The sequence below is a fragment of the Numenius arquata genome, chromosome 16 (assembly GCF_964106895.1).
Source record: "Numenius arquata chromosome 16, bNumArq3.hap1.1, whole genome shotgun sequence".
NCBI classification, from domain to species: Eukaryota; Metazoa; Chordata; class Aves; order Charadriiformes; family Scolopacidae; genus Numenius; species Numenius arquata.
Window position 1 is genome coordinate 259,600 of NC_133591.1, and position 72,089 is coordinate 331,688.

The window sequence follows — 72,089 nt, forward strand, 5'->3', positions numbered from 1 at the left end:
GCCAGGCTGTCTCTGCAGGGTACAGTTGTATTCCTGCCTTTTTGTCAGTTCCTGGCTGCAAGAGATCAGTGGGATTGTAGGGAGCTGCTTCTCAGGTATGAGTAACAGCATAGGTCCATGTCCAGCCGAAGAGACCAAAAAGAAGACGTTTGGTGTATGTATGGGGTGGTACAAGCCTGCTAGGGGCATTCAGGAAGGGGGAAAGAGTATCATAACATGTGAATGCTGCCATTGATTGTCCTTGCCAGCAGCTAGCTCATACTGCTGTTGTTGAGCACATCCAAGAGTCCTTCTCTTGCTTCCAAGCTCTGTCCCTAAGGATGCGTTGAACTCGGTACCCTGCTCCTCCTTACAATGCTCAGTGGGATGGATTTGTCCGTATGCATGTTCCTTCCTCAGCTGGATTCCTTCCTTTCTGTTGCTTTATCTCTGTTCTCTAGATTGACCATGACTGGCAGTTACGTGCAAGTCATCTAGGGCTGTTTGGACTCCACCACCACATATCCTGAATTCCGCTGTGAGGAAACAAACACGAATGAGTGGAAGCCTAGTAATAGTTTTGCAACTTGCCAGAATAATTTTTGCTGGAACTAGATGGATGTTGTTCCTATGGTGTCATCCTTCTGACCACAGAATCAGTACAGTGCCACGGCTCAGTAAGTGCAGCCGGGGTGCAAGAAACCCCACAGCTAAACCCCAGCCTTAACTCTGAAGACAGTGAAAAGAAACTCATGGTTGTTTGTTCCCCTAATTCTAAGCATGATCTGCAGAGGGAGTGCCACCACGGAAGAGGAAGCTGGCATCTAAACTGCAGGATTAGAGCACAGATGCAATGCAGATTCCTCAGTTTCCTGCATTTGATCTTGCCTTTGAGGGGCATCAAAACTGATGATTGGGAGGATGTTTGGAGGATGATAAATCCTCCAAATGAAGAAATGTAAATGAAGAAACTGTATTTTATTTGTTTATATTTCAAACTGCAGATGTTTGAAGTGAGGTCCTCTGGGACTGCGAGGGCTGTGCACTGGCATTTTACTAAGTTTGGTTCTGACTCAGCACCATTTGTTCTCACCTGGGTCCTGCCTGCAGTAGGAAAGTACGACAGTTAGCCAGTGTCAGCTACTGCATGTCAGTGTGCTTTTCCATGTGTTTATAAAGGGTAGGTTAGGGTGGCTAACCCAGGGTAGGCAAAACTAGCATCATTTGAAGAGATGTTACTGGTCTGGGTCAATCTACAGTATTGCTAGAATCTCCCCTTGTGTTCCTAGTCTTGGCAGGATTAACAAAACAAACCACCATTCCCAACACCTTTTGCTTTGAGTTTGTGTTACACATTCAAAATTCCTCCAAAGGGATCCCTGCCTCCAAAATCCCTCCCAAATCCACTTTATTTGCCCTGGTCTGGAAACTTCAGATTGGGCAAAGCTGGCTTTAGAAGTTGAGTGACTCTTGGCCAAAACCAGCCTGAGTTCGAATCTCAGAATAAAGAGAAATCCAGATGTGCGTTTAGTTTTGCTTTGGGATGTTTCTCAGAACCCTAAAGTTACCGTCACTTATGCCTGCAGTCAGTTTAAAGTCAGTCCCTGGGAGATGGCTGGCTCATGTTGGCCATGTTCTTCAGAAGTGCCAATTATTTTTCTTTTTGTCACTTTTCGTGCCTTTTTTGTGAGAGGTGCCTTATTTAGGTGGAAAGGGGTTATTTAGAGCTTGCAAATACGTCTTACGACTACTCAGCACTTTCCATGCATCCCTGAACACTGCTGCTATTTCCTCTTGATGGAGACTGGCCGGTCTCTTTGCTTCTGTCACCAGGAAGCAGTTTCCTCACAGCATTAAAAATGTTCCACTTCCTACAGATGCTTAAATGTGCTGGACTGAGGCTGCGTTAACCCTACAGTGCTGTGCTGACAGGGCCTGTTGAGCTTCCCGGTGATCAGGAGCTGCTTTGTTACGCCCCAACTGCCCTGGGGACGCAGCCGGGCAGGACGCAGCAGGCCAGGAGGCAGATCCATGGCAAAGCAGCAGGAGGTGCAGGGCAGTGGCACGTCCTGGGCACCAGGCAGTGCAGCGAGCAGTAGCTCAGGTGCTGCATCCCTGGGATGGCAGCGAGAAGGCTGGAGGCCTGGAGACAGACGACTGTCAGAGAGCAGTGGGATGCAGGATCGCCGTGCAGTAGTGCAGAACAGCCTCAGACGGTAGGCACTGCGCAGGCTGGTGAGCAACAAGGAGATAGTGTGTGCACATCACAAGGTGACAGTGATATGTGAATGAGACAGTTCTTCTTGTGATGATCCTGGGGCTGGAAATCTTTCACCATTTTGATTTCTGCTGGCTTAAGATCATTAACCCGCTTGCACACAGCCTGCTGTCTAAGTGGTTGCAGAATACTTCTGCTGTTTATCCCTAAACATACTCAGACAAAGGCTGCTGCATTATATCTAAGCATTCTCCATGGTTGCTGTGCTGTTCTCCTCTTCCCTGCCTCTCTGACAGTGATGGGTTAAAAGCCCCTTTTCCCATATGCCTGCTGAAGAACTGTGAATATGCAGCTAGGACCTGTTTTCATGCGTAAGTCCCTTTCTGTAATCCAATCTTCTCCACTGTGGCACAAACCTGGAGGCTCTTCTGCAGCCTAGTTCGGAAGGTCTGCTGCCATGGGATAAGAATCAGTAGGTTGATTTACATAATCACGTATGCAAATAAGCCAAATCAGGGTCCTTTCATTCAGCTTTAAGGGGACTCTGTCCATGGGCTGAGAGCAAAGAGATCTGAAAAGGTGGATTTCTTCTCTTGAGCTCTTCTGAAACAGAGCACACCCTCAGAAAAGTACTGCTGTTACCAGACATATGGAGCCCAATGGGCGTAAGTGATTAATTGTGCCAAAACACCTGATAACCCATCCCATGCAAATGCACCCTTACCCTCTAGGCCTCCATCATCTGTTCTCTCTACTAGAAGTGTGGACTGCATCCTTATGCAGGAAATGAAAGAAACTCCATCTCCGAGGAACAAAGGGAATTCATCTCTTCATCTTGTGGAACATTTAAAAGATGTTAAGAGCAGCAACAGCCTCACACCTGTGGCATACCAGATGAGTGCTAGCGGAGACACGTGGGGAGGTCATTGCAATGTGTGCCCTTAAAAAGGCTACAGAGCGCAGCAGTGTCTTTCAGCACTCAGAATGAGGACTCCAAACATTTGTGCTTCTACTTGGTTCAGGTTCTCTCAGTCCTGTGTATTACCTCCGTCCTGCAGGGATGCTGGGCGGAAGGTGTGGGCCTCAGGAAAGCTCCCAAAGCGCCGGAAGAGAAAGGTGTGAGCCGTCCATGACAAATTCAACGATCCATTCAGTGATCATGTTTCCAGAAGTGACCCTTGTAGGGTTTCCCAAGGAAAACTCCAAAATGAGTGAGGCTAATGAGGTACCTTGTAAGGTAGTGCCTGTTCTTGACTTTTGAGGATAGGAGAGGTACCAGCAGCGTTGCACATTTTAGCTTGGCTGATGGAGTGCTCTAAAGAGCTAGTGAATGAATGACCAAAAGATGCTATCTTTAATCCTTTAAAAAAATAAAATTAGTAAGCTATTCAGTCCTCTCTTGCAACAGTGGGATTAGAGGTACATTGGATGTGTTAATTAAACATTGAATAAAAAATAATGACCTTTTGTCAATTTTAAGTGCTTTGCCTTTAGCATTCCACTGACTCTAAGGGAATCTGTATCTTGCTATGCTGCTCTGCCTGAGTGATCAACTCTTGCTTGAACACACATGGAACTTTCCAATTTGCTTTAAAGCTTTAGATGAGAGAAAATATGGCCAGGTACCCTAGCTAAATGCCACAGATGAAGAGAAAAAAAACAAACCCAAGAGATGCAGTATCTGGGTGCTTTTGTCCATTACAAATTCTGATGGCATGAAGCATAACAGTGGGCATTAAGAGGTAGGTAAAGCAGTGTCTTTAGCTTTAGGCAGTCTCCTCAGTGACGGAAAAATGTTGTGATCTTAAGTCTGCTAAGCAGCTTCTTCATCCTGGAATGTGTAGCTGCAGGCTCTTGGCCGCTGTAGGGGTGCAGTGGCCCCTGTCACACCCTGCTGCCCAGAGGCTGGCAGAGCTCCGCATACAGCTACTGCCACATCCACTATGCCCAGGGCAGGCAATGAAAAAAATGCCAAATGGATTGCTCTGGTGGTGTTAGGAGACTCCCTGACAACTGTTAAGTCACCTCTGCAGTCTCTTTACCCCTGAAGCAATACAGAGTTCCCCCAGATAGGATCAGAGCTGGCTCATCAGGAGTGTGCAAGCTGTTCCTGCCTGACTCTGCCTGCCTGGCACCCAGCAAGCTCTCTCCGTTCTTCTAAATCAGTACCTGCTGGGACTAACAGCACCGTCTACACTAGCAGGACATCTCAGAAGAGCAAAGAACCAAAGATGTTGTGGTTCTTCTAGTAATTAGCTAGTACTGAAGAGAAATACATCTTCTCTGCATTCCTGGGAATGTTGACACAGATAGTCATGAAGCTGTGTCCATCTTTCCCAACTATAATGCTCATCAGCAACTGCATTGAGGGTATCGTGTGTTCTCTGAGGCTTACTCCCAAAATGAAGCTGAGCACTGTGTTACTGGTAGGAAACAGGGCTACTGTTAGCATTTGATCCGAGTTCAGGCTCTGATGCCCAAGAGATAGGTCCTTACTGCTGAGATGTGTTGAGTTTATAGCATTCTGCTGTACCAGTGCACACGGGGTAGAACTAGTTAAGTTGAGCAGTGACCTGCTTGAATTGGTGCATCACAGAAAGAAACTAGTGCAATCTCTTCTTGACTATGAGTGGATAAATTCAGGTGGTAGGTACTGCAACCGCTGCCTTTTTTCAGCAAGCCTGTTAGCAGCAGAGGCAGGAAGAGCAGGGGATTAGAGGACTGGTGGCTTTCGTCCTTGAAAGGTGAGCTTTTGGAATCTAAGATGAGTTTGTGTGTCAAGCAGAAGCTGGGCGTGCCTGACACAGCCTCTCCTCTGGTCTCATGGAGAGTCGGGGTCTGGAAGGCTGGGGCTGCAGGTCTAAAAAGTGCTCATCCATGTAATTTGATTCTGCGTTTTGCTTCTACAGTCAGGAGGGATGTCTTTGCCATCTCTTGATCCTTATCCTAAGGATGACTGACCTGGACTACAGGTGTCACCCAGCATTCAGTTTCTCGGTTCTGACAGAATCTGCGCTGGGTGGGATGGGAGGCACACTGACCAGCTCTGCTTCTGCAATGCACAAGTGTTTGCCATAGTGGAGAATCCTGCAAGTGTGAGTGTGTGTATTTATAGGGAGGCAGATGTAAACCACATTTGTCCTGTGTTTCTGGCAAAGAGAGAGCGTGAAATATTTGTGACCCGAGTCATTGGCTTTCCTGCCATTTGTATAAAAATTTCCAGATGTGATTGTTGATGCCTCACCTGGGACCAATTAAAGAAAGAAGGAATATCCAGAACCAACTGTGTTCATGTGGATACTTGACTTGTTTGTGTGTGTGCGTGCATGTGCACATCTCTGTTGGATTGTGTGTATTTTAAAGTAAAGCAGAATTTCAGTTCAAAGAACTTCTGTCCTTCCAGGGCCTTCCTTTTGTCTACATTATCCTTTCCTCCTCAGATTGTCCTTGTCCCACAAACCATTATCAGTCTGGATGTCTTAGACACTTTCTCTCCTCATATTCATCCTCACACCTTTTCTGTTATACCTCCTAATAGCTGCTGGTGGCTCACCTTGATCCCAGGGCTCTTCCATGCAGGCACGGCGAGGTTACCGGAGAAGGTTCCTGAATGCTATAAACTTCTAGAAAGACAGTGTGAAATCCCTAGTTCCACACCAGTGACTAACCAAAACAGGGTGCAGCATGCTGTTTGGACTGCTGACCACCAAGTGAGCCCTGGTCTCTGGCCTGTCTCCTGTCCTCGCTTTTCTCGCCTGTGACTTCAGCTGTCAGTCTGCGAGGCCCCTATTAGACTGGGCCTGGAGATTAAAGTCCTGGCTCTCCCTGTCCAGGTTTTTTCCACAAAACTTTTCTCCCAATTGTCCATTTTGTCTCCATTTTCTTCACTCTGCTCGTGACTGGAAATTTCTACCCCTCTTGCTTTTCTGTTGAGTTTCTCTGTACTTTTTTGTTCCTCCCCATGGTCCTCCCTGAGTATATTTACCAAGCTACCTCCTGGCCTTAGTCATACTCTGCTGGAAAGCAAATCTGAAGTCATCCAATCTTCTTCCCTTCTTGTATTGTTGTTTTTTTCAAGGGGAGTTCAAACAAATAAACACACCCCCCCCAACATCTGGTGCCTTTCAGGAGCCTCAAACTCGTGGCCAGAACAAGCATGTGGAAGGACAGGATGGGAATACAGCTAGCTTGCAAAAACTAGGCATGGAACCAAAGACACAGACTTATTCTAATTTAAAGTAACCAAGAACAAAATTAGTACTTTTCTGCTTATCAGTTATTCCCTTTAGCCACGATCAAACCCATTTTCTGTACTTCCCACCATGCCTGCTGGGGTCACCCACTTTGCCATGTGGGCACAAGGCCTTCCCTGCACAAGTATTTATTATAAAAAGGGAAGAATGCAGGGTCCTGTCTGTAGCAGGATTCATTGAACAAAAGGTCTGGAAACACAACAGTAACTTTAAAGACAGTGTGGCAAGTATCAGGTCCAAAGTAAACTTCACTTTCTTCTGTCTCATTTTTTAGCATTCCCCAAGTGGATTTGGATGTGTTTATGCTTCTTTTCAACATGGAGGATAATTAAAATACACTTGTGAATGCTTGCATATGTTTTAAACAGTCGTTGGTTCATCAACAAGACATTTCCAGGATAGTTATGTTTTAGCTCTGGACTTTCAGCTAGGATTTTTTTCCTCTAGCAACAGATATTCATAGCTAGACTAGAATTGTCAGTCTTATTAGATAACATGCTAAAACAGGACTACAACTCAAGTGTAGATTTATCTTTTCTGTGTCTGTTAGGGAGAGATATACATGTGCTCTAAACAGCTGATTATAGTCTTTCTAAAAGGGTTATTTTTGTTTCCATCAAATATAGTAAAAGGAAATTATTCAGTGTATTGTTGTTCCATGGAAAATGTCTTTAACAGTTAAAATTATTCTGCTTCATTTTTTATGGTTTCAAAAGGGACAAACGTTTAGAAAATAAGGACAGGGCATTTGCACAGCGAAGCTTTTAGGTGTCTGTACGTATTTGAAGTGGTATTATTCTCTTCTCAAAGTTCTGGCAGGCATGGGTGTAAACCTCTCAGACTTTGCCCATAGCTTTATGCTGGCACCCCAGACCCTTAACACAGTCAATTTTCTGCAGTATGGATAGGTGTATTTTAACTCTGTTGTGATATTGTGGGTGTCAGGTGCTCTAGCTGCGCAGTATTGAGTCTCTCCTCTCCCGTGTTGCAAGCAAGCAAGAAAATAAATGTCGTGCTGTATTATTGCCTTATCTGCTCTGTTTCCTTGCACACATTCCAGCTGCCATGGGCTTTCTACCACGCTGTGCCATGGGGTGCGCTGCACAGGGCTAGTCCTGGGGAGGAAGGCTAAAGATAAACTGAAGCAGAGTTTAGCACTGCATCATCAGCCAGGTTATCTCAGCGCCTGCCTGGTGCCACAGCTCCCCTGAGCTGGCTCTGTTATGCTCGGCCTCTTTGTTTAGGAAGGAGTGGTGTTTTTCACCCTTCCATGTGCCATGAGCCACAGCCTCTCACAGGAGGGCTGAGAGAAGAGTGCCCAAAGGGCAAGTGTGGGAGGGATGAGGGTGGGCAGCTGGGGGCCAGGGGGATGGGAGAGGGCTGTCGGTGCAGTGAGCTCTGTGATGGCCCTGGGGCAGCGCAGGAGAACCGGGCTGAGAGGGAAGCTGTCTGAAAAAGATCAAATGGAAGATAGAAGTGGATGAAGAAGATTCATGGCTATATTAGAACAGTGGAGTGGAGTGCTAATATACTGGTGGCACGATCAGGTACCTGGCAGGGTTGGTTTGCGGTGAGGCCAAGCTGAATGTTCTGCTGCAGAAATGATTCGTCGCTTTGCAGGAGAATTTCTGCCAAGTCCCTTCCTCTTCTGGCTCCCAGGTCTGGGTGTCTTGCTCAAGTCGTGGGGCTTCCAACCAGTTTCCTGGCCGCTGCAGACTAAGGTGGTGCCAGTACTTCTAAAAACAGCCTGTGCTCTCTCCTCCTCCTCCTCACTTCGGTGAATTCCTGCCTCCTCCCTTTCAAGCAATGCTTATTCAGCTTTCCTTGCTAGATTCTTGCCTGCTCTGGAGCATGCTGAGCCCTGACCTGGGGAGTGGAGTAGGTGATGATGCAGGAGGAGCAATTTTAGGAAATATTCAGCCTTCCCTGCTATTACGAGACAGGTCGGACTGCTTTGAGCTGCTTTCTACCTTCAGCATTTGCTTGTGCCAGCAATGCTTAAATTAACTCCTTTAAAGCTTTGGTTTCTTTTTTCTTTTCTTTCCCCTACCTGAAGGGAAAATTGTATCGTTAAAGGATCGGGCCTAGTTCCTGTGTATTTCAGTCAACACCGGGCTGTGCGTTAAACTGGGAGGACCGGGGGACAAAGACTGCCCCAGGCCCATAGCACCCACTGGTGGGTGCTGCTTCGGGTGCGTTAGGGAAAGGGAGCCTCGGCCGTGGCTGCAGGCGGGGAAGGGCTGGTGCCCCCCTGCAGCAGGGCCACGGGCCAGGCTGTGGCTCCGCTGCCGCTGGTGGGAGGAAGGGGCTTCCCCTCACCCTCCCGGGGCCAGGAGCTGCTGCGCGGCTGGGCAGGGGTGGGCGATGGCCGGGAGCCGCAGGGATGGCGCCGGGGGCCGGCCTTGGCTCTCCGGCCGGTCCGTGCCCGGTCGGGTCGGGGGGAAGCCGGTGCGCGGGGAGCTGAGGCGCGGGTGCCGAAGGCCAGCGGCCGCCCGCCCTGTCCTGCGTGTCAGGCTTGATTAGATTTGGCTGTAGCGAGGGGTGGGGTCTGGCTGGAGGGGCAGGGCCGCGCCCTCCTTCTTTTATGTGCTGCTGAAAAGTGGCCTTTGTTGTGGGGTCTGCAGGCTTTGTCTCCTCTGGGGAGCAGTGCCCCTTCCCCCGGGCTCCAGCCCCCGGGACGGGGGGGGGCAGCCCTGCCCTGTTCCCGTGCTTGGGTGTCACGCTGACCCCCGGGGGTCCAGAGAAGCATTTTTCCTGCTGCCTTGGAGTTGTTAAGTTGAAACTGCGTTTAGCGAGGATCCAGTAAGGTATTAAGCTACTTTCAGTCGGGACTTTCCCCCCAAGCTCCTGCCCTGTTTCTTCAACCCTTTGTGAAAGGTTTAGGAGAGCAACTGGAGGTAGAAACTCAAATCAAATGTGCTGTTCCAGGCCTTTCTACAAACGTGTCCCCCTTGGACCGAGTGATCTGCAGTCAGAAATTTCCCATAGGGGTTTCCATCTTACAGTTTTGTTGTGATAGTATTAATTTTGAGCAACATAACAAACTGAGATAAGCAGCCCTTCCATCCCTTTATAGACCCCTGAGCTCAGGGATGGATGACTGCCCAGATCTGCCTGTCTCAGACAACCACAAGATACATAGCCCGCAGACCAGAGAGCTTGGTGGGTGGGAAGGCAGAAGGTGTGTGTTCCAGGGAGGGACTTTCAGACTGCGGGTCCCAGGGGTCTTACCTCTCTGCTGTGGGGTAGAGCTGGACGGCGCAGTGGTGTTGCTGCACTGCTTCCCACTGCTGAGGACTTGAGGTGCCCAGCGGTCCTTGGACCACTGTAGCCCCCTTGCTGTAAGTCATCTCAGCTACGTGTACGCTGCTTTTGGGGTTCGTGCTGCTCAGAAGTGCCGCAGTTTATCTGCTTATGCTTCAGTGTACATGCTGCTGTGTGCAGTAGGTGCCTTATTTCCAAAGCTGTGTAGAAGATGCGCCCCTTTGGGTCACTTCCTGGAGACAACCTGCACGATGGCTTACCAAACGCTGGGTCACCCTTCTTCAGGCTCTCCATCCCCACTTAGCAGGGCAGCACCAGAAGAGCTACTTCGGCCTCGAGAGGAGTGGGTTGGTTGCCATCTTCTTGCCTGTTGCACCTGCAACACATTGGTCCCTATACTGTGCTCTTCAACGGGTTTCCAGGCATTATTTTAGCCTGTCCAAGGCCACTTAGCAGAAGGGCAATGAAGCCATTTTCAGATGACAATTGGTTTTATGATATTTACAATGTGTTTTCGTTACTTTGGCTAAAATAATTTTCAGAGTACTGTAGCTGGAGTGCTGGCTATCTCTCTTTAGGCAATGCATCTTTAACACGGCACGTCCCTCCTGTGGTGCCTTTGGGAATGGTGATTGACCTAAAGATTTCTTCTCTGCAGACTAATGCTCTCATTGCCCTGGGCATGCATAGAGGTTTGGCACTGCAGGGGTTAAATAGCTTGGGAAGGGTGGAGGATTCTTCAGCCAAACCCAAACTCATTGCACCTGGTTTGCTCAACCTGTGTGTCAATGACAGCATGGTCTTCCCGCCCCCACCCCAGCCAGCCCCACGGGGGCTGCCGAGGCCAAGGCCTACATGCCGTGGGGCTGTGGGAGCAGCTGTGGGGCCCACAGCTACTGGGAGGCTCCTCGCAGCAGCCCTGGCACGCAGGCAGGAGCTGTGGGAGCGGTAGTTGCCATAAGCCACTGAGGTGACAGCCGGCCAGAGGAAGATGTCCTCTGCGTTAAGATTTGTAGCCTCCTGTTAAACATGCACATGGGTTAGTGCTGGGGCCAGTAGGGCCTGTCCCCTGGAGCAGAAGTGCCCCTTTCGGGGCATGGGCCAGGCTGCCCGCAAGCCCAGGGGCTCCGGTGAGCGCCCCCCCGCCAGGCTGGCCCCGCTGGCATGGAGCTCCTGAACCTGCAGAAGAGTTGGAAGCAAGGAGGTTGCTCACACATGGGAGTTGCTTTGCTGTCCTTGGGGAGGAAATGAAGGGTTTGGGGCCATAGACTCAGAACTCGGAATTTAGAGTCCTAGGGAACTGCTAAGGAGGCAATTAATTCCTTACAGGAAAGTAGTCTGGAAGCGTGTTCTGGAAAACTATGCTGCTTTTAGTGTGGGTGTCTCATGCAGCTCTGAAAATAATCACTATCGTGCAGCAGAGAGGATGGAATTACTCGCATTTATTCCCTCTTCCCCTGTCCTGAGTCCAGGCAGAGCCAGTCCTTCCTTTTCCAGTCCATGCGCACAGAGATGATCGTCACTGGGTCATCCTGCTCTGCAGTAGCCCATGATTTTTTACATGTCAACTAAGATATTGTTCATTTCTTGCTGCTTTGTCCACCATCAAGACCTAGCATATATCTGTGGGTGTAAACTGCTGATTGCAGTAAAGTTCTACCTGGCTCCAGAGCTCTAAGGCTGACCTGCATATGGGTTTTCTTTGGCATTGTATAAAGGCTCTGAGGTGAGTGCTAAGGGCTGGGGAGATTCCATGTTGTGGCCCAGCTGGCGTGTGCAGCCACAAATAATAATTAATTGGCTCTTTAAGAAGTCTTGCAAACTCTTTTTTTTTTTTTTTGTCTGTCTGTCTTAAGCTCCTTTTAATTAACTTCAGTCATGTCCCAACACATCATCTTGGCTGAATCATAGACCTCACTGTGCCAGTTTTTCACATTCCTGAAATACACAGGCCGCCAGTGTTGCGAATGCAGCTCGGAGGCAGCAGCTCGGAGGAAGTCGGGCAGCTCTCCTGGAACTCAGAAATTTTCAGGAACTGTTGTGAAATCGAGAGGCCGAGCAGACCAGCCTCTTCCCTTCAGACTCTGTGCTGCCCAATTCCCAACAGCATTGCTGTCTTGTACTTTACCACTGATTCGACAAGCAGCAATTGTAGCAGGCACCTCTGTACAAGCATCTTTGTTCCTTTAGAAAGCACCTTTATTCGGGTTACAGTGCTTGGGGCATACCGCCTTTTTTTTCCCTATTCAAGAGCTTGTTTCTTTGTCACACTTCCTATTGCAAAGGGTCAGCTTTCAAGATGGTAGAGCATGTTAACAAGATACTCAGGCATACTTAGTCACCAAACACAGTCTTTGTGGCAACAGGACAAAATTTTGTGTCTCTTCACTAGAAAGCGTCAAGCCTGGTCTAAGAACCTTTTCCTTTTGTAGAGGAATTTGGGGTTCAGGAGCATCTCTGTTGCATTATAACCGAGCTGGCCCCTCACTGGTGCTGGTGGAAATAATCCCAAAGTTTCCATTGATTCGTGGTCCCTTGGTCTATGTGTTTTGAGTTATTTTTGCATTTGGTAACTTAGAATCAATTTTAGCACCCCATTTAACAATATGTTTAATGTACTGAGAAGAAGAGAGGTCTTCTTGTAATCTCTTGGTACTTGTTTAGAGTGCAGCTTGGATAATGGAGTTGTCCAACTAGGGGAAAAAAAAAAAAGTGTTAGTATTCAGTGGTTAAAAGCTGAAGCTTAGTAAATTTAAGTGAGAGTGTACAGCATTACAATAGTAAAGATCTTCATCCATTTGAATAACGTACCACTGTATTCTTCATTCCTAACCATTTTTTAAGTCAACTTTGAAAGCAGTCTCCAAAAGAAATTAGCATATTAAAAAAAAAGGGGAATTTATTCAGGATACTTCCGTGCTCTATGCTGAGGAGTAAAGGATTGCAATTTACCTTCTGCCCTTACTGAGATGGGAAAGAGGGCATGGTGGTAGCAGCTTCAGGTGGTGTCTCCAGGCTGCAGGCAAGGAGCCATGAGTTGCCCAGAAAACTCTTTTTCAGCAATGCTTGTGTTTCCATAGCGGCTCCAGGAATGACTGCTCAGAGAGGGTTGCTGTGACACAGGGGTGGCATGTTGGATTGTTATGGCGGTGAATTTTGAACAGGCGTGAGGAAAACACATATGCTAGCTGAGAAAAAGCAAAGAGAAAAAAGTACCTCAGCCTTTTGGGAAAAGGATAGGATAACCAGGAAAGGTAACTGCAAGCAAGCACCAGGTTGGAGCACGGGAGCAACACCTGGATTGCTGGGGACTGTATGGGGACTCTAGAGACATAGGCACATTTCAAATGGATAAGGAGCAGGAGTATGTCATTTCTCTGAGTAGGGGCAAGGCTCCAGAAGATCACTGAGGAGTGATCAATGGTGGTGTAATATTTTCAGCTATGAATTTCTTTCAGCAGACCACTTTTGCCCAGGAAAACTATGAATCTTCAAGTTTTGATAGTAAGACTCTTCATCCTGAGGATCTGGTGTCATACATCTGTTTATAAGCAAAAATATGTCCATGTTTATAGCAGCTTTTACACTACTCATCACTGCTTTTTCTAAGTGATGCTACTTTTTACAAGTGAAGGAGTGTACGTAGCTCTCTTTCACACCAGGTGAAGACCCTGTGCCTCTCAGTGATGCAGGACAAGAAAAAGATCCTTGTACAAAAGTTTGGGATTACATTATGTGAAAAGTAACTAGTGGTAGGGAAAAAAGAAAACAACTCAGCGGGACTCCAAACTGGTCTGCTGACCAGCCACTAGTTGCCTTTGGAGGGCTGACAGGGCAGAGGTTCTGCTGACCTCTTCCAGAAAGCCTCTTCCATAAAATAATTAGCTTTGCTCGCCTGTGTTCCCTGTGGCTGTAGCTCCTGTAGGGATTCCCCAGCCCTGTGTGTACATGGTGTGACTCACGGTACAGAGAAGGCTGGGAGTCTCTGCTTCCCAATGTTGTTCTTTCTGCTTCCATCTCGGAAGGGTAGTTCTCAAATGTTCTGCATGGTTGTGTACCAGGCGTTTTCAGCTTACGTTTCCAGTTCCAATGGACTTCAAAAGAGGAAGATACTCCCATTAATGTTTTGCATGATAACGAGTTAGGCGAGCATCATTTTTGGATGCAGTTGATGGAAGACTGGTTACTGCCAGTGCCAAGTGGGCGTCTTAGCTGAGACTATCAAATTATGTCTGTTGTATTAAATGCTTTGTTGGATTTCCTGCTTGGAAAGCGATGCATGTGCCAGACAGTGTTTGCTATTTTGGCATTAAAGCAATCTTGGCACCCAGTGCAAACTGTTTACTTTAAAAGCTTAATTTTAAATATAGTTTTGGAACACACTTGGAAATGTCTGCAAATCATCAGTAACAGAGAGGAGACTAGAGCATCATTTCCTTAACTGCTCTGACTTTTTGAAATACCTTAATCTGCTTTGCTTTATGCGAGCCCTTTCTGGTTTGTGCATGATTTATTCACGCATTGTCTCTTGCTGAGTTGGACAGTAGCTGAAAGACAGGTAGGAACTGAGAGCACAAAAGAACATAATGCACAGCAACATTTAAAGTCCTTTGAGTATCATTTAACCCTTTCTTGTGATTTACCACTGGAGAAAGGAGAACATACTCCATCTTGCTGAGCAGTCAACAGAAATAGCCTGTGTCAGGATATTGAAGGGCACTCTCCAGTCTGCTGCAAAGCCAGTGGACATGCTGACATGTAGTGCCATTAATTTCCACCTAGCAGAAAGGTTCTTTAGAGTGCCAAGCGTGACGCCAGAATACAAAACACTTCATTCATCAAAGCCATAAGTAAGAAACTCTGTGTTTTTGGTTTTAGAAGTAACTTTTGTACATTTATGACTTTTTCCACATTAAACATCATTTATGGTTTGGAAATTGTTCAGGCAAGAGGCATGTGGTTTCTGCTCCCGAATATCAGCAGCAGTTTTGCTAGGTTTAGTCTCTATTTCATGTTGACATTTTTTTGGCTTTTCATTTATCTTTTGGATGGACCCCTTTGGAGAAAGCTGACTCAAGGAGAACCCATAACCTTCCTTCTAAATGAAGACTAAGTGATCTGCTTAAGGTGAAGAAGATGACATGGGTATAGGGAATTTGGGTTTGGAGCCAGACTTCTGCAAAGTACCTGGTGAAGAAATACCTTTACTGTGATGTTCCCTCATCAGAGCAATTGCTGGAACAAATTGAGAAATAGGAATTTCGCACCTGGACTTTGAGACATGAGTTGATAGTTTTTTCCATAGGCAACATGAGAAGTTATGGAGTAGCTGTTGATTTTTCAGTTCATTCTATTCGTGCTGAATAAATGGTAAAGGGCTGATGCAAGATGCTGCAGCTATATTTTTATATTTGTTTCCTCTTTAAAGTTTGATTGTGTTCTTCCATTGCCTGACCATGTTTATCCATCTGTCTGTGCTGGACAAACAGCAGTGCTGTTCTTCAAGGACAGAATACAACCTTTTTGTTCCCCTCGCTTGGCTAAACTTCTTGTGTGCACCTACTTTGTATCCCAGCTGTTTCTGCAAGTCTAACATGCTGCTATTTCTAAACCCAGTTTCTCCTTCCTGGTGTCCTGGGCTAGGAGCTTGGAGCGTTTATCTCTGGCATCCCATAGCAGAACAGTCTGTGACAACGCGGTTTCATGCCTGTCCTCCGTGGGCCAGGACCACAAGCCTACACTTGGTGGTGCAACCTCTCCTAGCTTAGTCTGCATCTTGATTTGTGATGGTTTCCCAATAATGGGAAGAGGTGATGAAAGCAAAGAAAGATGCACAGATGGGGAAAGATATCTCAGGGCTGCCAGGGCAGCTGTTCGAGATCTCTGAATCAGATGGAGACAGAACTTCCCCACCCTCAAACAAGCCATCTCCCATGTGCAAAGCAAAACCAGCCCCACCCTAGCCGTGCCATTTTAGCTAATGGCCTAGTTAATAAATAGCAAATTCCAAGGGTAATCCTGTCAGTCTTCCTGACCTCCCCATTGATAATAGTAATCACAAAGTGCTTCCCTGCTCATCTGATTAATACCAGAAGAATTCTACTTGATTAGATCATTGCTGAGGGGAAATGTAGGAAGACAAGTATTCCAAGGAAAAATCAGACTTTAGACAAGGAGGAAAGTCACAGGCACCCACAGTTTGTAGAGTTCCCTCACCTGGTGGAGAGGGAAAAGGTTTGTGATCGTCTTCTGCTCTGCGACAACCGTTGCAAGAGTGTGCATGTCCCAGCCTTTCTTCTTTGCCTGCAACTCATTCATATCATGTCGATATGAGCAGGTATAAGCCAAACAAGTGCATACATCTTTGAGGGGTTGGAGACTTTGAATGTAAACTCCAGAGGGCAGAGACCCATGTAATTGTTTCCTTGAAAAGTCTGGCAAGGTCAAATTAGTGCAATTTGGGATCTTGGCACACCACTGAGAGCACAGGGAGGAGCAGAGTTCTCTGTCTCCACCCTGCTGTACTCCTTCCCTGGAAAAGCCGGGATAGTAGCTTGGAGGCTGGGTAAGAAATCTAGTATCTGGGGACAGATACTGGGCTGCTGCTTTCTTTTTCTTTCTTATGCTTTCCAGAACTGTGGTTCTTAGTTATCTTACGTTGAGATAAGTGACAGCTTTTCATGCTTCTCCAGCTGCCTACAGATTCAGGCAGGCATCACAAGGTTCCTTACACATGGGCTTTTAAGTATTTATCACCTTGCAGACATGGGGAAGGCTTTTTAAAATGAGTGTCAAGGTTGTGATACAGAAGATGAGTAGAGCAGTTCTTCACCCCTGTCTTCTGATGCTGGCTTGGATACCTATGGTGCCTGCATCCTTGTTTCTTCATCACTGTGAGGTACAACAAGGTTTGGTCACGTAGATATGATCAGAACAGGAGCAAGCAAACACTTGAGCACACCTGAGCGGCTGTTAGCTGTGTGTGTCACCCTGGCAGCCCCCTAAAACTGGAAACTGCTTTACTGACTAGAGCAAGTATTAATGGGAAAAAGATGTTTGGAGGAGAGAAAAGACCCAGTTTTTGGAGTTAGATATTAGTTGATAGGTGTAAATACTTGATGGGAGGGAATAAAGAGGACGCAGCCAGACGCTTCTTAGTGATTTCTACTGTAAGGGTGTTTGAACATAGGAACAGGTTGCCCAGAGAAGCTGTGCAGTCTCCATCCTCAGAGATAATTCAAAACCCAACTGGGCATGTCCTGGGCAGCCTGCTACACTTGACTCTGCCCTGAGCAAGGGGCTTGGACTAGATGATCTCCAGAGGTGCCTCCAACCTCAGCGATTCTGTGATTCTGTTACTAAACTTGCAAAATACCAGTTAGAGGGTAGAAGTTCTCATAGATCCCTGGAAATATCCCAGTTAAAACCAGCTCTCCGTATTTTTTTAAAAGCTGTTTTTTTTCCGGGCTGTGTTGGAACATAACCTGAGGGCTAGTTGATAATCACAACTGGGGAAAGGGGTGAACTGTAGAACCGCAGCAAAGCCAGTGGAAAGAAGACATTTTTAAGCTGGCTAAATTATTTGAGACAATCATCTGGCATGTAGCTTCAGTCCCTGCCCCCAAAGTGTGGGGCTGTGCCATTCTCTGCTAAGACAGCAAGCTTGGCATTTGCCTTAAGGTATAAGAAGAGGATCTAAGAGGTCTAGAAGAAGAGAGGTGAGAGAGCCTGTGGCTCGCAAACAAGAAGAGTGAAGGAGAAATGTGATCACATCATGAAGTAGTAAAGGGCTGGAGGGACAATACAAGTAGTACAAGGAGAATGGGTATAATTTGTTCTCCGTATCTGGGGCATATAGGACAAAATGTCAACTACAGCAAGACATTTTCCCACTCTACTCAGTGCTTGTCAGGCCACACCTGAGATAATGTGTGCAGTTTTGGTCCCTGCTATACAAAAAAGATGTGGAGAGGCTGGAGAGAGCCTAGAGAAGGGTCACAAAGATGATCAAAGGACTGAGAAGCCTGCCATATGAGGAAACTGTGTTTGCTCAGCCTTGAGAAAAGAAGGCTTCAGGGAGACCTTATTACCATGTTCCAGTGGCTACAAAAGGTGGCTACAAAAAGGATTGATACTCCCTTTTTACAAGGAGTCACGTAGAAACGACAAGGGGTAATGGGTACAAGTTACTCCTGGGGAGATTCCAGTTGGACACAAGAGGATTTTGGACACAATTTTTCACAATGAGAACAATCAGCCATTGGAATAATCTCCCTGGGAAGTGGTGGATTCCCCAACATTGGACTCTTTTAAGACTCAGCTGGACCGGGTGCTGGGCCACACTGTCTAGACTGTGCTTTTGCCAAGAAAGGTTAGACCAGATGATCTTTGAGGTCCCTTCCAACCTGGTATTCTATGATTAGGAAAAAATCTTTATAGCAGTAAAGTTAATGAAGCCCTGGAATAAAGTACAGAGGTGGCTGTAGGGTCTGTGAAGGAAATATTTAAAACACAGTATAAAAATTTCAGTCAAGGATGGAAGTCTGAGCTGACCTGCCTTGGAGAAAGCAGATGGATGGACCAGAAGTGCCTTTCTGTTCTCGGTTTCTGTGACTCCGTGGACAGTGGGTGTTAATATACAGCTGAGAGCTTGCCTGTACGAAGAGGCTCCTCTTACTTTCCCTCACTTAGACTTTACCTCACAGGGGAGAAAAACAGGGATCCATTTTACCCTGTTGTTTAAGGTTTACCCTTGGACCTTCTCAGAACACGAGATGCACTATCTTGTGTGGCTTTTCACATTTGATGATGTCACCAAGTTCAGAGTTAGTCGTGGGTCCAGCTCCCCCCTTTGCAGAAAAGCTTAATACCACAACTGGCCTTTTTGTTGTGCTGAATGATGGTTGTTCTCCTTCCCAGTCAGTGGCCTTTCTAGAAGACCTGTGCAGTGAGTAGTTCAAAGACTAACACTCGTACAACTTGCTGCCAATGTCAGCATGTCTAAAAATGTGGTTGTACACTATGGTGGCTCCTAACATGGAGCAATTCCTTAGGAGAGGGAGTGTGGTGGAAGGGTGCCTGGATTGAGAGAGGCAACCACTGTGTGTTAACCGATCTTGTTGGAGGAGGGGAAATAAATTGATAAAAATAATAAAAGGTCGTAAGGCAGAGTAATTTGGGCATCAGTTCTTGTACAAGAAACATCTCTAATCCAGTAAAGGACTTTCAGTCCTGATCTGACACATCCACAGGGAATTCTTCACCAAATATGTCTTATTCCCCTCCTATGTGTGCCCTCCCACACCCTGTCCCAGACCACAGAGAACATTTTTAGGCATGCTCTGAGTAAGCACAAAGGACTGGATCCCACTGGTAAAGCAGGCTGTTGGGGAGATGAAGTTGCTTGCTTTGAAACATCTTCTCCAGAACCTTCCTGGCTTCAAAATTAGCGTTGGGAATTCACTGGCAGCTGAGCAGGGATTTCCTGACTTTCACTGGGTTCTAAGTGAACTGAAATTCCTGAAGAAAAGAAGTGTTCAGGTCCCTCTGAGCCTCCAGTCATGGTTATCCCATTTGTCTCCCATTTGTCCCTTCAGTGGAAGGCACTGGCCTCAGCCGTCTTCTGCTTTTTCGCAGCCTGTGCTTTCAAGGGGGCTTCTGCAGTGGGGGTGAGTGTCATGCCGCCCTGAGGAGTCCAGAGCCAGTAACGTGCTGAGAGCGCACACTCTCCAGTCCTGGCATTTCTTTCAATTCCAGCCCACAGCCATTCCCTTCCTGAGAAACCTAACCACTTTGTCTCCTTTATTCCCTCCCTCTCAGCTCCCTGGACACGTCTGCTGCCATGAGATGTCTCAGCCAAGGATTTTGAGCCAAGATATGAGGGAAATGGTTTAACCAGATGTGTACCCAAGCCTGCGACTCTGAACTTCGAGAAGCTGATATTTAAAAAGCTTGCCATCTCCCCTGCCTCCCAGCAGCAAGGTAAGTAATGGGTGGGACAGCAGCATATCCAGAAAAACACCTCTTTTTCAAGGGGAAGGAGAGGAGGTTATAATTCGACTGTAAAAATTTGCTCTAGGCTGAAACCTTGGCAAACAAAAGCTTAGCTTAGGAGTGATTTAAAAGGAAACAACAGAAAAGCATAAAATAAATCAGGGCAGTCATTTTAGGTGGAGATGAGGGTCCAGAGCTTAAAGATCTCTCTGGAGTGGGGGAAGAGAAGGAATGGCTCAAGACAGAGTTGCATTTGGCTCTTAGCCCTACTATAACTAAGGCTTTCAAAGCCAGGAGAATAAACCGAATGCATGTCCATCCCTGGCCTCTCCCGTCACCCATTTGTCAGAGGAAAGCAAAGCCCCATGTACTCTTTAAAGCAGAGTGGATGCAGATACGGTGGCATTAGCTGAATTCCTCCTAATGCCACTCTCTAAATATGGATTTCCCGGTACCTTAAGCTGTAAAAGCACATAAAGTCACTGAGGCTCAGCTTGCCTAAGAGACAAAGAGGGGCATCTGTTGCTTTCAGCAGTCTGGATCTCCTCAGACCCTCTCTTGCTCCTGCCATACCATACCTACTGCTCGGGATCTGTGCCCTGCTCCTGCCCTCAGCATCGCACCCTCCCATTCCTTGACAAGCTGAGGGGTTGAACGAGAGGATGATGGCTCCTGCAGCCCTTGCGTGGGCTGACTCCTCCACAGTCCCAGGCTCGCAAAGCTGAGGAAGAAGGAGGAGAGCTGGCTAGCTGCAAAGACCATGAACACAGAATGTGTCTCCAGAGGGAAGGCTTTTCCAGACCATTACCTAAGGTGTGCGGCACACGTGGTTGGCAGCACAGGTGGCACAGGCCTTGAGAAACAAAGACAAGGCCCAGCCAGTTAATGTCTTTTGTCATCTCTGTACCCTTGGGCACCTCCAGCCTGTGTGCCCATACATAATTGCATTGCAGGCTCCCTTTGTAGTGTTGTCACTGTGTGATTTTCCTGGTGGCCTGGAGCATCCACACGTCAAGTTAGGAAGGAAAGTATGATGCTGGCATGTTAGACAAACCCCTCAGCCTACTGAATTACCCACCCAAGCGGATACATGGAAAAAGATTTTACAGTGCGAGACGGTTAAGCAGTGGAACAGGTAGCCGAGCAAGTGTATGAAAGCTCTATCTTTGCAGATTTTTAGAACTCAGTTGGGTAACGTCTAGAGCAACCTGACATAGCTTTGCTAACACTCCTTATTGCTATGCACACTTCCAGAACAGCCATCCCCTCGGCTGCCTGATGGAGTGCTTTGGCTGTAGCAAGGAACAAAAGGCTAAATGAATGATCAAAGGCTTGTAGTTGTAAAGGTCCCTTTCTGAAATTTTCCCTCCCACTGCATGGTTAATATGTGTTCAGTTCCATCAGCTTAAGTGACATGGGCAGTTGTGGTTTAGACGGGATGTTACCTAATTCTGCTCAGAACAGGCCTCCTTGGAAGGGCAGCACAGCTTAAACCTCTCTAGCTTTTGTAACAGGCTTCATAGTTTTCTCACACATTTTTGTATGTGTTCGCAGATCCTCCCTTCAAGCACCTCAAGGCTGTCTGAAGAACTTAGTGCTCTCCAGCAGCAGACAGTGCCAGGCTTTGCTTCATATAAAAGAAAGCACTTTTAATTCCATCGTTTCTCCAGGCTTAATGAGGCAGGTAGAACCAGCCAATACAGAAACTTTTAGGAGTAGATGTGTTTGTTAAGAAGGCTCGGAGAAGCTTTGCTTGTACTTCTGGCTCTGTTCTTGCAGTATTAAGAGATCTCTTACCTGTACTGATGTACTGCATAATTTGAGATCAGGTTGTCAAAACATCACCTTTCTGAATATCTCAGTAGAGTCACCTCTACTGAGACGTCGAGGAGGGCTGCTCAAGAGATCTTGTTAAAGGGGAAGAAGCCCTGTCTTTTTGTCTGTTCTTCTGTTTCAGTGCTGCCGCTTCTGTGTATTGTAATTTCTAGGGAAGACTGACGCCACTGAGCATGGAGTCCAGCCCATCTTCTAGCTCCCCAAGTGCAGCAAAAACATTTACGAACTGATCTTATACAGCTTCTCTCAAGCACTGGAATTTCCAGGTGTATATGCTTTCAGGGCACAAGCAACCCCAGGAAAGCTGCTTTTCACAAGGTGTGTCATCTCCTGTTTAGACAGAAAAAAAACTGAAAAGGGAAAAAAATAAATTAAAAAAAAAAAATCACCTTTGGCATCAAAACAAAGCAAGTCTTTCTTTTCCCTAAGCTTCTTTAACTGTGCCTTGTACAAAAGAACATGAAACTCTAAAAATTACTTTACAAAATGGGGATGAAGGTAAAGGCAAGGTACCGGCATTGGAGATAAGGTTAAATCAGAGCCCAGCAGAAAGAACATGGCAGTGAAAGAAGTTTAACAAGTTCTTTTTATGTGCCACTGTGTCATGCTTCCCTTTGTTGCTCAAGAATGTTGCTTCACTGGTTCCTAGGGTGTGAAAGGGCCATGCTGTTGGGAGGATGTGCCCCACAGACCATGCATGGGCCACTGTTGGGCTACCTGAGGCTGACAGAAAGGGTGATCCATCTTAAAATTGTCATTTTACTTGTATTACAGTTTTGCTGTGGACCAGAAACTGGTCTGGACTTTGTGGTCAGAGGTCTTCTGTAGTATGATAGTGTGCAAAACAGCACTGTGCAGGGCCAAAATGTAATGAGAGTAGGCAGGCCCTCCAGCCAAGTCAAGGGAAGTTAAAATGCCTCTGTAGAAAGTATTCACAGTGGTCAGGTGGTTTGGAAGATGCTCATCTTGTAAGGAGTTCAGGAGATTAAGCAAAATGCTCTCTAAAACAATGGAAATCCCTCTGCTGCTTTCAAAGGAAGGAGGCAGGACAAAGTGCTCGCAGACTGTGTTGTGTGTACACATACAAAGCAAAGCACAGGAGGAGCCATACAGACCTTGTTGGGAAGGGTAGAGAGCACTGAGTGTGTGACAAGCGCTCGTGTATATACACCTCACCACTGCCATCAGTGGCTCGAAGCCAGGCTGGGTCAGAGTTTACACCAAGGACTGGCGTCTCTCCCTCCTGCCAGTGTTTGTACACATCCTCAGCTGCTGTTGCACAACATGGTGTGAGTGTCACGCTCTGCTTGGAAGAGACCTGGGACTGGAAGAGCAGGTGAGATCTGCCTGCTGGGCAGGACTGCAACGCACTGTGAGAGACACCCCAGGCTGCTTGCTCTCCTCCCCTCCTCCAGTTCCCACCTGTACCCTCAGCCCTCAAACAAGGGCTACCACTAAAAGCCAAGAAGTAGCGATAGCAGAAGATTCCCGCATTGCTGCCCACATGTCAACTGCTGCTACTGCAGGCTGTGGCTTGTGCGATGACAGCAATGATTCAGTTAAGTGATTTTTGAATCCTTCCTATGATGGGAGTAAGTCCTTTGTGTGGACACTCTTAAACCAGTTAGAGTGGCCAGGAACTGACCCAAGTGTAAGTTTGTAAAAGCAAAGACAGCAGAACCCTGCTTCCCTTCTCTTTTTCTGTCTGTTGCCTCTACCTAGATGCGCAGCTGGGCGGTTTGGTGAGGGTTTCCTGCTGGCTTTTAGCTCTGCCCCTCTGGGAAAAAAAAACCCAACAGAAAAAGTGATCAGCCTCCTCCACCATTTGTTGTGCTCTTGGTGATCTCCAAGCCTGCTCCAGAGCACATCTTTGTGAGCTCCAAGGCTGTCCATCATAACTGCCTCTTTCTACCCATTCCAGCCTAAAAGACACTTTATAGGCCCTTGCTGTGAAGGACCACACTTCCCACATAAAGGACTCAGAAAAGCCAAGGTATGACTCCTGTAACTCAGACCTTTTTGCACACATTATTTTATTTAATATAGATGGTGTTAACATTAATGCCCTAACCCCTGAGGAAGCTAGCTAATTTCCAGGTTGATATGACCAGGGAGCTGGCTAATTTCCAGTGTTTTGGGGTGAGAGCCAAGCAGCACAGTGCCAGGGCGTTTCTGGCTGTTGGTGCTCCTGCGTGGAGCACTCCCGGGTCTGAGTTTCATCCTGGGGTTCCACCCACTGTCTGCTACCACACTGTCCTCTGCTTGCGCCATGGGCTGTCTTTAATGGCAGGGCTACAAGTTACTCAGCCGCAGCTGCGTGTCATTATACCATCAACCACAAGGTCTGGAAGAGGACAAACTGGCAGCTTATTACCCTGGCCGTACAAGGCTGGTGGCTTAAGAAGAGACAGCCACCTCAGTCTAGTTTTGTGTAAGATGTAGCAGAAAAGTGACACCACCACCCATGCACCCGCCATTGTTACTGAAATGTGGATCTAACCAGGAAAAGACTGTGGCAAGCGGGCAGGAGAGGAAAAGGAAGGGGGGATTTCAAACACCACAGCCCAGAGAAAGAAACCCCTGCGCTCGTGCTTGCGTCAGTAGCCGTCTGTGTGCTGACCCCAGGCTCACCTGAGCCTTGGCAAAGCTCCCCTTTGTTCTGTGTTGGTGTTTGGAATCCAGAGTTATCCCACAGCCACTTTGTGACCTGTTCCACCCAGACAGCCTGCCCAGGATTGCTTCATAAAGCGAGACCCAGGAATCAAAAACAGGGCATGTTTCCTGAGCAGAGATGGAAAACAGCTGTGCTGGAAAAAAGGAGGGGTTTGCTGGCTGAGCAGTGGAAAATACAGATCAAGGCCTGGTTGTGCAATCTTCCCTGGCTGGCCCTTGGCTGCTATTGTGACAAGGGGACCAGCTGGAGTTGGCAGGAGACTGCTGCCAGGCAATGGCCCGGGTAGCGAGAGCCTCTGGTGGCAAGGCTGCGCATTTTACCAGCGCCTGGGAGGCTGGTAAGTGACATCTGGGATGCTGCCCCCTCCACTGTCCTGTGGTCACATCTGTCCAGCCAGTTCCAGGTGGCATTTGAATGGCCTGGCCCATCACCGTAAAGGCACACAGAGCTGCTGGGCTGCAGCGTCACCGTGCCCAGGTGTGGAGCTCTGCTCCTGCCGTGCTCACAGTGTGCTGGCTGCACGGCTGCTGCTGGGGACGTGGTCTAAGTCTGGCCAGGTTCCTGCCTCTGGATCCCCAGCGCCCAAGCTGGGCAGTAGGTGCACACCATCAACCAGACAGTGTACACACGTGCTGTGTGGGGAAGCTGACCGAAAAACCTTAGAGCTTGTGTCTGCTCTTCCACCGCCCTCCTCTGAAATCAAGGGAAGGCTACATCATGGGTTTCCTAGCCTTAAGTGCTGCTTACATCAAGTTGTCTTTCTGGATGAGTTCTTGATTTTTATCCAATTCAAAATCTAAGCAAAAATAGAGGGAAAGGGTGCGGGATTTTGTCCTTTTAAAATCTAATTCTGTACAAGAAGGAGAGGATGGACAAGAACAGAGAGGGAGAATTAGGCCTTTACTTTGGCTTTACAGAGCCAAATTAACAAAAAAAATTACGTTTTCCTGCTGAGAGAGCCCTGCAACATCTCTCCTCTCCCAGTGCTCTCGGTAACTAAGCAAGAAACTAAGGTAAGGGGCAAAATGGTGAGAAGGCAGAAAGCAAAGGAAGTAGGCAGGACCATCAATCACCTCCTCGGCTGATACACACCAGCTACATTGGCCTCTCTCCTTAGCACCTGGAACAACAGGAGACAGTATGATGAATGTCTTTCACTCTGTAGTATTAGAGCGATAGATGCACTGTAATTGCAGGGAGATTGTGCTTTCTTACAACTGGCTCAGTGTACCGAGCTGAAACATGGATTTAGACCTTGCTCGGCAGCAGTTTCCAATAGTGCTCATCACTGAGACAGCACAACTGCAAAGAAAAAACTCAACAAACCCGATCACTACTGCAGAGCCCATGAAGGGAAAGGAGGAAGATGTGGTGACCTGTAGGAGGGAGGAAACTGCAGAACTGAGGCAAGAGCAGCACCAAGAAGGGTTGTACAGGGGAGGAATTTTGGTACACATAGCAAACATTGGAGTATTTTTGGCCCTCTATGGCAAGTTTTATAATCCAGATACCTCAAGGTGAGGGGTAGGATGGGTGTTGGCTTCAGGTGCTGGAAGAACACAGTCTTAATGAAATTAACATCAAGAAACAGTAGCACACTGTGACCTGAGGCACACAGTAATGTGCAGAGATGGATGGAAGCAGCATTACATTGCAGGAAGTAGGCTCCCAACTGGATGCAACCAATGCATTGTTTGCATTTTAGGCAGTTTGCTTCCTGCCATAAAGGATCCCCTAGTCCTGAGTTGGGACCTGAAGACTATATGTACACCACAAGGAAGGAGTGAGGAACTTAATGGCTCTGCTGATGGCAGCCAGTGTCTCCTGTAGGAACCCCTTCACTTGGATTCTCAAAGCGCAGCTTTCGGGGGGGCTGCAGGAGAGGCCTCCCACTGCGCAAGAAAAGAACAGGATAAAGAACAATGAGTTCTGCAAAGGCAAATGCACCAGCTTTAGCTATTACTTATTTAAGTCAGGTCACACTAACTGGGTGCACAGCAGGCTTTGCACAAGTGCACACAAAAGTAATCTGCTTAAACCTGGGCAACTTTGTAGTGCATCCAGACAAACAAAACCCACATAGATGCAAAAAATTAATAGTTGGTAATGGCTTCAGCATTCTCAGAGCTTTTGAAAATTTGGCATTACTTGCAGTTAAAACCTCCAGTGCTTTGAAATTTATTTTCAATACAAAACAGGATGAAGGCATATTTTAGAAATAATTTGCAAAGTGAGCTGCTAGTGTTTTGGCTTTTACTGACCTGAATTATTTTTTTAAAAAAAAATCTGTCCTTCCCTTTTAACTTCTTAATGTGATATCAGTCATCAAAGGTCTCATGAAACAAATGTTCTGCAACTGTCTACTCTGCAAGGTCCAAATGGGACTTCAACAGTGGCTGAAACAAAATTTCATTAAAAAAAATATATATTAAGTTTTGTTCCCATAGAAAAGTTCCAATTTTGATGAAATTATATTTTCCTGCAGAAAAGCAAAACCCGAACCTACGATTCAAAGGTTTGATCCAATGTCTGTTTGCTCCTCAAAAGGGAGAAGGGTAGTGGAGAGAAAGCAAGTGTGGTTTTGGGAGAAAAGTAGTTCTACCAATAAATGGGGGCAATGAAAGCAGAGGGAAGAAAGTCCAAATTCCCAGGCATTCCAGACATATCTGGTATCCTTTACATCCTGTGCTCTGAGCTTCAGTAGTACATATTTCAGTGTTCCACCACAGAGGCAGCTGCATTTCAGTTGTGAGTTATTATATGAAGAGTTTGGTGTAGTTGTCACAGGATCTTATGCGATAAAAAGTAGCTGACCACAACAAAGAAAGTAAAATAGAACATGCAACCTATTACCTTTGCTGGAAACCATTTATGCCACAGAGAAACGGGTGCCAGGAAGCAAACACTTCCAGAAGAAATTAGAAATAAAGAAAAAAAAATGAAAAGTCAAGTCACTGGTAGCTAGGAGAAGAGTACAGGCTCATTACCACATCTGAGCTGTTGAAAAACAGCCTCTGGTTTTCTGTGGCTCTTCATCTGTTTTTCTGTTCATTTTTGTCCTTCTCTTCAACCTTGCTGGGTAAAACACATCTCCAAGGACAAATAAAAATTATTTTCTTACCAGTGCTGCTGACTTAGCAACCTGTCAGAAAACTGACTAAACTTGAAGCTCCTTCAGTCAGTCACTTTAAAATATAGTCAGCATTGTGTTTGAAAAAAAGGTGGGGGAGGGAGAGGAGAAGAAAAAAGAAATACATGAATTCACCATCAGGGTTATTCATATTAAGGCTTTCCAGCAGGCTCTGGGAGAAACAACAGAACTGTGGTGACGAGTAGTGGGACAGAGGGAAGTGTTGCAAATTAGGCTTGGCTCTTGCATTATAGGGAAGATGTTTGTCTTCATTAAATAGGTATTTTATTGAAGGATCCTTAGATACAAACAGCTGGCCTGGGAACCAGAAAACACCGTTAAGAACCCAGGCCAAGGAAATAATTAATTTTGCTAGGATCACACTTAAACTGCCCATGGAAAAATGCCTGGATCTTAACATTTGAGAGTTTGGAATCTGCAGTGTGTGCTTTTGTCATTGCAGCCATCTTCCCTGGAAACATTTCCCCTTTCACCTGCACCGTAGGTGGATGGAGAACCATAATTTCTTTTAGGAAACTTCTCTGCTCCTCAGAGATGTGCCCAAATAGACTGAAGGGATTTACGGATCGGCAGGTCCATCGACTGTCTACTGTCTCTGACAGACACTGCTTTCAGACCGTGCTTAGGACAAAGCAAGAGTAACTTTCCAAAACCAGCCTCAATTTGCTCAGGGTCACAACAAAAAAGGTGAAATCATGATTCCTCCATTATCCGTTGCCTGCATGTTTGCTGTATGCCCGCCTGGCCCATGCAGTTCATCCCGTCTTACATTCTAACCAGCATCAGATCTTGCCTTACGAGCTAAGTGCATAGGTGCTTAAAATGGGAAATTGTGTGTGGCTCTTCAGGCTGTGTCTGTGTGTGTGGCTGATTTGTGAAGCAGCTGGGTCAGATCCCTGGGCAAGGATAAAGGAGGGAGGAGAAAACAGAGAGTCAGCTATAGAAAAAGGTGAACTCTAGAGCAAAAGATGTAATTTTTCAATCAAGCTTTTAATGAAAAGATCATAAAATAACAGTTTCTCATCACTGTACATTAAGACTGCAAATTTCTGAATGCTGAGATCATATTATAATTTCTGTATCTTTTTATATGACACTTGAGTTGAAGCCACAACCATGTGTGGCTCTGACCTGAATTCAAGCTCTTGAAGGAAATGAACAGAACATTGCAGCAGGAATGTTGGCCTTTCCCTTGCCCTCCCCTCCCTAGGAAACATCCAGGGCTCCTAGACTGACTGATAGTTAAGGCTTAAAATTAAAAAAAAAAAAAAAAAAAAAAGAGAGAGACGCAATATCCCTTTTTCAGTTGTATTTAAAATACGAAAATAAAATGGGGAAAAGTATCCAGCCAGCCAGAACAAGACCCTCTCCTCATAGAAAAGTTATCCCCAGCCAGTCAAAACTCCCGTGGAAGTCAGAGAAACAGTTGTGCTCGGTGCTTCGATTGATCACTTGTAAATGAGAAAGTTTAAAAAACATCCCACTCCTCAGGGAAAGCAAGTGCTAGGAGCTGCGTCCCCCTGACTGCCAACAAATGGAGCATGAACTATTCTGTTTTAGACCTTCCCCTACTGCATCCCACAGGGTCTGCTCTGTTCAAAAAACACTGATCTGTTGATCCCTGTGTGTTCAACACTGGGCTTCAAACACTTAGAAAAACTGGGGAAGGAGGGGAAGAAGAGGATGGTGATAGACAACAAAAAACGCATTTCTAGCTCTAACCTTATGTTTCAGTATTTTTGAGTCCAGTTAGTTACAACAACGAAAGCAGAATAAGTAGCAGTTCTGTTGTGGCACAGAGATGAACTGGGGCTGAAATGAAGCAGCCCTCCCGACTAGGAGGTCCAGCTAGGAGCCTGACAGCAGAGCTGGAACTGCCGCACAAGGGATCCAAATCTTTTCCTTTTAGAAGGAAAGAGCAAATTTAGTGAGTCTATTGGAAATCATCAAAGGTGACACTTCTTACCCTAATCTGAAAAAAATGCAAAATTCAAGGAGTGGAAAGGGGCTGAGACTCCGCTACTGCTTGCCTGCTCTAAAATCCAGCCAAAAAAGTGCCATGGAACTTAAAACATTGCAACAAGCTACTTCCAGCTATTGAAAGCAACCCCTAAATTTTCTTTCTCAAGAACAGGGCCAGTTATGGAGTGCAAAAGTAAGCTTATGAAAAGAAAGTGTTTTACAATAAATGGAGATACCTTCCTGATGTTGAACAAATCTTTAAATTTAAACAAAAACTAAGAAAAAATGCTAGAAATCTATATTTGATTGTTTCAGAATTGCAGCTCAGAGCTCATTTAGATTTTAAACTCTTGTTTAAACAAATGTTTATTTAAACATCCCATCTCAGTGATGCGCGTTTCTGCTGTCTGGGGAGCGAGCTGGATGGTTACTATCTAGAGGCTCTCAAACCCATTTAAAACGTAGGGAGGTTTTGTCTCTCTGTTTTTTATTTGCTTTTCCCTTAACTCCAGCACAGCCGATTGGAAAGGTTTCTAATTTTGGCAAATATCCAGAAATCAAGAAGCATCCTTGCTCCACGCTAATCTTTAAGGCTGTAGCAGGTCCATAACTGCTCACGCCACCAGTACTGGGAGAAGAGGCTTTGTAAAGCACACCTTTTCCCAGGCACTCAAACCAACCTACGCTACCAGGAACCCGATGCTTCAGGAGTTTGAAGGCCCATCACAAGGTGGCACAGAGGCTGCTGGGTTTGGCACGACGCTTCCTCGAGCTGTTGTAGGTGTCAGCTCCCCGCTTGTGAGATCCTTATTGCTACCAAGTAAACAGTAACTGGGGGATGAGGGGACTTTAGGAAAGGAGCCAGGTCCTGTCCCTCAGGCAGGGCAGCAGACTTATCTCAGCCACAAGCTGCAATCAGAAGCACACGGCTGTTCCTCTGATGACTTTGACCTTCTCCGGATTTTGCCAGCAGTCACCTCAGAATGTGTTTTTGTTTCACGGAATGCGCTGGATGTTTCCTTGGTCAAGACCCATACTCCTGCTTTTCAGAACTGAAGCGACACGGTAAAATACTGCTAACCCAGACTTTGAACCTGCACTGCTTGAAAACAATGCTTTCCACACACACGAGAGAGAGGAAAATAAAACAAAAACCAAAACAGGAATATTAAAAGAGTGACACTGTAAATGGAAACATTTAAATACAGCAAAACATAAATTCCTCTTCTATGCAAAGCTACAAAAGTCCAGTCTTTGTATTGTCTTCACAGGTTATGGTTTATGGCTATGAGAGTCTCTGAGATTCTTTTTTTTTTTTTTTAATATATTTTTTCATTTTTTTGAAATCCTGTAGAGAAGACCCTGCGGACACATCTTTGTGTTTGCAACTTTCTGAATTACATTGCAAAACTGTGCATACAGAATCTGAGAAATAAATACATTCATTACTGCACATACATATTGATACAAAAACAACACTGTCAAATAGTGTTTGCACCATCTTTGTTAGATATTAAGACCAGGCAAAATTAATATTTCATTTTCCATCAGCCCTCCCCTCAAATGTTTGAGGTGGCTTTGGTGTAGAAGGTAAAAGCTACAAAGGGGCAAGACTAATGATGGGGAGCATTTTTAAATAATTTTTTTTTTTTGGCTTCAGCTTCTTTTAGCAAACCATCGTCATTGGTCATCTATAGCCTGTTCTAACATGCAAATCAAGCTTAGGCTTCCACCTAGAAAGCCTTAGGAGTTTTGGTTGGGCTCTTTGCACATGACTGTGCGGTCCGGGGTGACTCCATCCGGCTGTTTAATGAGAAGGTGGCTCAGCTGGTCTGGAGTGTCCCCCTCCAGGCCTGGCATGGCTCTGAGCAGGGGGCGGCTGGGGGCCCGTGCTCTGGCGCCGGACCGTCAGAGCCCCCCCGGCACAGCCCCTGCTGGCGCAGAGAGCAGGTCCCACCGCAGCAGCCACAAAGCCTCACAGAAGCTGCATGTCAATAGCTCTTTGGTGTCTTCTGTGAACTTTGTGGCTCCTGCTAACTCCCCGGCATGCACAGAGAGAGGCTTTTGGGGTGTTTTTTGCCAGGCGTTTGGTTTTGGAGGTTTTTGCGTTAAAGGACTGGAGAACAGCTCAGCCCAGCTCCCCATGGCTAATGCTAAGGAGATGTGCTGAGTACAGCAGCTCCCACCACCTTCAGACAACGGTCTTCTCTATCTCTAGAGCTTCTTGCATCGCTCTTGTCCCTCTTGGTACCTCAGGCTCCTCTGAGGAAGAGGAAGGCTGGAATGCCTTCGCAGTAGTGCCTGGGTCTTGCTCCCAGCAACATCTCTCATGAGTTGAATAAAAAAAAAAAAAAAAAATCATCTACATGCCTTATTTCTAGTTGCCCTCCCTCTCCCCGAGCGGTGCTGGAACGCAGGCAGGGGCACGGTGCTCCCCTCCCAAGCTAGGAAACGCCGTGTAGCCCTCAGAGACAAACCAATGGAAAAAGCAAAGATTAATTTTGACTGGCCCCTAGATCTGTTGAGGTCTGAAACTGTAAAAGTTTATGTAAACAATGAGATAAATATATTAGTACTTTTCTGAGCCAAGTGAGGTTTCATACTCATTCAAATGTGCTTTGGTTTAAAAAATAGTTTTGTGAATTTGGGTATGAGCTTCTTTATTCTTTTATACAACTTTTGCTATTTTATCTTTTTTTTTCCTGTTACTCCGAAAACATTCTGGAACTAAGTGACTAAAGCATATACTTAAGCTGCCTGGCCTCTTTTTTTTTTTTTCTTTTTGTTTTTTGTTTGTTTTTAAATTGTTTTATTCCTCTTGAGGCTCTTTGTGTATTAAAAAAAAAAATTAAAATAAAATTTAAAAAAAAAAAATGCAGCTCCCTCCCCCCACCCTAAAACTCTTAAAAATCTTAAATATGAAACTAGTGTTTTGCTTTCTCATTAAAATACAGAAAAATGTTTGATACAATACTATGTCGTACAAATGCAGTTGAGTGTTTAGGCCCCAAGCAGGCCTGAAACAGTCCCTGAAGTTTTGAGTATTATTAATTATTACTGTCACAATTTGGAAAATGTTGTTTATACTCAATCTATGGAACACAACTTTACACAGCTACTTGAAAAAAGAACAAAATTTCCTTTTGTACAATACTCTTGCTGTACACAGACTTTATGTCGTATTGTTTAAGTGCTGGGGAGGGGATAAAGTAAAAAAAAAAAAAAAAAAAAAAAGACGCTCCAAAAATTTTTTTAAAAGAATAGCATTGGGTCCTGAAACTTCAACATGATTCTCAAGGCTTGAGAAGCAAATGAAGAGGGGGCGTGGGGATGTGCATCACCCACGCACATGCTTGTGAAAACGGAATGACGAGCGAGGGAGCTCTGCCCAGGAGCTCAGCACCCCATCACCGGCGGGGACCCGGCGCAGACCCGTCTGGGCAAACTGCAGGGCCAGGAGCAAATGGGGGAACCCCCGTCCAAACCCCGCTGCGGGGGACGGGGCTCATCCCCGGCCCTGCACTTCTCACATGGGAGCTAGAAATTGTTTTGGAAAGGTGGGGCTGAGCGGCCCTTGGCCGGCAGCAGCAAGGGGCAGTCTGTGCAGCCCGCGTGGCCGGGCCCAGCGTCGCTCTGGGGTGCTGGAGAGAAGGCAAGGACAGGTGACAGGGCCCGGAACTGCCCTGCGCCCCTGTCCCTGCCCCGCTGGGACTTGCTGCGAGACAAAGGCAGATGGCGAGGCCTTCCCTGTCCTCCCCAAGACTACCTGGGGACATTCTCAGTGGGGGTTGGCAAGGAATTCAGGAGAAAAGAATTCAATATATGATCGAAATGTGGAAGTGCTAAAGACACTAAAAACCCACGTAACCCTCTCGCAAAAGAAAACAGCGCATCTGGGCACAATGAGAAAAGAACAGAAGTCCTTGCTCCCCTCTCATGCTCCACAGCTGGCAGGTGTCTGGGAGCGAGCAGACGATGGCACTGGGAGAACTGGGAGCACTGGGCAAGAGGGGCGAGCGTGTTCCCTGCCGGGTGACACCAGGCCAAGGCTGCACGCCTTTGGGCTGTCTATTGCTTGGAGCCTGGGTTCCAGTTTCCTCAGTTCATCAATTGACCCAACAACTTCTTATGGACTAGTCTACCTTAACAAAAAATAAAAAAACCACCAAAAAACAAACAAAAAACCCCAACAGAAAACGAAGCTTATTATTTCTTTGTTTTAGTCAAACATGCTCACTTTTTCTTGTTTTTTTTCTTTTTTGGTCGAAACTTAAAAAAATTGGTTTTGTTTTTTTTTAAAAAGACAAAATGTAAGGTTTGGTAAACCTTACACATAGAGACTGTACTGGTTTGAGTAGGGGGAAAAAAAAAAAAGAAAAAACACAAGTGTAAACCTTACTCAATTCAGAAGGGATGATTCTACTGGCTGTGAATTTTTACCACCACAGTCACAGGAGGCTTGAAATAAGCCATAGCTTTCCACAAGGTCACGCCAACAAAGTCAAGGGGGCCAAGAATCGGTGGGCTAAGTTCTCTGTCTTCTCTCCTAAACCAATAGCAGCTGTTGGCTGTGATGTCTTATGCAGATGTTGCAAGAACATTTTGTTTCTTTTTCATTTTTCTTTTTTTTTTTTTTTGTGTGCGTGTTTAAATTGTCTAAAAGGGAGGATATGAAACACTTTGGTTTGCTTTTTCCTCCTCTCCCCCACCTTATTGCACTCTGGATTCTAGTAAATTATAGGCTGCTATGCCCTCACCCTCTGTCCTGCCAGGTGTTTACAGACTGACCCAGATGTGCTGGGGGAGTGGAAGATGAGGGGGACATTTTCCCCTCCCCATAGTATCCAGATTCAATAAACAAAGCTGGAAAGGGCCCAGAAAGCTCAGAGAAGTTTTCTCCTTTTAGATAAAAGTGACTACAGACAGCCAAGAGACTGCGAATGAGCCAGTCCAAGCAGCCAGCACAGCCTCTGGCTCAACTTATTTTTTGCTTTATCTTTGGCCAAGCTTTGCTTTAACATTTCTCTAGCTGACTTTTGATGGAAGGACGGGGTGGTAAAAATCCCTTAACTTTAATTTAGCTTCTACTTTTATACATTTAATTACTTACAATAAGAGAAAAAAAGCGCCTAATCTTTCACTAACCATCTTATTGTTCTCATGAATTCAAGAGGTAGCAAAGGTAACGAGTCTGTCCACACAGACTTGCTCTTTAGTGAGGGAGGAAAGCTAAAAACATACACACACACAAAAAATAAAATAAAAAAAAAATAATAAAAAAGTACCTAAGGAACTTGTAGCAAGTCCAGCCTACATCAAACCCCCTCCCCACCCACCCACCCTAGAATTAACCTCAGACCTTCCAGTTCAAACATTCACATAAACGTTACAATGGTTTTGCCTTTAATAAAACAAGTACCTCTAAGCAAAGAATACTCATATGAAACTACTAGAAAAGTAAAGACGACCCCCTGCTCACTGAAAGAAATTCCCAGGGCATCCAGTCCCTGTTCAGTCATGGGTAAGGCAGAAGAGGTTTGTGTGTTTTGTGGGAAAAGGTGGCGTGTGATCACATGTGCCAAGGATAAAGATCAAAACCAGAAGAGGGAGGGATGGTGAGGGAGGCATCGCCGTTTCTTTAAGTGAAGTACTCAGGCTGGCGCACACTGAGGCAGACTGCTGTCCCCACCCTTGGTGGTGGGTTCCACCATTGCTGTGGCTTTCCCACAGCATCTGCAGGGGCTGCCAACCCTGTGAGATGGTCCACAGACACAGCTTCCGCGCTTGTGCATGCAGTGCTGTGTTATTTCACAGCTGCTTAGGCCACTGAAAAGGTGTACTTTATTTTCTTTTTAATGGCAAGAAATGCCCTTACTGAGTTTGGTTTTGAGAGAGGAGGTGAGTAGGGTGACAGTAACATGAAGGAAAGAGGCGGGGAGGGGGAGCCAGCAGAAGCTGAAAGTTTTCCATGGTCCCCTCTACCTGCTCCAGATAATCTATATGGCAATGAAGTTGATGTGTGCAAAAAAGAAGTAGTATTTCTTGCCAGATCACCAAGATTTGGAGGGAGAGTTGGACTATATGCATCAGCTTGGCTGTGGACCTTTCTTTTTTTAAAAAAAGGGAAAAAAGGAACTTTTTTTTTTTAAATGTTAAAGCTACATTTGTTTAGGCCTCCCATGACTGAACAGAGTATGGGGAGTTGCCCCCTTTTTTGTTTGTTTTTTTCTTTTTTCTTTTTTTTTTTTTAAGCAGCAAGTCTACAGGAAGGTAAATCACTGCGGATGGGCACGAAGCTCATTCTGGAGTCTTTGGCTTATGTGGGAGAGGTATGCATTCGCAGGTGGCTGATCAGATTGCGCTGCTGGGTGAATTTCCCACCACACAGTTGACATTCGTAAGGTTTTTCTCCTGAGTGGACACGCATATGCTCTGTCAGTCGGTACTGCCGGGTAAAGCGCATCCCGCATTCCTCGCAAGCGAAGGGCTTGAGCCCCAAGTGGCTGCGCATGTGCCGTGTCATGGTGCCCCGCTGTGTGAACATCTTGCCGCAGATGTTGCAAGGGAAGGGCCGCGTCAGCCAGTGAGTCTTCTCGTGCTGCCGCAGCGTGGCTGGATCCTTGTAGCTCTTCTCACACACTGAACACTTGAAGGGTCGGGACTCCGCGGCATAGGACTGGTTGGGGTTGGACAAATCCTCGGCTTCATCCTTGCCACCGTATGTGCCTTCTTCCTTGATGTAAAGGTCTTCCTCAGTGTGCGTCTCCACATGGGCATTGAGCTGCTCGGAGCTGGGGAAGCCTTTGCCACAGGGAATACAGACATACAGGTTGTCACCGTAGGCCACTGGCTCGAACCCCTCCTGCCGGTAGACATAGTTGGCACTGGTATGGCCGCCGCTCTCACTCTCACCGCTGTCATCGCTGTTCTCCTTACCATTTTCCACCTCCTCCTTACACGGGTAGGGTAGGTCTGCACCATAGGCCCCGGCCAGACTCCGCTCCACAGACTTGGACAAGGGCCCCAGGAGGATACCGTTGGGCAGCCCTTCACCCTCATCCCTGTCTTTGACCCCCTCCTTTCGGTCAAAGGCAGTGTCTTTCTTCATCCACTCTTTCTTGCGGGACGAGTGCCGGAGGCCCTTGCGCTGGCTGCTCTCTGTCAGGGAGTGGTGGCACTCTTCACTCAGATCCATCTCCATGGGGTCGCTGCTGTCCGCCATGCTGTGAGGGGCTCCGACCCCAGACTCGTCGAATGATGAGGCACTGTTGGCTGCGGGGGCTGAGGCAGATTGGGGAGAGCCATGCTGGCTTTCGCTGTGCTGCGTGTCATCATGGGAGGCTGCAACAGGGAGTGACGGGCTCTTTTTGGACAGGTCAAGGCCTAGCTCCTGGTCGCCAGTGCTCCCATTTGCACTGCTGCCCCCACCGCCATTGTTACTGGCTCCCCTGCTTAAGGAATGACAATTCTCTTGGTTGGAGCTGCTGATGAAGACCTCGTCATCAGAAAGCTTTCCCTTTGACAGCTCCTTTGAGTGCGAGCCCTTCAACCCCTCATTTGACCCTGAATAGCGAGCTTGGATGACCGAAGCAGTGGAAAGTCTCTGACTCCTGGCAGATCTCCCCACACCAAGGCCGCCGGCCTTGCCAGCGAAGGACTTGCTGCTCCGCTTCAGCTTCTTTCTGCAGAGAGCTGCCAGGTCATGCAGTTGGAGGTAGCTTGCTGCGGTGAGGAGAGCATTAAAGTTCTGTTCACCGGGCTGGTCAGTCGTTAAGAGCTTACCAGTATAAATAAAGTCCAAGATCTGCCGGAACACGGTGGGGTTCACCATGTCCGTGTCTAAGTTAATCAGGTTGTCATGCAGGACAAGGGATTTGAAATACATGCTGCTGGCTGCCAGTATGTTCTTATGGGCACGAAACAGGGCATTTTCTACCACAATGATCACATCACAGAGGAAACCTTTGGCTCGTTGCTGGTTCAGCTGCAGTAGCAGTTGTTTGGCATGATTTGGCAGTTCCATCTCCACCTTCTCTTCCTTTCGCCTTCACCTTACCACCTGCAAAACAGGAGAGTGAGAGGTGTGAACCTGCTGTTTCCGCTCCAATAGTGGCTTAACATGGTGCTAGCACAGTGCAGTCTATGTTGGACACTGACTAAGGAGCTCTGGGTACATTCAAGCCCTGCAAGCTGTGATCCTGCTTGGAATACAGAGAGTAGTATTTGTCATGCCAAGATTTGATTAACATCTTTCAAAAATCAGATTTGCAAATATCTTTTTACAAAAGCAGTCGTCATTGGCTGGAATTACTATTCAAAAGATACCGGCAGGAAAACAATATGGTTAGGTACAGGGGAAAGCCATCTCCCTCTTCTGACAGAAATCTGAAGGGAAGACGGGGAACAAGAAAAACGGAAGAGAAAAGAAGCACCTACTTCGCTGACATTTGCGTATCTGAGCATGTAAAATAATTAGCCTAAGCTGCAGCTTCCCTGCTTTAACAAGCAGTTTGGTTCTTGGCTTTTACATGTTGAAATCTTACAACACTCAGCTGCTCTGGGGTTAAGAAAATGACATGTAGCAACTACATCCATTGAAGAAGGAATTAATCACACTGAGGTGTGAATGGGAAATCTCCTTAAGTGTATGAAAGGCTGCTTTAAAAACCACCCCCCTGGCAATGTCCATATCCCAATCCATTGACATGAAGGGCTAGAATCAACCCTAAACTGGCCGAAATTCAGGATGCTGAGCTAGCTAAATGCCACCAAATGTCTTCAACAATCTGAAACTGTTATCTTAAGTTAATTATGCCCTGCCTTTAGTTTTGAAGGAATTTTGTTTAAACTGATAAGAGTCACGTAACCTATCTCAAGTCACAGTCTCTCAACCCTGAAGTACAGGGAAGAGAGGCAAATTGTGGTTACCTCTGTGCAGTTCATGTATTTCAAAACCAGTATTCACTATGTATTTTAGTTTAGATATTTATACTGGCTTTCCAAGTAGTATGAACTGTAGGAAATACCTACTTTGAGGCATATCAGAACTAATTGTAGTTGCACGTTTGGTAGATACTACAATACAGAAAAAAAGGAATTCAAATCTGGGGCTGCATTCAGGAATCCAAGATCAATTTTTTAACTTTTTTTTCTTGAGTTTTTTTGTTTGAAAGTGCCGATTACTATTTGCAATGGGCATTTCCCTGTTAAAGTTGATTTGAAATAGTTTCTGAGGTTCCAATGTAGGAATTAAATACCAAACATGCGAAAGCCACCTTTAGCCTTCCACTTCCTTCCTGCTTTTCCCAGTTCATCATATTATTGAACCAGATTTCTCTTACTGAAGGAGGAGCAAGCTGTAAGTTCATGGAAATGAAGAGCTTAAATCTTCTCTTAAAATCATCATCAGTTAATGTTTTTATTTCTTGTGAGTCCCATTACCACATTCTGTCCCACCAGATTTCAAATGATGAAGCATTAGACTGTGTTATTGTCCCTCTTTGTCAAGTATGTGTACACAAGAAAAACAAAGTGATACTGGCAGAAATGCCCTGTTTCATAAAAAAAATAACCTCTCTCAAATCTGATTGTCACTAACTGCTGATAAACAAAGATTTAATTTGGCAGAAAGGTGCTAAGTTTACATCACTCATTTCTGCACACCGAAAAGATTTTGCTTTATGAAAGAAGTTACCAAAAAGTAAATGAATGCAGTTTTTCCTCCAATGGCTGACTAGCCTGGTACTTTTACTTTTGCCAAGGGATCTGCCAAGTAGGCGTCTCCCTTCTCGCACAGGAGAGGTGTCTCCCTCGGTCAGCTCTCAGCCAGGTACCTGGTTACGCACTGGGTAGAACTGTGTGGCCCCTGTTCAGCGCACCAGCACCTAACTCGGGGGCTCCTCACCTTGACCCACAGCTGCTCTGCTCTTCTGTTCTGTATTGTCTCAGCAATGGATGGGAACCTCAGAAGCCAGTGGACTCACCACGCTCTGCACCTTAATGTTGTTCCCAAGGGCGGCTGGCTTTAGAAAGGATGGCAGACAGAAGGAGGAAATACAGGCCATGGTGCTAGCCAGTTACTGCTCCATCGATAGTGTTTCTGTTTCTGAAATTCACCCTGCAGCATCACAAAACGTGATAGAGACAGGGATTACCACTGAACAGTGTCGAGCACTTTAAAAACAAGTTTTGCTGTAATTAGTTACATGAGAGTTGCAGCACGCAGGCAATGTGTGGGGTTCTAGTGGCTTGCTTCCAGAATTGCTGATTAAGAGGAAGAAGCAACAGCACAGAGGCACCAAAAACCCAGTTTTATCTAGCCAGGCCAGTAAAAGCACTTACTTCTGGGTCACTGAGATATATTGATAGGGAAGGACAAAAACATGGCTTGCAACATAACACAGCATTTATATATATAAATGCATCCTGCTCAGGAATAGCAGGAGACAGCCTGCTACTACACTATTTTCACTACAAACATAATGGTGCTTTTCCATGGATATAACACACAAAATCCCTGGATATGATTTTTAAGTGTTCCATAAAGGACAAATAAGGAAAGGAAAAAGCACAGACAATATTTTTTGCCTAAACTAATAAAAAAGAAAGTATGTTACTGAAGTACAAGCAAGCTTATTTCCCATTCATGTGGTACTTGAAGGAGAGGTCTACAAATCTCTATGTATGTGTTTGTCTAAGCCTCTGCAAAGAGTCAAGTCTTGCCGCAGCTACTAAAGGAAATATTTTTAGATTCTTTTTTTCTTTTTTTCTTTCTGCCTTAAATGATATTGAAACCAGGTAATAAGCCTGCAGGGAAAGCCCTGGAAACAGGGGCAGAATTATAGTTCTGCTTTTTACTGACCTTCATGGGGAAGATAATGTTATTATTAAACCTTAGTATGTTCTGCAGCATAAAAATTAGCACAGTACAAGTTGCTTAAATTACCTCTGTTTATCTCACATGTCAAATTTTACAGCAGTATTCATGTTCAGTAGGATGTAAGTATGAGGTAGGTTATTACCCTTAGTAGATTTTAAAAGCAGTGGTGAGGTTTAAGCGCTGTAACACTGCCTATCAAATTTGAATGTGTTAGCTGACGTCCAATGTGGATTTAGCAACCCCAACAGAATGAATGTAATGGAACAAGGCAGCAAAACCTTCAGCCAAGTTTAGAGCCCCATATTTAAAATTTTGCCAGAATTGCCCACCGAGGGCTTTTACCAGGACAGCAACATGGGTCAGAGAACACGCCTTTGACTGACGTACCTTTGTTGCCAAAAGCTTTACAGCATCAACCTGGCTTGTGCTCCTCATGCAGTCTGAACAAAAATAAATCCATTCCAGGTACTTCCCAGACCTGACCAGTTACAAACCCTTCTTTAGCAATGATGCATTTCAGATGGGGGGGAGAGAGGTGTGTTGGAAAACTTATTAGCCAAAGAGAAGCAGGCATTATTCCTTAATCTATGGTGCTCCTGAGATCCCACTTGTGTCTGAAAGCATGGGACCAAAGGCAACTATGTGGTTAAGTCCAGTATAAAAGCTAGCAGATCTTCCCAAACAAATGGCAGGTGCGGCCTTATAAAGGCCTTGCTATCCATTAGTTTGCAGAGACTGGCTCTTAACAAACCCTGAACATTTGGATAACATCACCACCACAACAATAGAAGTTCCAAAAAGCCCTGAAAAATTAAAAAAATCCCACCCCCCTGACCTCAGGAATATGTAGATGCCTGACTGGGGCCACAGTCTTTTATCATTGAATTTGGTGCGCAAAATTTCACTCTTTTGCATTTAAAACAGGATCACAGAAGGCTTTGGACAATAGCAGTATCTCTTTTCAGATATTGGTCTTTTTTCAGATTCAAGTTGCTTCGTAGTCATTCAAGACACATAGTTTTCAGAGCAATGAACCTGCTCAAATATTCTTGTGCAAGTAGGGAATGAAGCAGGACTGAGGCTCCTCACTACCTCCACCATATCCATGACACTGAAACACAGCACATGCAAAGCCGTGAAAAATACAGGGCACAAATCACAGAATACAGTAATGCTGCAAGCAGATGCCACACATCAAACAAAGCTTCGCAAGCTGAGAGCTGATAGCGTCTTCATAAGCAATATCGCCCAGGAGGCCGGGTAACTGCAAGCTGCTGCTTTCAGCCTGGGGCACATACAGACTGCTCCAGGAGCTGTGCTGCTCTCACTACAAAGCAGGAAAAAGTTATTTGTTTTTTTTTCTCGATTTCCACAAAGACTCTGGACATCACAGAGAATTAGATTGCCAAAGTACAGGAGAAGAGGAATTCCTTCACCCCTTTCAATGGTATAAAATCTACATATTCACTACAGATTTGGTTCTCTTAAGTCTCTTCCTAAAAGTAGTTGCTGAATGAATGCTCAATGTATTATCTTAGCAGCCTCTGGCAGGAGATGCTGTTTGGTTTAGTCTCCGAGTTATAGATTGCAGCATATGAATATTGTTTACCTTTTAAGAAGCAACACCAGTGAAGCAAAGAATCAAAAACAGATCTAAGGAATCACTCATTTCACGTAGAGGATTTGTGGATGGATGAGAAGGCTAGACACCGAGCACCTGAACAGTGAACTAAGAGTACTGCAGATAAAAACCAACAAATAGATTAGATGTGATGTATCAAATTAGATGCTGTTAAAGCGTTAGCCTACTGTGCATGTTGTAACATACCTAGGAAAAGATAGTGGCCTGCTTATTTATTTCTCCACCTTCCCAAGCTGTTGTGCTGCACAGAGCAGACACTGCAGCAGTAAGCATGGGGAAGAACAAGACGAAATTAAATCATTTGTTTCCTATGTTGCTCTCTCCCACCAATTTACTTCTGACATTAAAAATGCTGTGTCCAGCTGCAACTGGATCTGGGTGAAACTGAAACAAATGACTTCTGCACCCTTCAGTTTCAGATGAACTAACTTTTTTAGAGCACTTGAAGACCCCTCTGGGAAGAAACCTTTCTTGGTGCTCACTGGTTCATCTGATCTTCCAGCAGAACCTATTTCAAGGACTCTCCTGGTGAAGGTATCGGTGAAGTGGACTTTCATGGCCACTAACCTTCCCCCCGGGAGCTCCAGCTGCAGGTCATTATCCCATGCCCTGTAAAGGTATTGACATTGCAGAGCAGCAGAGGCATGGGGAGGATGCAGAAACCATGTTAGCTCTCCAGCCCCTGCGAGCAGGCAGACAGCAGGACTCAGAAGCAGAGGCGAGAACATGCATTTCCATCATTGGCAGTGGAGCAGCGAAAGCTCTGTGAGGTTGTCTGAAGCAGAAAACAGGACACAGCACCCTTGTTTCTCCCACAGGAATACCTCTCACTTCAAAATAGGTAAGAGCAACATGTCAGGTTACTTGGGGAGAGGTCTGCAGAGCTGGGGAAGGGAGAGAGCGACATGCAGGACAGAGCAGGATTGCAGCTGATGTTGCAGGTGTGGACATGGAGAGAAGGAGAATGGAGGATCATTTTGCAGGGGATACCACATCAGCAATCTTAAAGTGGCCCTTTAGTTTGTTGCATTCCAATTAGTGCCAGGCAGAACTGCCCTCCTGGCTCCCTGCAGCAGCTCCCGCAGAAATGGAACAGCTTTGCTTATGGACACGAGCACCTGTCTGGTACCTCTGTGCGGCAATGTTGGGACATCAGGGACGTGGGCAATATATGCTCAACTACTACCAGCTCCTGGCCCAAAAAGGAGAGAAGAAAGAGAGTCAGATGATTTCCCAGTCCCTTCTCTTTCCTGTTCTTGAATACCAAGGAGAGCCCGACATGGCTAGGCCCCCCTCTGCTGCATGACAAACTGCCAGGGGAAGGGGAATCTCCAATGGTGAGAAGGGTGGGGGCCCTGTGTGCATGAAAGCACTAACATCAGGAGAGCAAAGTAACTTCCAATCAGTGCAAGGCTGCAGCAAAGCAGGAACACCTTGCTAGACAAGCTGAGACTACGAGCAGTAGAATGCAGATTAACCACTTGGTTGCCGCTTACCATGCCAGGTACATTGGGCTAAAGGCACCTCCATCCAGTGCTGCCCGACGTGCCAGGTACATCCCATGATGTTCCATTGAAATCACAACAGGCCATCAATAGAACGTGGCTGCACGGATGCAGAATGGAGAACCAGCAGGGACGCTGTTAAATGCAATTAAAAAACTGCAATCAAAATTGAAATGTACATTTTAAAACGGCCACCTGCCTTAAATATGTAACTACTAGAACAACCTCCCCTCCACCCATCTCCCCAGAACTGCTGAAGAACGAAAACAGAGCAGAAGGCCTTGGCAAGTTTCTTGATGACTCTCTGGCCACCTTAATTCAGGACTCGCAACAGCACTGAGCTTCAGCGGGACCGGCCCATATATATCCAAGAACAACAGATCCCAGGATGTCTGCACCAGCTTCTTTCTGCCCAGAAATTCAGGCAACTAAATATCACCATTTAAAAATGCCTCTACGACGAGAAAAGCCTGGACCCAGAGCTTCATGGTCTTGTTCCTCACACAGTACAGGCAATGGAAGAAACGCTTAAATGCTGATCCTCGGTGTTGTCCCCATTTCCCAGTCCCCCTTCCAAACGCTTTGAAATCCTGTTCTTCTAGAGATGTTAAGGCATTGAGCCAGGCCAGGTCCTTTGGCTTTTGTTACATCTGTGGTGCAAGACAGAAAAAGAAAATACCGTACAGCCTCTCCTATTTAGAATGATGCATCACTGGTAATTTAATCTACATTCTTGGGAGACTAGAGATTGAGTTGATTCATGGTGAACTGCAGCTGGTACAAGAGTCGCAAAGCTTAAGATCTATAATTTCACCCTTCCCTGCCCAAAGGAAAAAGCAATTGCATCTTTTCCGTGTCAGGGAAAGGCATATCCCAGAGATACACTCAGCCTGCCAAGCCCAGGGTATCCCCCGCAGTGCGCATCCTCCTTCCCCCAGAGTTCCCGTAATAAGCTCCAGCAGGATTCTCAAGAAGGATGGCCTTAGGGTAGGTGCTTGGCATAGGTCCCTCTCTACAAGTGGTGATGCTGCCCCAGGGGAAAGAAAAAAAAAAAAAAAAAACAGAAATAATCCTGCAGCCTTGCAGAGATTTAAAGTAGGTTTTTAGATCCTCATGGCGACAGGAAACTTCTGCATAGCTCTTGTCACATTGATGGCTGCATGTCTCCAGCTGTGCTGCTGGAGATAGAAATCTTACATTTAAAAGTTAGAAGAATATTGATTATCATTTCAACCCCAAAAGATAAAAAGGCCCAATGAAAAAGACTTACAATAATTAATGTAAGTGAATCAGAGAGAACATAAAGGAGGACAATGGCCTGGGAAATAGAAAGTGTCTTCATGAAAAGGACACTGAATGTAAGGAGATAGTTCTTCATTCTTCCTGGACATCTGCTGGACTCAGGTCCAGGACAGTGTGCCAATGATTCCCACCTGTATTCTCACCCCCACAGCTCTGTAACTAAATCCCTTTCACACTGAACTAATAGGTCTTCTGTATTCCGATCACCCTGTTTTGACTGCTGTAGACTGCAGATTTTAAAATCTTGTCAATACTATGAAGAAGTGAAATGTAGGCAAGTGTTTGCTCACTGACCTGGGCTATGCTAAGCCACTAGTCTGAACAGACCACTGCCAACACGAATAGGCCAACCCACATTTAAGCATATGCCACTTTAGGCATAACGGGCAAGAGCCCCCGGGATTTGAAGCTTCCCCTGCTCCAAGAGGTCACACACTCCAGACTGCACAGCACTCAGTGATACCAGCAACATTCAGCTTAAGAAAGGCCGAATGCTGCATAAAGGTATTTCTTGGACAGCAGCTCAAATGCAGATGTGCACCCAGATCACAGCAAGAAGCTCTTCTCCATAGTTGTATTTCCCCTCTAGGGCAGACAGTAACAGAGAAGTGCCTAAAACAAAGCTGTTTCTTACTGTTAGAACATCACACTGCAGTCAGAAAAGCTTCCTGCCAATTCCTAAACAGAGCCCTTGGATATTACACATTTCTTTTCACTGCTGACATGAAGGAGCCTAAGACTACCCAAACCTTTTAGTGGGAGAAGAGGCATGGACGTTGTACAACTTGTCAAGCAGAGCCAGGCACTAAAAATTCCTGCATATCTGCAGAGCATGGCTGATCTCAGGAACACAGCAGTGGCACAGAACAAATAAAGCCTCAGGAGCCAGCGAGCAGCAATAGATGTTGGGCTCTTCTGCAGCCCTGCAACAACTGAGCAAGCTCAGTTGCAGCTGTACCTGCACTGCAAGTGGTAAAGGCAGCTCTGATGTCCCATGCTAATCTAACAACTCCTCTGCACTGAAGTACCCATACATTCAGCGGAGTAGCTTAGCGCACACAAGAAGGAAGGATACCCTCTACCCATCCAGCAGTTAAGGCCCCTTTGGTATGCAAAACTCCTGTTTCCCAGCTACCTTTGAGCCTCGATGTACATAATTCTTCCTTTACAATGCAAGAATTTAGGACATGACTAAAGGATTGTTGCTACCTCCCAGCTAACCCTAGAGTGTTAGGCAGAATCAACAACCCTGTGAATTACATGGAGTGAGAAGATGCTTCTGGTCCTAAAAACCTCGGGCGCTGTCCTTCAGTATGGTCTCAGTTGGCAGAGGGTGCAGAGAGTGGCAGCTCATGCTGAGCATTGCTCTGGGTCCAAGAGCACACAGCATGGTGGAGAAAAAGGAACCTCATGACCCTCTTCCAACCAAAATGGTCTCAGAGCACAGCTTTAGGGCTGTGAGTCATCGCAGGTACAAGCTGACAGCTGAGATGTGAAATGCAGCGATACTGGAGCAAGTGCCTGGCCCTTCAACTGTCCCTGCCGCTGCCGAGGGGTCTCCAGGATAGGCTCCAGGCAGTCAGCTGGGAGCATTAAATCCGCGAGTGACCGTGACTCAGACCCCTTTGTTACAGGGTTTGTTACAGCAAACAAGGCCTCAGAGTACTGGGAGAGCATTATTTCTTGTGTGGACACAGCAAACTTTTCTGCAGAGAGCAGCAGTCTGCAGAGGAGCACCTGCATACAGATCACTGCTGAGGGGTGCAGGAGGGACATGGGTAGTAACAGCCTTGGACCAAAATGTCGTGTCTCTCACCATATGCCAGATACCAGTGAGCACAGAAAAAAATCTGCTGTCTCGTTTTCTTCTGTAAGACCAAATCTCATTCCCTTATCTCATCTGTACCTACAGATGCAGCAGCAACAGTTCTCCTTAACATAAATAAACAATGCCTTAAATACAGCACCTTTTGCACTTTAGTCACCATTCCTCCCCCCCCACCTCAAGAACTGACCAGGTACTCAGCCCTGTACTTCCCAGAGAAATCTTTGTCTCTAGGCTTCACTTCAGTGAAGTCTTTCAAGCAAAGCACTGTTTAAGAACCAGTCCTGGCAGTATCCAGACTGTACTGCCTGCCAAACATCCCTCACAGCCAGATGCTTAACCCTCATACATTTGGTTCTTTGCAACCACCAAAAAGTGTTTCTGAAACACTGACTCTGGCAAATGAGAGGATGCCAGAAAGCCACTACTGCTTGTAAAAGCAGAAGGCCCAACAGACTCAAAGTTCTGCAAACTGTCTGCATTGCATCCGAATCTATCCAAGCTGAAGATAACCCAAGGGGAAAGCAGGGATTATTCACTTTCAAAATTCTTTGTTTCTTTGGCTGCCTCTCCTCAACAAGTACTTCTCATTTTCACTGTTTTATTCCCTTGCCTTCTTCACTCAAGACTTCAGACTTTCTTTAAACTCAGCTCACAGGCTGCAAAGGAGGGCACTCTACATAGGCTTCCCAAATCCACCTCTTCCCCATCCTGCCATCTTTATCCTGCAGTGCTGCACAAGAGTGGTCCAGGGCTGAGGGTGTCTCAGGCGCATTCATCCAGCCTTCTCTCTCTGACTTTGGGGGTCACAGCCGCAGGAGCATTAAGAAAAGCCGCCCAGCAAGGTCACGGAGTGTTGAAAACTTTGCTACAATCCAAGTCACAGGATCTTCCTCCTTTCCTTCCCTACACGCTATTCTTGTCAAGGTCAAGGATTTTCTGGCATAACCCAAACCACACAAATTACAGGCTCTTGTCATGAATCAAGACAATCATCAAACATCCCTCGATTTGAAAAAAGTGAAAAGGGAAGAGCAAGGGCAGAGGGGAAGGTACTTTTGCCCAAGGTCTGGTTTTGAAAAGGGAACTGACAGCCTATGCATGTGCTTTAGCCTCTAATCTGAAAGCTCCTCAGACAGGACCCCTAGAAGCATTTTATACTGACCCATATACACACCCCATAGCAAAAGAACCAGTGGCTCCCCGCATTCGTTCCAGTCTGCTTGGCTTCTCCTAAATCAACGCTGCCAGGAGGCAAGACAGCACTACAACAAATTAGCACCACTCACAATTTGTTGGAGTTGCTGTTCCATTGTTTGTTTATTTAAATCGGGCGCGCACAGGCACAGACAAACCTCCCGAGTGCTCTCTGCTGCCCTCACCTCAACTCCAGAGCTGTAGTCTTGGAGAGGGGCAGCAAAGGCAGTGGATTACACCCATGCAGAGCCAACAGCCGCTGTGCTGGGACCCTGCTTGGGTTTTGCTCTTTCACTACAAGCAGAACAAAAGAAGGCCCACACCGTTCCAGCCTGGAAGATCAAGGTGATAAAATCCGTATTTCGGCAGTTGACTGGGAAAGTGTTGTTAAGAAAAAGAAAGAGCCACAGGCTTGAAAGTAGCCAGCACTAATAAAACTCTTAGTGCTAATGCTATTTATGAACATCCAAGGGATAATCTGCACCCCTTATCAGCCCACAAGATTATAAAATCTTTAAAATAGGAAACATGTCTTACTTCATAAAGCACTGTATAAGTTTACAAAGCACAATACTAGTGGTAATAAATAATTGTCAAAGTTGAGCAAAGAGGTGACTGTAAAACCTGAAACAGTACCACCCTTTCTGTTTCATTCTGAGCTCTGGGTAGTGACTGTGGGGTGACTGGTTGTTCCCACTTGGTTTACTCTTATGCACCAATCTGTTTTTACTTTAAGAGATTAGTTGAGAAATGTGCTATGCTTTTATTTACACTGGAGAAGTTAATGCTTTATCATGAGGCGATCACAACAAGGGTGACTTTAAAGAGCTGTAGTAGATTCTTATCCCTCTACCAAATGCAGTCTAATTTGCCAGCACGCATCCGTGTGCCAGCAGCGATCCCTTACAGCATTGCCCTCCGTAGGCACTCACTGCACACAGAGCACCCTGCTATCTGAGCGACTGCTCACCAGTTGCATCACGTAGCTATAGAGACAGCTTCTCTTTAATATCTCTTGGTTTATATGACATTAAACTCTGGGTTGCTGCAGGCATAGTTTAAAGGACAGTAAAGTCAGCACCATCACCTCAAACCCTTACATGCTTTCATTTAGTGTTGTTTTTATTTTATTTTAGAGAATTTTTTCTGATTTATGAAGGCTGTAAATGTTTGCATCCTCTGGCTGCTGTACCACATGCTGAAGATCGCTGCATCATGCAAAGCATCTCTGCTAGCCTGGGCTGAGCACAGCTTTGGTTGCTGGACAGGTGAACACTAGATACCGTGACCTCCACCAGTCTAACACCAATTAAGGAAATTACTAATTTTTATACTCATATTGAGACCTTTGCATAGAATTCTGTGGGTGCTGAAAGAATCACAATTTTATTCTTCAGATAATCCATGGTTTATCATATGTTTAAATACTCAAGTGTAAGTATTTCAAAAGCTATTCACTTTACATTTGTCACTTAAGGAAATTGCTAAGCAATTTCTGTATTAATTTCCCGTCAGAAAAAAGCCTCAAAGAGCACAGCAGAATGGATCACCCTCCTTCTTTCAGCACTATTAAAACCATCTCATTGGTAATTATTCTCTTCAAGATGGGCGTGGGGGAGTGAAAAGCTGGAGTAGCTTCTATTTATAGAATATAACCCTGGGAAAAACAGGAGGTACCAGAGAAACAGGCAGGAGGGGTGCAGTTGTGACAGTCCTGAGCCCAGCAGGAGACACAGGTGTCCCAGAGTCTGTGCCAGAGCTGGGGACGCAGACGCGGCTGCGCCTCTGCTGGAGCTGGGCTTGGCTGGATGTTTCACAGGCGCTGGGGTGAGAACTCACACACAACTCATCTAGCTAAAAGCTCGAGCAAGAGTTAAACAACAAAACAATGCACACTAAAAGGCTATTTTAAACTTGTGCTGGATCACTTCCCTTAGAGCTTTCCCCTCTCAGCAAGGAAAGTGGTTAAAGAAAAAGCAAAACACCAAACAGAACCAAACCAGAAAAACCAAAACAGCCAGAGAGACTGCAGCCGGCATTACACAGATGAAACAACTCAGCAGTTTTACAGCTACATAAATAGGATCAGAATCTGGCCAAAGGAGTAATACACGTACAAACTACTGCTAACAGCCACAACAAACATTGATACTACACCTTGGACTCAAAGGTAAAAATAAAATTCTTCCATCATTACCACTTCCAGCAGAGCCCACTAATACAACGGCATCAGGAGACTCCCAGACGATGCAAAAAGTGTGTTTAGTGGGGATATGTTCGGACTAAAACCTCTCTGTCTTGACACTGTGCATTCCCAAATACCTCTATCTAGTATCCAGCTGCTTTTAGTCCCTGTCCCTTGGCTCCACATTATTCATCCACACGCAGTCTGTCACAGAGAAGGGCTGAATAAATTGCAGCATCATTATGCCACAGTGCAGGTGCTCCAAAACACGCACATCTTGAGGCTCATGAACTTGGGAAAAGAGATGGCTCATCAGCCATAGGGATGTTCTGATGCCAGCCAGCCTTCTCCAACCCATTGAGTCAGTCCAGCTGGGGTTAACCTTTTCCCTTCTCCAGGCATTTTCTTGACAGGCACCTGTCTCAAAGAATATGTTTTAACAGCAGGAAAGCTACCCCCAGATCCAAAGCCCAGTAAATTCCTGTAAAGAACCTGAAAGAGTGGGATCCTTCTTATCATAAGGTATTCTCCATCATGGATGCAAACATGGCTTTCACACACGTTCTCTCTGTTACCTCAGTGCCTGAAGATAATCCCAAATCCTCAGACCCTTTCAAGACCAGTCATTGCCCACAGACCCATTCCAGACAATTAAAGTCTTGTAACAGTGTATGTAATGTAAAAGCCCGTTTAATCTTGTGCAGGCAAGAAATAGCAGGGACCTGCCTGTAGAAAAATTAAAACTATATAGTAATTCATCAAATTGATTTAATACAGCCAGCTGCATGTGAGAATTCTAGCCCAGGCAGAAATAGTCCCAATAGTATGCATTTGCTTACAAAAAGGCAAGGTGCTTTGGCACAGCTACTACATCCTTCGAAAAAGTTGGTTTTGACATGTTGGGAAAGGATTTGGGTTTTCCAGCTGCTCTCTAAGCAGCAGGCAATTCAGCAAACACACCCAGGACCTGCAGCAGACACCACTCTAAAATTTGTCTTCATTATGTTCTAATTTTCACGCAACTTTCTACTATTTGCAACAACCAGGTAAATGCTGATTAAATTTTTCATGTTTGTAAAAACAGACAAAAGCTCAGGAAAGCACTATTCGGCATAATTTGTTCTTCCTCTAGGAGCCGCCATTGAGAGTGCAGGGCCACAGTTCACTGCTCACATTTTCCCTGTTATTCTTGGGCCACCAAATCAAATATACATGTCGTGTTTGGTGGGTTTCAAAACAAAAGGTGTGTTGGAAGAGTGATTATTCTGTTTTGGTTTGTTTGGTTGTTTTTTTAAAGACAATTATTAATAACAAATAGTTAAATTGCTGAGAAAATAAATTCTGCTTTGCCATCTTGCAAACATTACTTCTTCCCCTGAGAGGAGACTCTGTCACTGAGAGATCTGCAAAGCTTCAGACAGGACTAACAACTGTGCTGAAATTTTCTGAGGTGCCCAAAAATGACCAATGAGTTTGGGTCTTTCAAGAGGATGAATGGTACAGTAGAAATTCTTTGTCCTGCTAGCTCTCTTCATATGTATTTTTTATTACTTGTATAAAAGTTTCATTGTAAAAGACAGAAGTATGGTTATTAGAAGATATGTAAAGTACACCAGAACTTCAGAGAGGAGCCCCAACTCTGACTATCTTTCATATGAAAGGACAGATGATTATTACAATCCACTTTTTTCTTTAACTTAATTTTTATTTTTCTGGGAATGTGAAAAAGCTTTTTTGTGCATTTGGTTTTTAATTGATCATATTATTGAAAGGACTTAGCAGGGAATCTAAAAATCTGCAGAAGAGTTTGTTGGGGGGGTGATTAGAAAGAGAAAAGCCTCATAAAAACAAGCCCAGCCCCTACAAACACAGGTTTTTTCCTCTGCTACACATACACACTCATGACTTTTTGCCTCCCCATGAGAGAAACGGAGCCAAAAGATCTGGCATAAAAGGCCTGGAAGACACTGCACTAAGTTGGACACATGGTGGAGTGGTGCTGAGAAGCAAAGAAGCAGCTGCAATTATATGGGAATAACAACAACATTCACAGAAGTTCCCTTTGGATACATGTCAGTGTGTGGGAACGATGGATTAAGATGGAGTATTTGCGTTTCCCAGGCAGATGCCAAGATATCAAAGCTGGCACGCTAAGGTGTTCTGGCCTTCCCTGAAGGGAGTCTCAGCCGTCAACACCATGTGTACAGAGCTCCTCCGCTTGCAAGTATCTCTCTTCCTCTAACAGTGCGTGCATTTTTAATTTTTTTAAAATATGTGATCTAGGTTAGTGCTCATAAAAATGAAGGATTAACAGCTACAGCATAGCACAGGCAGCTGGGCAAGCTCTGCTGACAGATCCCTGCCAACACAATCAACCCCAAATTAATCCTGCACTGTGCTTCCACCCACACACAGCAAGCAGGTAGTGCCATGCTGCCAACTTCCTCAGGCAACATGAAGTAGCAAAGAGCTGCCATGTTACTACCTCTTCTTCTAAAAGCCACTTTTTATTGATCTTTGCCTACAACAGGCCCATAGACATCTGAACAATTAGAGTGCAGGACTGAATCCTCCGTCAGACATGGGTGTTAAAATAAGATGTAGCACTTCTGCATCACTGCCCTCTACAACAGACTTTAGTGCTTTTATGTGTTTTTGTTGTTGTTTTTTTTTTTTTTTTTTAAACTAGCATTAACATTGCCAGTGGTGCATTATTTTCCCAGCTGGAAAAAAAAAAAAAACACAACAACAAAAAAAAAAAACCCACAAAAAACCAAAAACCCCAAACCACAGAGTAATAGATCCATCAGTACAGATGATGAGGCATCATGATCTGTTTTAACCCATCCAGGCCAGGGCCACCACTGAAAAGGTTGGGTCTTGCCCTCTTCCTGCATCAGCCCTGGTCTGGCTCAGCCTTAAAGCCTCGTGGTCTTCAGGGGGAGTGCAGCAGAGCACAGCCAAGGACCAGGAACACTCACTCATCAGCAAAGCTGTCTGTGAAGCTAAATCCCATGTGTCAGAGGTTGCAGCAGTAATTGAGGATTGTGCTTCAAACTCCTAAACATCCTCCAGTGCCCAAGAAGGCTGCTGGCAATAGGTGAAAGATGGTGGTGAGACAAGAATAATGAAGAAAAGAAAGTTCTTGGGAATTATTGCTGGCGCTGCATGGTGCATGTGCAATGAGAAGATGGAGCACAGCAGCACTCGGAGCAGGAGAAGCTTCTCTCCCACAGAGGGAGGGACACAAGGAAATGCTCCTTCCTGCCTTTGGGCCTGAAAGTCCCCTCTCCGACACCCCAGTCTGCATAGTCAGAAGCAAAATCAATACCTAACTATACAAGATGCTTCACTTTGTAATGATCTTCATTTCTAGATGCTTAATAGTTGTTGACTTCCTCCCTTGGGCTTTTGTAACAGCCCAGTAAGAATGAAAGTTCAGGGGCTCTCCCAAAAGTCCCCAAAACACATCAGAAACTGGAATCTGCTGCAGGGCTGCAGTACATTGTCTCGGCAGATTCAGTGGGTAACAAAGTCTTCTGAAACAAAGTGTAGTAAGTGTTTCTGCCTGGACTTGCTAAAAGACCTTAATGCAAATACAACTCCAAGAAAATGAGGGTGGACTGTAGTGGCTGCCTCCCCCTCAGGGTTGGTGTGGTTTTTTTTTTTTCCTTCAATCCTGATGAAGTTCATTAAAGTTGCATTTAAACTAAGGTTGCGATTCAAATTTTCCAAAGCAGGCAGGGCAGGTTTGAGAGCCTGATATATCAGAGTTTATGTGCTTCCTGAAGAAGGAGGGTGGTTGCAGAGCCTTCCCCAGGGGGTGCCTGGTGGGTCCCTCGCCCCCTGACATGTTTGCTGTCACACAGGCACTGGGTTCCTGGCCCTCGCAGGCTTGCTCCTTACAGCCAGGCAGCCCCACATCCAAGCATGCCAGTACTTTCCTTGAAGGTATTTACAGTTTACTTTTTAGTGCTACTTTAAGTTCAAAGGGGCTAGTAAAGCCCCATTAAGCCATTTACATCAAACTGGTTAGTTAATTATCCTGTTGCAGGCTTTAGATTACCAATTTATAACCCCTTCCCTAGAGATGCCAGTATTTGGAAACAGCTCAGCTGGGACATTTTGCAGGGTGCAGTTATGGAACAAAAAACCCCACTAAACCCAACCACCCCCCCAGAAGACCCTCCAGAATAAATCTCTTCAGTTTTTGGTTGGAAATCGATTATCTCTGGCAGAAGCCAGTGAGGGCAGGGGTGGGAGAGAGCCCACGTCACCAGCCAGCATCAAGGACAGCCACCCCACGTCTCCCTTGGGCTGTACCTGCACAGCAAAACACAGGGACGTGCAGATGGACAAAGCTAAATTGGGAGGCACCACAGCTAGATGAGGGCAGTGCTTCCCTTACAATAAGATATTCTGCTTCTTAGTATCATAATCAAAGGTGTTTTCACATTCATACGTACCAAAATGTGCCTGCCCACAAGGAAAGAAAACAATTTGAGGCTTTGGGGCTGGCTGTGAGTGCCAGCACGCTGGCAGAGGAGCGTGGGGTTTGGTCAGTGCCTCTGCTCACCCGTGCAGGCATGGAGGCTCTTGCCACACTGCAGCATCTTTCAAGTTAGGATTAACAAGATTCAGATTTATATCCCTTTGCCAAAAGGGTCAATGACCAGCTCGTGGTCAGCCTACCCACAGGCCAGGTGAGGCTGGAGCCAGGAGTCTCCATGCCCAGGATCCTCTCTCCTGCCACCAACAGTACATTTCTGAGAAGGAGCACCTGTTGTCCCCTCAGGGTCTTGTTATTCTGGTCCACCCCACTCAGAATTCAAAGCTGTTATAGAAAGGAATAATAACCACCTTCCCTCCCCCCCTAAACACCTATCTGCCCAAACCAGCCAGGTCCTAGAGTAAAACATGCCTCTCACACTTCTCTTCCTATTTCCACGAGCCATTATTAGTTCTACAAACAACTAGTATACTGTATATTTATTGGCAAATTCTATTTAAAATAAAGATGGGGAGGAATGGCTGTCCAGTTGCTACTGTTTTCATACAACAATCTATCAGGTACGGGAGAAATGTTGGCCAATCCTGGTAGCCGTGCCAAACCAACAAGCACTTAAAACCTCACCAAGAGCAGGAATCCATGGAAAGAAGGGGCATGTGGAGTGACACCAAGTCAAACTAGGAGATTCCACATTAACATCAAAAAAGGCACATAAAAAAGAATTTTGAGAGAAAATTTCCGTTCTACTTGAAAGACAAGACAGATGGAATCAAGTCATATGACAGACCCTGCGATTTTTGTCCTCCATCTTAATACATCCCCATTTCAATGGAAAAAAAATGTATCTTCTGCCAAACAAATGTCAGATTACCTTAAAAGAGAGATAAAAATCTAAGCAAGTTAATTTCTTTATACTATGCAACCATGAGATTTTGCATTTACTTGCTTTTTCTGGAAAGTAGCCATTTCACAACAATTTTTGGGATGGGGGGCAGACAGGAAGAAGAGAGGGAAAGACACTCTGACTTCAAACCAAAGGGACAAAATATTTTTGTACAAAATTTGGTAAGATGATAACACTTTTATGTAATTTACTGCTCCAAATTACAAGACAGAGACCTTATAATAAGAGTACAGGTAAACACAACATAAAATTTAAATTATCTAAAGGACTGAAAAACCCAGCCCCGCACATAGATGACATTCTCCGAATTCTCTGCCCTTTCTTGGGAGCAGTTACACCCAAACCATCACTCAGCCCAGAAGCTGTTCTCTCCTGCTAATCACTCTGGAATCACACACTAAGGTAAAAAAAACTTCAAACGCAAACACTAGCCTGGCCTTTGAGACAGCCCGGTGCTAAAAGGCCGCAGGATTGCAAAATATTAGGAAATCATAAAATAATGTGAAACCGGGGAGAAGGAAGAACTCCTGTGCATGAAATGGGGGTCTTTCCTGCTCCGCCAAACCCCTCCGTCCCCAAGGCACGTGGTACCCACGGCTATGCCTAGAACAGGTGTCTCCTTAAATACCTCTGGTGTCACACTTGTGTCCCAGGACACACGGTCCTGCGGGATTATGTTCATGCAGACCAGCTGTGGCTGCCCCAGCCATATCCTGTGACTCCTTCGGGGGGGAGAGCTGCTCTCCAGAGACACAGAGCCCCTTCCACATGGCTCTCTGCAGACAGACAGCGACCCCCCCGCTGCGGCGCCCCAGCATTTGTGCTCTGGGGCTGAACGCCATCAGCACAAGCAAGAGACTCCTCCAAGAGCAGGAACAAGGTGCTGCCAAGAGAAAGTGAATGAAGGGCTCCAAGTATTCTTTTCTCTCCCTCCCTCCCTACCCCCCCCGCCCTTATTACCAGCAATTTCTCAACTGATTTATGCCAAATAGACACTCTGAAGAGCCCCTTTAAACAAAAGGAGATACAAAGTCCACTCAGCCATTCCCAAGCAGAGAATGCTGACAGGGCACAAGGCAGATATGGCTGGCGCAGGATGAAGGAAGGGCAAAGGAGAGTGAGCCTCATCCATCCCTAAGTCAATGCAGGAAGAGACACCCCTTGGCAATTTCAACCTAATTCTTCACTACGCCTTGGAGGACACAACCTGCTGGCCTAAGCAGCTGAAAGAGCCAACAAGAAATTTTTTAGGGCAGCCAATGTATTAAGGCACTTTCTGTGTCCTGTCTTCGTGAGTGGCACAGATAATAAGAAGAGAAGAACTACTTGCTTGAGGCATTGCTCTGCATCACAATAGAAAGGTGTTCAGCATGAATAAGAACTGCCCCCATGCCACCCATCTCATGAAAAGCATCGCGTAGTACTTAACAGGGAGCTGGAGCACGGATAGATGTGAGAGGCTGCCGACCAGCATGCATTGGCCCAGAGGTGGAGGACCACAGGGTCCTGGAGGATCTTCCTTTCTTACTCCTCCTTAAAAGCACGAGTGCTTTCATTTTCCAGCGAGGGATCCTTGTGTTCAGGGAACAGCTTTTAGGAGAGTGTGCATGAGCAACAATGTACGCACCAATCTTGATGACAAGCCTAATTTATGAGGAATCTACCACATCCATAAGTTATTCCGCTGGTCAATTAATTCAGATTTCCAGGTTTGAGCACATAGCAGGTTTGTCTGCTCATCATGAGCAGCCGTCAAGGGGAGCAAGGCAATGCCAAGCTACACGTTCTTCTGAAGTGGCACAGTTAGAACTTTTTCAGTCCACCTCTGCTATATAAGCCCTTGAGGGCTGGGAGATACAGTGAGCTCAGTGAACCCGACTCATCAGCCCAGTACAGGTCGGAGGCAAAGGGAAATTCTCACATACTCTACATCCCGCTCATCTGTTCATCTCACTGGCCATCTCTGTTCAAATGAATCCAGAGTAAGGCCATTCCTTGATACTCCATTCTCAAACAAATGAGCTGGACCCCAAAATCCATCTACCCCTAGAAACATGTACACTTCTTACTACTGGCATTTCTCATTTTCAGGAGGTCTCAAGTCCATAGCCATAAAAATCAGCATTAACCGCCAGGTGAACTCTTACTCTTTAACCAACTATTTATTACACTGGGTCTTTGATTATCAGGCAAACATCTGTTGCAAATGCCACCCAATGTTCTCAAGCACCAGGAGTTTAAATGTTAAGCAGTTTCCCATAACCAAGATTTAGTATCTTTATGTTTTCTTTATTCTTTGCCAGCCGCAGTGTTAGTGACTTCCTGGCCAGTTAGCAGTCAGCCTGGTAAGAGCATTTAACTTTACACACTTGTCATGAGATCTTAGACTATACACTGTCACGTCTCTCTTGAGCAACTTGAAACCAAATCAGAAGAGCAGGTCTGTGTCTCCAGCAGACAAATGGAGGCCCAGCTGTATTTCATAACTGTGAATGGGCATTTCCAGAAACCTTCACACTGAGTAATGCATCTAATGCGGAAACAATTGTTTAAGAAGCCATTAATGAAAATCCCCACATTCAGTACAGGAGTTCAGTCATTCACTTCATTTTTCCACAAACAAATTTTTCAGACTTTGGGAAAACCAGGTCGGTGTTCCCACAGGGAGATAACAGCACGCGCATTTTCTTAGAAGACTCAGAAAGTCTGAATTTCTTGTCCCTGAGCCTCTGTACACGCCTCCATTCAAGTGCTCAACTCCCACTGAAGGCAGCAGAGGTTCTTCCCCAACCTAGAGCTATTTCGTGACATGCCCGGCTTGGGACATTGGAACCTGGACAGCATCCCCTTCAACCAAATGCATTCATTATATAATTGGAGAAGTTTTATGGGGGAAAATGGCAAAAATCCTACTGTCATTAAGAAGAAAATTAGTGATCTAGTGCATAGCAATGATTAACCTGCTAGCTATCCTTTTTTATTGAGGAACCAGACTTGTAATAATGTGAGTTTTTCTTAAGATAATGTATAAGAAATCATTGGTGAGTTTTACACAATTTTAACCAGTAGAATTTCAGAGTTCAAATGAATTACAAGCTATTTCACTGTTGGACTGTCTGCCTCTAATGTTGTAAGTAATTTTAATTTTCAGAAGTTACAGTACAAAACATGCAACCAGGAGTAAAATAAAAACCTTTTTAGGGCTCTCTTTCAGTTTGTATCAAACATACAGAAGACAGGAGAATGGGAGGCCAGGTGCACTTATCTTCAGAGGCAGCTTACACACCTTGAAAAGTATGTAAAACATGACAAATTCAAAATTCTCTTGCCCATTTCAATTTTGGGGGAGGGTATTGGAGGTGAGAGACAGAGGACAGGGAGGGAAAAAAAAGGGACCGAGTGACTTAATATATGAACACACAGAGAGAGTTTTCTTTATCTGTGTATCACATCATAGCAAATGCAGGAAAAGCCGTGGCAATGCCTTGCCAGCAGCTAAATGTGCTTTTAATTATTTATTTATTCAGATAGCATCCAATGGTAGAGGAAGGGTGGATTTAAGTTGAAGTAATTCAAAGCTACCAATTTTAATCTTGTTTTACATAAAGGATGATCAGTGGCTGCTAACTACCAAGCCATATTGATTTGCAACTAGTCTGCTCTCAATTTGGTATTATTTTTTGCTAACCAGAGCGCTGCACTTTCCACAGGTGAAACACTTATTCTATTTTACAGGTATTCATCCAGCTGACATTTCTCCTCTTTTTATTATTTTAATAAACAGCCAATTACTTTCATTAGACATTTTATTTTTCTCATTTGAATCAAACTGCGTGAAAATTCAAAAAGTAACCATCCATTGAGAATTTTCTGACTTCATTTTCTTATCAAGCATACTAAACATTTTAGTCCAAACACGTTTAACATTTTAAACAAACTCTGTATTAAAGAGAACTGAGCTGTAGCTGATTATTTAAAACTGAATTTTTATTGCCTTGTCCTTAAAAATCTAGAGGTACCAGATATTTTCCTCAAGCCACCAGATACTTCCCTCCTCTTCTCTCTAGTTCTTATTCACCAGCTTAGGAAAGGAAAACAAGCATCCTAAGTTTCTTAAGCTTTCATTGTTTTCTCAACCAAAATCCCTTGCTGCATTAAATAAACTTAAAAACAAACAAACAAACAAACAAAACCAACCAAAACAAAGCTGCAAAAACACCCTCAAGGTCTCCCTGCAAAAGCAATGACATCTGTCAAAAGCCCAGTACTTTCTTACAAACTCATGCTCCTCATGCTTAGGGACAGAATTCCTGCAGTTGAGTGTTCTGTCTTTCCTTAAACCTTTTGCAGAAGACAAGTATTGCCAGAATAAAGACACACGTAAACTCACTAAGATCTATGAAAATTGTTTAAGGCAGCTATTTTCAAGCAAGTATTTTTTTCCTAGCTATTAAAAACATTGTTCAATTCAGTAGCTTTTAGCCACTACATCTACGATGCACTTGACTTTTGCTCAATATCCCACAAATTCCTAACATAAAGACTACTCAAACACAAATTGAAGTAAACAATGGAGAAAGAGAAACACTTGCACACCATGAAAAGAAGAGGTTATGTATCAATTTCCTACAATATGCATTCTGCTTCCCTGTGTGTGGTATATGTACTGGGGCACTGTGATTGTGTCTGTCCACATTTTGTTTAGCAATTTTTATTAGAGAGAAATGCAATTTTTATTAGAGAGAAATCTTTTTTTCCCCAAAAATCTTAATACACATGCCAAATGTGAAAAGATAAAGCTTAATTTGCTATCAGGAAGATGTTAGAGGAACAGGAGACAGACCTTCACCCGATCAGACACACTGTTACGTGAAAAGTGCAGAAGAAACAAGTATTCATGAAACCCTCCCACACTACTTCCAAATTTATGTTTGTCTTCACAATCCATAACATTTCTCAAACCATTTCTGCCCTAAATTCCGTATTTGTTTATTCCTTCCTAAGGTAGCACTTCCATTTAGAAAATCCACACCTTAATTGCTGGCATGGCCCTGGCTGCCTGTCAAGTTAGGAAACCTGAAAGGAAGCCTTTCCTTCCGCTGACTGGAGCTCGGGCCGGGGCAGCCCAGTGACTGCTCCTGCCGCTCCACAGAAGGTCCGTGTCATTAGGCTCTTCATTACCTGATGAGGCACAGCTATGAGCTCACATGCTGCTTTCCTGCAATAATGTGGGTACACTTAGATGAAACAGTAGAAAGGAATAAAAAGTAAGTTTACTGTGTCTGCGTGAAGGTCAAAGCAAAACGAACCATTTGTTCTTCAAGCCAGGAGACGCTCATCCTGTGAGGAGGTCTGCCTAGCAGTTTTCAGTACGTAAAATAAATGCAAATGTCACCTGATCATCCGATGGCTGCAGGTAGGCCAGCAGTGACTCATTTTGCCACTGACAGAACACACCGCAGTTATGTTTTGCACATCAGCCAATCTAACAGCAGCCCTAACCTGGGGAGATGCACCACGCATGCAGCCACTGACTTCTGAACGTTGGAGGATCCTGTTCAAGCTCATCCATGATGGCAGGTCACGATGGCACCCAGAAACCCATCTGAGGTGATTGCAACAGGAAAAGTAGTGGTGTGTTAGGCACAGGGTCCTGGTCCTACATCACGCTGGACAATCTCATATATGTAGCTTGGACATTGAGAGAATCTCCCTGGATAATTTACCACTATTGGTGGATTTCAAGTTGTGGCTAGATAGCAAACATGCAGAATGAACTGTTGTATTCTTACAGGTTTTTTAAAAAAGAAAGTCTGGATGCATTGAAGGGATAAAGCCAGTAAAACCTCTTTGCTCCTTGCTATAAACATGAGTTGTTTGGCTGGTATGGGGGGAGAAGCAAGCAGGGGAAATACAACTACACCTCCCTTCTTTAAAAGGAAGATGACTTGGTACCTCAGAAATAGTCTAATAAGAACACTATTTCCCTTGCCTAATAAAGTTCCTTGACCAGTATTAAAGGCAAGTAATCTTTCAGTAGCATTTCAGCCATGTCAAAGGGCAATTTAAAAAAATAATGTAGGGTCTTGATGTTTAAACAAGCTTTTCCAGCAATTACTTGTTAATAGCATCCAGAGGCTCCAAGTAAGAAGCACGACCCTTCATCCCAAGCAATTTATAGTAGCAATACATAGACTGATGCAGAGGATTTGAAGGGAGGGAAAATGCTGGGGGCAGGGAGAGGGAGGAGGATAAAAAACCACAAGATTGATTGCTAAGAATATCCAACATCTAAAAACTGAAATAAAACCCAATGTCGTGCAACCAAAGCCCTCTGGAAATACAAACTTTTTTTTTTTTTTTTTTAAAAAAAAAGAGGTCATTACTTTCTTGTTTGCCCAATCAGATCAGACTCAGCAGCTTTCCTGCAGCCTGTGCTTCAGAGAGCTCCAGCTGTTTGCTAGCCCTTTGGCCGCCGTGCCCCCTGGAGCAGTGCCGGGCAAGGACAGGCACACGCTCATCTGCCCAGGGCCGCCTGGCACCTGAACTCAGAAGGGCTCTGTGAGGTGGAAGAGAAATTTCCCAAGAGTAGAAAAAAACTCTCTCTATTTTGCCTCTTGCTGCCCTCCCGCAGAGCTGAGTTGTGTTCGTAAGGTGCGGACTCGGGCTGGACCTGCAGCCCACACTCCTCCTCGGGGCCCAGGACACCGCACCGCAGCCAGCACAGCCTGCTGGCTGCCAGCTTCCCGGGGAAGCGTTCCAGGCTACTCAGCTTCTGACAGCTCTCCAACTGCTCCTCCACACCGGATTGCTTTATGTTACATTGCTTTCCCTGCCAGGAGGCACTGCTGTATTACAGTACAATTGTCTAGCAAAATGTAAAACTGATTTTTTCACCTCCCAAATACCGACTGTTGCCACTGCAGTCACAACTCTAAGTCTTGCTCTGTTTTAGACTTTCCTGCTTTTATGCACATACAAGAGATTTTAGCATCTTGCCTCCTCTTCAGCCTCCCAACTTGCAGAGTCTTCCCTCCCCATCATGCTCCCCAGTCCGTCCATGCTCAGCTTCCAGCCCAAGGTATCACTGCTTCTCGAATTAAAATGCCTAAGCCAGCTCATTAGGTGCACTATCAGGCAACCTGACTGACTGTAGTACCAGACACAGAAAGTGAGAAAAATAACTAGAAAAATTGTAGTGACTCCCAGCTTCATTGACAAGTCAAGATTTTTAAGTCAGAATTTTAAGGAAGAAAGTAGGCTGCAAAGGCATTTTATAACACACATTTTCAAGGTGTTAGAAGGCATCTGGGTCCTAATTCTCTTCACTTCAGTGTGCTTTACATGTGGGCTGCAAGGCAAAACCAGTTCCCTGCACTGTAGCTAGTTTCCTTTCTAATTTTGAACTATAAAAATAGCCATGTTATAAGAGCAAAGGTCTAGCTCTGTCTGTTCTTCAGGAGTAGCCAGAATAGGGCCACACACAAAAAAAAAAGCACGGTGGGGTGTTCGTGGAGGAAAAGCAGTGAAATGGAGTACAGTCTTTTCCCTTCTTATACCCTGTGCAATAGTTAAAGATCTCCTGATCCCAAGGTTGCATCCAGGCCATCACTTTTAACAAGAATTTATCTGTCCTTCATCGATTTTTCAATCTGTTTAGATTTCTGCTATCCATAATACCCTTTGGCAATGAGTTTCACGTGGTAAGTGGTGCCTGACAGAGTGCCTCCTCTCTGCCTGCTTTAAGTCAATTTAGTTAACGCAAGAACCATGAAGAATCACTCCTTACTCTCCTTCCCCACCCCATTCGTGACAAGGACAAAACATCTGCAATTTCTGTAAGCAGTCATCTCTTCTCTATGGCAAAGACAGCAGTCATGTTGACTGATTTGAGACACATCTTTGGTGGTCTTCTCTGGACCTTCGATCCCTCCACTACCTTCAAGAGGTGGTAATCAGAACTGTGTAGCGTTTCCAATACTGGCACACCATGAATTCACATAGCAGCACACTGATGGTTTCTGTTTGGTTTGCCAGCTTGGGTAAACATCCAGAGAGTTTGTTGGTTCTTCAGGGAGTGTAGTACTTCCTCCCAGCTGGCCACTAGTCTCTCTGCAAGAACTTTTTGGGGACTCACTTCAGATCATGCTCTTAAGTAGCCTGCTGAGGTGACAGGTGAAGTTTTTCATCTCCCAACAACTGCTGCCTCAGATCTCTCAGTTTCTTTACCCCATTCAAGGTAGTAAAATTCACAGCTTTCAAATCCCTGCCTTTTCCACCACCTCCCCCACCCCCGCCAAAGTCTTCCCAAGGGCATGGCCGTTTGCAGCCACTCAAAGCGGACATTCTTTCACCTGTACACCCAGTGAGATGTCCCATAAACCAGAGAAGCAGAAAGTACATGGTTCTCCCCAAGAAGCCAGAAGCATTGCTGCATTAAAAGCTATACCAACCAACTAAGAAAACTTTCTTGAGCTTATCCCAGCAAATATCCCAGTCTTAAGAAATTTCTTAGGTGTCCCCATAGAAGTGACTGCTCTGAAGAATCAGTCAGACCCAGCTCTGTGCTACACAGTTCACCACCTACCTCCAGCCCCTGCTAATCCCCAGGGACGGGCTTCACCAAATAGAGCTGCACCATATAATTGCTTGGCTTATCTCCCCTCTCTTAGCTGAACTACCATGGTTCCAAAAGTCCTGAAAATTAATGATAGATACGCCTGCAGATTAAAATCATCTACCTGGGTAACGCTATGAACAACTGATGCACATAACAGCCCTGGCAGTCGCAGTGCTCAGCTGCAGTTTCTCTGTAGCTTCTTAGTAGCAGCTCAAATACTGCCCAATTAGCAAATGGTGGGAGAAACATCCAAGTATGTTTGACCCCAATTTCAGAATTTCTGGGAAGCTGCTGTAACGCACCATAAGAAAGACAACACAAAATGAAGTTAGGAGCTGAAACTGCATCTCAGCACACCTGACCAGAAAACTGAGCAGGTAATTGGAGCAAACACAGACACTGAATATGCGGTTAACAAAACTAGCTCAAGACAGCTAAAATAATAGCACAGACACATTTTACTTCCATAGTTACAAACCTCTGATGTTGAATGAGCAAACTCTATAGTTTCTATAAATATATATATATAAACTATATATATAAAGTTTCTATAAATAACAACCTTTGAACATCAACAAAACTCTACTGCTACCCATGAGCATAAGATGGCATGCAAAAGCTAGATGAATAAGGTAAGCCAGTTGAAAATCTAAAGCATATTGAAATCTAAACCTTCCTTCCAGATATCTCATTTTCTGAACATTTTGCATACAGTGCCTGCAAATATAACACTGGGAGTGTTAAGTGCTGGGGAGAAGAGTCCCTTTCCTTCTGTTTCCTAAGGAAACTAGTGTGGGACAGAACATCATTTTTACTCAACAGGATGAGAAATTCCCCCAAATCCCTCGCTGTAGCTCTGACATAAAGGCAATTCAGAAAGTCAGCCAGAGACCTGCCTGCATCCATCACCATTACCTTCCAAGAGTGGAATGAGAAAAAGTTGCACCTAAGTTTTTCACTCGGCCTCAAACATTAGTCACCTCAGTTCTCTCTTCTGAAATATACACACCACGTATACATACATACCGCGTATTTATACACACATACATACAAATCACTTCTGGTATTTCTTCTGAAATCCGTCTTCTTGAGGTGCTGAATCCAATAGATGGCTTCCCCAGCTATTTTACTCCCTGTACTGTAAAATGCTGCCATCCAACGAGGATCAGACCCAGGAGGTTCGATACAGAAAACACAACAGTCTGCTCATGATGAGCAGAAAAATTATCATCGTAACACAGTTTCTTGTAGAAGTGTTTAAGACACTTTTTGTAAAGTGTCGGTCTGTTCAGAGCTACACCACGCAGGAAAAAAAGCTTGAGTCCCAGGACCAGTTACTTGCTGGTGCCCGAGAAGGTGGGCACCCACAGGTAAGGAAGCGATTAAGGATCTCCTGCCCCACACGGGACTCCTGTCCAGGCCTTGCGCTGCAAAAAGCCAGCACGTGCTGTTTGCTCACACTCCACTCTCTGGTAACCAGTTGAGAACATGTTACTTGGCTTTAGCATGAGCCAAGAAAATGCATTTCTTCTCAGTCTAAAAACATTCAGTTCCAACTCAATTGGTTTCAGAGAAGATTTAACTGAGAAGAATGAAGATTCCCTCCTCAAAATAGATGTTCTGGCCTCTTGTGGGCATAACTCTCCCAGCAGGACTTGACAATTGATAATGTTATTGTAAAAATGCATTTAAGCTCAGTTCTGTTAATATGGTCCTCTCCCAGTTGAGACCAGAGGATGTTTGTCCACACGGTATCTTCTGCATTTATCCTGCCATTGTTCCAGAAGCAGAACTATTACTGCCGAGGAAAACTTACCCATAATAAGGGAATGGACTCTTCTTCTAGGCCACAAAAAGGGGACAATAGGTGAATTTACTTTGCAACTTGAGAAGAGTACTTCTTATCATCTAGGACATTTGCATAAAGCAGTTTCCTCAGCTCTTGGTTTAATGAAAAAAGGAATCACATCTTTCAGTGCATATTGCAAGTAACCACAAAGATCTGCCATGTGAAACAGCTACACATGGCTCTCTCCATACCCGCCATCTACAAGTAAACATTTCTCAAGCGATCATCTGGGAGAGCTGAAAGCAGGTGGAGCTCAATGCCCAACCATGCTGACTCTTCAAGGAGATATTTGGACAACACAATGCTGAGAGTCTTGGAGATACTTTACAGTCACTTCATTATGTTCAGTTTTTCCTCAAACTAATGTTCTTAACATTTTTCTGGCAAGCTGGTAATTTTCCTGCTGTATTAAATTTCTTGATACCTACCTTGGGAGAAAATTTAGCTGCTACATTAACATTTGCATGGCGTGTTTCTTTGTGCTGTGAAAAAAGTCAAGGGAAGAGGTGAAGAAACTTGCCCCTAAGTCACAATGGCAGCTGCAGAGCTGAGGGGGGACCCCCATCTTCATTCCCTTAACTCCTTGTCATTTTGCAACTACAAAAAAGCATAGCCAACAGGCAGTTAGAGGAATGACAGACCTGCACAGCAATCTGGCTTCAACCGCTGGAGCTAAAGCTGCTTCTTGCAGCAGCAGAATCCCATCCATCTCCTTTCCGAGCAAGCTGAGAGCCCCCCAGCAGTCCTGCGCTGGTGACACCCCATGATCTATCCACTGGGTTAGGCCGAACCAGTATCCAAGGTACCTATCATGGCAACATCTAAATGCAAGTATCAGAGCACTTTACAGACAAAAAGGTCTTTGCCCCGGGCTGTTTGAAATTTGCATGCTCCTGTGTAGCACTGAAGATAGCAGCAATGGTGATTCATTAAGATAATGATTTAAGTAGGAGGCTTAAGAAAGTCAGGGTGGATTAACATCCAAAGGGCTGTAGCTGGAGCTTCTCCACTCCAGGATGCCACCTCCCCTGCCTCCAAAAGTCTGGAGAACTATGAATTAACTGCAACTGTATCACAACTACAATGCATTAAGCACAAGAGCACCATCTCTACTCCAGCCCATCCTCCTTGGCAACGTCAAGCACAAAATTTTATGCTGCAGGAAAATTTTCATGGCATTATAAATTATTGGCTATTCTTTATTTGATTAGTTTGTTAGTGTAGGTTCTCCTCAAAAAAAAGATTGTGCATATTTCTTTTGAACTAATTTTCTGTCCACCTTAGAAACAATACAAGATTTCAACCGACCAATTGCCTTTTCCCACTATCAAATAATCAGATGGGTTTCATAAATTGATTGCTCCCCACATAATAATGTAAATATACATGTTGAAAAAAAGCATACAAGTCTTTTCCACACCCCAAGATTTAATCAACTTGTAATCAGTTGCAAGTTGAAACATGCATTCTGTCCATAACACGGGACAATGCTCTGACAGTAACAGGCAGCTCATACTTCATCCCTGCTGAAAAAAAGAGGCCTTTGTGCTGTGATTTTGATATAATACTTTGGTTGCCCAGGCATCTCCCTAACAGGCAACAATTTTGCTATGCTGCTGGCTCATGATAGCTGCAATAGGGCACCCAGGGTATACTGCCCCACTCACTGCTAGCTGTGCCTGGGCTGAACGTCTTCTAGGCACTTTATCCCATGCTGATTCAGTACAGCATAGCTTCCTAGAATGCAATTATAGAAAGAGTAAGCGTTTGTCTTAAACAGGGATTATTCCAGAACAGCTATTCCTTATTAACTATTCCAAATTGCCTCTTTGTTAGGATGATGAAGTTAATTGGCAATAGCTCTTCCACTCAGATCTGTAACTTGCCTTGGTCTGAATCAGCGACCCTGTTTAGGTGAGCCCTTAGCACAGCATCATACAGTCACAGCAACAGCTTCATCAATGAAAACAGGCGCATAGTTGCAATGAAGGTAGACCTGCTGCACAGACACATCTCAGCCCAGTTTGTTCTAAGCTGGGCAGGTAACAGGGTCAAGAAACATGCAAAAAAATATATTTGTTCCTGTAATGTTAGATCTTATCAGTACGGCATGTGACATTTTGTATTTCACAAGTCTCTGAATCCGCTTTGTTCTAACTTGGTTTATTCCTTAGATATATGGAGACCTTAGCAGCAGGGAAATCTTGAGGTCTGTAGCTTCTTTGTTTATTAAGTTCTTAGCTTGCAAGATTTCTCATCCAAAAAGGGCTGAGAAAGTACCTGGCACATCTTGGATGCTTATTGAATACATTAAATAAATCAAACATTTTATGATAAAATTCCACTCCCCCACACCAAACAGATGTAGGCGCAAGTCAGAGAGGCTTGAAAAATTGCGCTAAAATTGATTTTGCTCCAGTTTTCCCCAAAGGAAAAAAATTGTGTGGGGGTTGAGACAAAAACATGGAAAATTTCAGCTATCATGAACAACTGAGAAGAGAAATGGAGGAAAGACATAAGCCAAAACTGAACTTCACATTTAGAGTGCATAATTTATATTCTCTACAGTGTTCTATATTATGGGCATTTCTGGACTTACATATACAGTGTAAGTCTTTCCCTTGGGCCCATCACGCTTCTAGAGAAAAATGCCAGATAGCTTAATGCTGGAGTCTCCTGGCCTCCTCAGGGGAGACCACAGACCATAGAGAAGAAAAGATAGGACCCAACATAGCTGAGGATGTCTGTCTCAAAACTGGGGGGAGAGTTACTTATAGATACTTATCAAGTCCTGCAACACAAAAATCTGAGAAAAATCTTGAACACCTACAACTTAAAATATATACAAAGCCACCTCATGTTGCAGGTGTTAGAGGGACGGAACAGAAACAAACCATAGTCTGTTAAGGTTGGTTCTAGGCTGTTGATCTGGTATTCCTGACGGTTAAACATCACCATCTGCGTGATTTTCCACCCCTGAGGCCTGTGCCCAGGCAGCTGGGTTCTGGTGTGGGGCACAATGCAGAAGGTTTCAGTGGACATAGTTCAGTCATTTCCAAAGACTGTACTGGCATCTCAAAGGAGCTTTCTGACAAAGACAGCACAGAACTCAGTATTGTGGGGCAGCATTCAACTGCCAGACCTGCAAGACCATTCCTTGTGTCCCTGCAACTCCGTATTCACACCACACCTCCCACATTCACACTGGCAAAGCTGGTCCATCCCGCATGCGCAGTGAGTCAGGGATCCTGTGTCAAAATCCAGTTTGCCATTACTTGATCGCAGTATGTGGCAACTATTGGTCCTCCTCTGCAGACAGGCAATCTTAGTCCACGTATGTAATATTTTATAAGCAACTTTTATGGGTTCTTTTCCCCATAGGAGAGAAAGTTAAGAGAGACAAGACAGAAAGGGGAAAGGGCAATTATAAATATATGTAAGTCAAATAAGGCAAGGGAAAAAAAAAAGAAACTGAAACCACTTCCAGTCTCTTTCTCCAACAAATTCCACTCTCGTGGTCTCTGGCACCACTTCACAGTAACCCCAGAAGATGTTCACCTGCTCCCACAGCACTCAGAAACAAACAGTGAAACAGGAACAAAGCAGCTCCCACCTTGGATGACCAGCGTAATCCCCCGACAGCACGTCACGAAGGGAAAACCTTATCATTAAACCAGAAAAAAAACAAACAAATGAACATACACGGAGCTCTACTGCTGCGCACTATTAGCATCTTCCCCATTTTCCATATGCATCTAATATCAGGAGATTTATATTCAGGCCAAAAGCTCACGCTGGCAGGAGAGGAAAGTACTTTGGAGAAGCCTACAGTTTCTTGGCTTGCGATCAGCAGGCTGGATGCATTCTGTGGAACTAGGCCAAAGTGTTAGTTATTATATTCAAGAGAACATCTGAATCCCAGCTCAAGGGAGCCGAGTTTGCGGCTCTCATTTATGCTGTATATCAATTGAATATCAAACCACATTTTCCGCCTTCTGAATAATAAAGCTTAATAGTTTGGGACTCCCATATGGTCTATTGTTAAAATATTTCCAAACACTGGCTGCTGTTTTATTTCTGAAGAAAAGATTTCTCTTTCCTCTTCAAGCTTTACTTGTTTAAAAGATGTTTGTAACAAAAGCTAAATATATTAATCTTTTAAATATTTCCAGAGTTTTAAGAAGGACTGAAAAATGAGGGGATAAGGAAAAGCAGATACATTTTGAAATTAGCTTTTTTTTTAATGTCACATGTTCCATGCAGAAGCAGCTGGTGCCACCAGGCTCTGCTGTTCAGAACAGGGGGTGCAGAAGCTTTCACAAACCATGAGCTGCTCTAACAAAGGAGGACCACACAGACTCAAACCATTCACAAAAGGACCCAGGCCGATTATTTGACTATTACTTACAAGGAAGCTTGGCCAGTAACGTAGGCAATAAATACTGGAGAAACCTGTTCCGTGCATAACACAGGTTTGTCTTTTCACAAGTCCTGCTCTCTAATTAGCTACTCATTCCTGGAGGGCATTGCTGATGGATGGAGTGTATCAATTTGGTATATTTAAAAAAAAAAAAGTTAAGAAACTTGTTAAATAATAAAAGCATCAGCATAATGAACAGTCGCTAGTGCTCCTTCCCAGTCAAACCAGAAAAGAGTATTCCTGTTCTTTCTACGTTGCAGAAAAAGAGCTAGTGCCAGAGGTTCTCTGCCTTGCAAGCGCTCAGTGCCCTTGAACAGGAACTGAGAAACGCTCATCTTTTGGTGCTGTGTTCACCCCTTCAATGAGCGCGGAAGGACTCGACTGCTGGCTGAGCAGAAGTGAAACCGTGCGGCGTTGCCCCCGGAGCGCTGGTGGGAACCTCCAGCTCCCCTGGCCCGGCTCCTGCAGGGCCCCCCTGGGACCGCTTCGGGCTGTCTCCAGCAGGAGCTCGGTGGGCACCAGCTCCCGTGCCTGCGGGTCACTCGGTGCTGAGAGAGGCACAGCCAACAGCGTAACAGCACCAAATCCCAGCAGTTCCTACGGCCTAGGGAGCTGAGCAGAAACTTCTGCTCTCGTCTCCTTACTCTTCTGTTCTAATCCTCATTGCTGCTTCTCATTCTGTCACCTATTTCCCTCCCCCTGCCGGGGTGATCCATCTCCTCCATCACCTTTCAGCCCTGTCAACCCCTGCTCTGCTCCAGGTTTTCAGTCAGCTGTCCTAACCCTGAAACTGGCTGCTCACACTCATCAGCTGCCTTCTCCCCAGAAAGGAAGAAATTCCAGTATTTCAACATTTGCTTTCATCCCAATTTGGGGAGAAAAACTGAAATTACAGACTCTTTGTGGAACGGAAGTTCACAAGTTTAAAAAAAAAAAAAGAAATCTATTTGTGAACACCAGTGCATTTTGTGTCATTTGAAATGGAGTCTTTTTACATTGCTGAAACTAAAGTTGGTTCATTTTGGTTTGGTGACCTGACCCGACAAATTTTGTTCTGAGTCAGTACACTGCTGAACTGACTTTTTTCCCACAATGTTGCATTGCCTCACACAGTGCAGTTTGGCAGCCTGATAACCCTGGTCTGGCTCCCGGGTCAGACCCCCCGGCTGGACAGCAGGTCCCACCAGCACACACCGAGGTGTCCCGCGGCACAGGCAGTCTCGGGCAGAGCTGTGGTGCCATGTGGGGACGCCAAGGCCCTTGATGCCCAGCAGAAGAGGACGGGTCCATCAGACCACAGCTCTCTGAGCACCAAGGACTGCCTGGAATCCAACACAGTGTTTTCAAGCAATGCTGAGTGAAGCCTTTCAGACCAGTTAAAGAAAAGCAAAGCAAAGAGGTATTCTCATTCAGGTAATATAGATGAGTTAATGTAGTATTTCTGGTAAAAAACTAGTTTATTAATTTTACAGGTGATCAGAAATCTAGAATTGGGCTTTTCTAGAAAAAAAGAAACTGTATTTTTCCCTAAAAAAGCCACTCCAAAGAAAAACCCAAATCAGTCTCCTACTGACCACAGCGGCATTCTTACAAACTGTCTTAAAAACAATACCGTGAACAAAGCTCACTCTTACAGAAATTTCCCCAGCAGGGAATTGAATTACAGCAATATCAGCACCTCTCTGCCTCCTACGTATCTCCTGTTGTGACCCAAGGGCTGTAGGATTAAGTTCATCAACCGAGTATAACGACTAGTTTAGAGTCCGACACACATTGAACGAGAGGTTTTGCAGCAGAAGTCTGAAGGGTCAATCCCTTGCTGCTGCTGGCCGAGGCTCGGACACAGCTTCTGTGACAGTTGGGTAGAGACAAGTGCTGGTGCAGCTGGTGAAGGCTCCAAGTTCTGCCCCAGACACGCGGG

General features: G+C 45.2%; 1 protein-coding gene across 1 annotated transcript; it reads right to left on the reverse strand.

Moving 5' to 3' along the window:
• Positions 1–35,585: 35,585 nt before the first annotated feature.
• HIC2 (HIC ZBTB transcriptional repressor 2) lies at positions 35,586–37,353 on the reverse strand. Its single transcript, XM_074159743.1, has one exon. It carries the CDS (start codon positions 37,351–37,353, stop codon positions 35,647–35,649), a length of 1,707 nt encoding a protein of 568 aa, XP_074015844.1. The 3' UTR covers positions 35,586–35,646.
• Positions 37,354–72,089: the final 34,736 nt, after the last annotated feature.

Excerpts from the sequence above, each read along its gene's own strand:
- HIC2 (XM_074159743.1), bottom strand. The coding sequence starts at position 37,353 with ATGGAACTGCCAAATCATGCCAAACAACTGCTACTGCAGCTGAACCAG.